The following is a 62,655-nucleotide window of genomic DNA, read 5'->3' on the forward strand; positions in this document are numbered from 1 at the left end:
GCGCGGCCGGTTACAGAGGACCCGTGGTCTTCCCCAAGGCATTTAATTTAATGCCAGGGAATCGCGAGGCCCCTGCAACACAACACTTACCTTATTTCAGCCGGCTGTGACGCGTCACCATGGCAACGCGACGTCAAATGACACTGCGGGGCCATGTGACGTGACATCACATGCATCAAATGACGACACGGGTCACATGACATGACGTCACATGACCCCACAGCATCATTTCACGCGGATGTAAGGTGAGGTTAGGTAAAGTGAGGTTAGGTGAGGTAGGGTGGAGGTGGGCTGAGGGTGGAGGTGGGACAAGGAAAAGGGGCAAGCTAGACAGGGGGGCGCTGCAGGAAAAGTTTGCGCTTCCCTGTACTAAACAATTGGGCACACCTCTTTAGACTGTATTTTAAAGATTTATGCTGCAAAAAAAATGGCATTGGGCTTTAAAAGAGAAAGTGGGATAGCAGGAATTTAAATGTATAAAGTAGTAGTGCTGCAGGAGTGACAAAAAAACAAATATATCACTCTCTATCCCCTCTTATTGTCACACTTTGAGCGCTGCTTAGTGAGCTGGCAGCGCCCTGGCACAGCAGGGATTACCTGCGTCACTGGCACACGCAGCAGGGTGGTTGCATTCAGCGTGTCATTGACCGCAGCACCCAGCAGGGGGAGCTCAGTCACTAGTGCAGACACGTGCAGCTAGAATGCAGCGCCAAGCCGCGTCTCCATGGTGACGCCCACCCTGTCTTTTCTGTGAGAGGGCGTGTCTTATCTGAGTGACGCTACAATGTGGTTCATTAACCCTGTCCTGTCTGGCGCCCTTGCAGGAGGAAGAGGTGAGGGTGTTTCTTCGCGTCACTGATGACGCTCCGGTGACCTGCGCGGGGGGCGTGTCCAGTGAGGAAGCACTAAGATGGCGGCGTGTGTGAGACAAGATCTGACCCAGCTGATGAATTCCAGCGGATCCCACAAGGATCTGGCGGGAAAGTGAGTGTGACAGTCTGTGTGTGTGTGTGAGAGAGAGTGTGGCAGTCTGTGTGTGAGAGAGTGTGACTGAGAGTGTGACTGTGTGAGAGAGTGTGAGTGTGTGAGAGAGAGAGTGACTGTGTGAGAGAGAGTGTGACTGTGTGAGAGAGTGTGAGTGTGTGAGAGAGAGTGTGAGTGTGTGAGAGAGAGTGTGACTGTGTGAGAGAGAGTGTGACTGTGTGAGAGAGTGTGAGTGTGTGAGAGAGAGTGTGACTGTGTGAGAGAGTGTGACTGTGTGAGAGAGACTGTGACTGTGAGAGAGACTGTGACTGTGTGAGAGAGACTGTGACTGTGTGAGAGAGACTGTGACTGTGTGAGAGAGACTGTGACTGTGTGAGAGAGTGTGACTGTCACTGTGTGAGAGAGAGTGTGACTGTGACTATGTGAGAGAGTGTGTGACAGAGAGTGTCACTGTGTGAGAGTGAGTGAGAGAGAGTGTGACTGAGAGTGTGACTGTGAGAGAGAGTGTGGCAGTCTGTGTGTGAGAGAGAGTGTGACTGAGAGTGTGACTGTGTGAGAGAGAGTGTGACTGTGTGAGAGAGAGTGTGACTGTGTGAGAGAGAGTGTGGCAGTCTGTGTGTGAGAGAGAGTGTGACTGTGTGAGAGAGAGTGTGACTGTGACTGTGTGAGAGAGTGTGTGACTGTGAGAGACTGTGAGTGTGACTGTGTGAGAGGGAGAGTGTGACTGTGAGAGTGTGTGTGACTGTGCGTGTGATATATATAAACACACACGTGTGACAGTCTGAGTCTGTGTGTGAGAGAGTGTGACTGTGTGAGAGTGTGCGTGTGTGTGTGTGATATATATAAACACACACGTGTGTGTGTGTGTGTGTGTTTAATTTAAAAAATTGCATAGTGTAAAGCCTGCTGCCTTTCTCTCTTCTGAATATGTGCCACTACATTGTGAGCGGAAGTTGGCCTGTCTTTGAAGTGGGCCTGTCAATTCTGTTTGCTGTTCCGTATTGGAATTTAAATGTACTTTTTTAAATTCTGTACGGTGAATATCCCAAGGACTTTTTTTTATATTGTGGCAGCACTTGTATGTTATGCCAGTTAGCTCTATTTCTTTACATAAAAATCACATTTGTTTCATTTATATATATTTTTTCTCTTTACAGGTACCGTCAGATACTAGAAAAAGCCCTTCAATTGCACGGGCCAGAACAGATTGAAGCTCTAAAAGCTTTTGTTGAAGCAAGTAAGTTTTATAGTTGTTAAAGAACACAACGTTGAAATATAGTAACATCCAATGGACTGATCTGCAGACTGTGTGCATCTACATAAGGATTTCCAAAACCTTTACTTCTAATTATAAGCAGATGTATTTTTGTTTTCTCTTGTAAATGCATTTTTTTTAAAAAAAATTTCAAGCAATTTTATTCCTACTGCTTCAAAATGTGACTATAAATAAAAAAAATCACACAAGCTTGTTGTTTGTGAACGATATTAAAAAATCAAGACATTCGTATCTTTCTATTGTTGCTCGAAGAAGGGATCTGGGTGGTTCCAAAATATTGTGTTTAGTATCTGCCAATAAGTTATTGGTTACCCAGCTGCTTGTTGTAACGAACAGATTCATTCTGGTGGCAGGCATTACGCCCCCCCTGGGCTGTTTTTGGTATCTACATGGTCATCTCTATCTCTAATGAGAGATTTCCTGATTTCCAGTGGTCAATGAGAATGTCAGCTTGGTGATCTCACGTCAGTTACTGACCGACTTCTGCACACACCTTCCTAGTCTGCCTGACGGCATCGCAAAGGAGATCTATCACTTCACCCTGGAGAAGATCCAGCCCAGAGTCATTTCTTTTGAAGAGCAGGTGAGAGGAGACATTTCCTTGGACACAGAAGGGGAGGGGATCTATACCAAATATGAGCACGCTGCACAGTATAGCAATTCAGAGCTTCATCATACACTACATGGTTTTTTGTTGGAGGACAGCTGGAGTCTGCTCTTGAAAATACAGTTTAAATACTGTTTAAACCCGCTAGCTATGGAGAGATATAGCATTTCGTATACTCAATATTCATTGAGTGGAAAGGAAACATTATCCCTATAATTATGAAAGTATTATTTAAGAATTTGGAGTTTTAACTTTTATGTTTGCATGGGCATCCACGTTGGATTTACATACAGCACAGGAAAAGATTAGTATGACTGACTGGCACTGGAATGGAACAACACAGTTTAATTATGTAATTAAAAAGGCAAAATATTTCAATGTTAAAAGATATATTACTAATGTTTTTTTGTTTTTGTTTCCCCCCCTGCAGGTTGCATCGATTAGACAGCACTTGGCAACTATATATGAGAAAGAGGAGGATTGGAGGAATGCAGCTCAAGTGTTGGTGGGGATACCTTTGGAAACAGGACAAAAGTAAGGGAGACACTTCATCTGCAGCTAGGATTGCTAATCTGTGTTTTTTGAACTATTGGTTTAGAATTTTGTTCTGCTGTATAAAACTGTAGCAAACCTTGTGTTGGACACTACTAGTGCAACACATTTTTTATGTTTCAAGACAAGGTGTCATGTGCAAGTAATGTCACGTACTCGAATGTAACATGTCTAATTGTCCTACAGACAATATAATGTGGACTATAAACTAGATACCTATCTGAAAATTGCCCGGCTGTACCTGGAGGATGACGATCCGGTGCAGGCTGAAGCTTACATAAACAGGGCTTCTCTGCTACAGAACGAGTCGACCAATGAACAGCTGCAGGTCCACTACAAGGTGCGCGCAATTATTACATAGTGGCTTCTTATTGAACTCTTCAAGGTTCCACACACATTGTTCACACGTTTTACTGCGAGCATAGGTGATGCAAGCCAGGAGTATAACATATATCACTATTCAAGATGATCAGGATGAAATTACAAAAAAATTATTTTGGTCTAGCAAAGACCTTGATCAACGTTAATGCCGAGCTAGTAATATTATACCTAAAAATATTAGGTTTGTAAGCTGGGATAAGCAACTCTTGATTGTTTAGAAATTCTCCTTTCTACAGGTTGCACATGCTGCCAGTGCTGGTTATTGCTTACTTTTTTGCCAACAAATTGAGAACCTATAGATAAAAGGTCCATACAAGTATACAGAAATATAATATGAAGAAGGCTGCTACAAAACTGTTGTAAGCTATCCTGGTTTAAGATGAAACAAATCAAGCACACCAAGGAAAGAGAAAGTAAGTCATGATACGGTCAATTTAATGATTACAAAATCTCGAGGTTCTTTATGAAGATACTTTCAGGCACCGAAACGTTGGAAAATATATATATATATATATATATATATATATATATATTCTTGCTCGTTAAATTAACACGTATGATTTGACTGACCTTAACGCTTTTCTTGCTGTGCTTGTCTTGTTTTTCTCATTATCAATCTTAAACAGAATTCCATTGTGCATAGAAAAATACTGTTTTTTTTGTTTCCCCCTTTATCTAGGTTTGTTACGCCCGTGTACTTGATTACAGAAGGAAGTTCATTGAAGCTGCTCAGAGATACAATGAGCTCTCATATAAAACCATAGTGCATGAAACTGAGAGGATGGAAGCATTAAAGCACGCGTTGCATTGCACTATCCTGGCTTCTGCAGGTAAAACAGACCTTTTTCTTATTTAGGCACTGTGATTACCCACAACCGATCACATTTTGACATGCAGCTCGCCCTATCTGTTTATTTTCATGCACATTTTCTGCTTTAGCCACTTTTTTAACGTATGTATTTTATGTACCCTTTTGTGTCTTGAATTCAGTTTTTTTCTTTTGAACTCTGCTTTATACCTATGACCTAATGAATTTGATCTGTTACATGTATAATGAAGTACCTAAATGTAACATGCATACCAAATGTTATATATACTTGACTAAAGGCTACTACATTGCATAGCTGTTGACTTTTTTTTTTTTTCCTTGTCTCTAACATTTCCATCTTATAGTGTGTGTATACATTATATTTTTAAGCCATTCGTCGTTGCTTAGTAATCATGATATACCCCTGAGTGATTCACTTCCATTCATCGACACATTTGATTACCTACCAAAAGACCAGGGCTTTCAACAAAGACCATTGTACGTGTTGTAGGGCAGCAGCGTTCCCGGATGCTGGCCACGCTATTCAAGGACGAACGTTGCCAGCAGCTGTCAGCCTATGGAATTCTGGAGAAAATGTACCTGGACAGAATAATCCGGGGAAACCAGCTGCAGGAGTTTGCCGCTATGTTGATGCCCCACCAGAAAGCAACCACAGGAGATGGTATGAGCCACTACATATTCCAAGAGGAAATGCGCTGTCGCTTTGTTACAATATTGCTCTATCTAATATATGGAAATCTTTAAACCAACCACTTTCCAATTACATGGGGGATTTACAAAACAATGTAAAAAAAAATGTTTTTATTGCAGGCATAGGCATTTGAAAAATAGAAATAAGGATCATGTGACCTGCTCTACTTTATAGACTTTGGTTATAAATCGTACTTGATTTTATTAATCATAAAAAGGGATTTTTGTATTGACAGGTTTTTATTTATTTTAAACCGCAGCATTTTCTTGCCTTTATGCCTTGCAATTCTATTCTAAGCTGCGATCGATGGCGCACACACGTACTATACACAGGGCTGTTTGTTTTCCCCTAAATGTCCACTCTCCCTAGAATCCCCTCATGACTTTTTTTTTTTTTTTTACACTTTAAGGTTCAAGTATCTTGGATAGAGCTGTCATAGAGCACAACTTGTTGTCTGCAAGCAAACTGTACAACAACATTACCTTTGAGGAGCTCGGGGCTTTGTTAGAAATACCTGCTGCCAAGGTAACGTTTTAATCTTTTTTGCTTAAATTCAGTGCTTGTTTGTCCCAACCAACAAATAGCAATCGTTTTGTTTCAATTATTACTTTACTCTTCTTTTCCTTTACAATTTTCATCTTTTGTATGGTTCAAAAACCAATTACAGTACTTAATGTGAAGCAGAATCTATGTATGGGCTCTTTATTTTTATTTTTATTCTACCTAGCTTTTACGATCATCCTATAGTCTCCCGAGTTTGGTGCCACTTAAAAACAAATGGTTAACATACATTTATCTGCAATCTTGTTACCTCTTCAGCTTGCCCCTCCCAATGCTTCCTATGCCCAGATGTGGATGCTTACAAATATCTTTCTTTGGATATTAATGAGACAACGTGATTGGTGAAGAAACTGGCGCTAATTTGGTGCTAGTGATCACTTATAATGCAGTGAATATATATAACACACATATAGTGATCTAAATGAAAATTGTGACTAAAAATAGTGCAGTAGTGAAAATATAATATAGGTTGTAACCCCCTGCTCAAACCCTCTGGAAGGGACTGTCTTGGCTGGTCCCAGATGATCAAACGATATTTTCTCAACCCAGGGGGAGCATATAGGAGAAAACACAACAGAAAAGAAACACACTAAGTGCAGACAATATTGTTCAGGTGTGGAATATTGTGATGCTTGGCCTTTATGTGCTGCCTACTCACAGGATGTCAGTAGGATAAGTACAGTGGCGTGATATGTAGAGTCTGGTGGGTCCCTCTGGACATACACAGGAAGCAACTGGGACTGGGATGTCAGTAGCAGGTGTACATGGAAAGATAAAGACAGACAATGTTTAAAATCAATATAAGCGTTTTGTCACTATATAAGTGATAGGAAGGTAAGGGTGGTTGCCACAGCTCACCGCACCGCCGATATCCCGGACAGTTCTTATCCGCAAGCTCCCTGTGCTCCTCTCTACACCATGACAGTGTGGGGATCTCCTGCTGCGGTCTCTCCGGCGCGTCGTGTCACTTCCGGTGGGCACGATCAGCTCAGTCGCGTCACTTCCGGTTCTGCGGTTGATTGACAGTTCGCGGGCACCAATCCTCTCACCTCCTGGGCGGGTCCACTCTACGCGTTTCCGCGAACTGTCAATCAACCGCAGAACCGGAAGTGACGCGACGGAGCTGATCGTGCCCACCGGAAGTGACACGACGCGCCGGAGAGACCGCAGCAGGAGATCCCCACACTGTCATGGTGTAGAGAGGAGCACAGGGAGCTTGCGGATAAGAACTGTCCGGGATATCGGCGGTGCGGTGAGCTGTGGCAACCACCCTTACCTTCCTATCACTTATATAGTGACAAAACGCTTATATTGATTTTAAACATTGTCTGTCTTTATCTTTCCATGTACACCTGCTACTGACATCCCAGTCCCAGTTGCTTCCTGTGTATGTCCAGAGGGACCCACCAGACTCTACATATCACGCCACTGTACTTATCCTACTGACATCCTGTGAGTAGGCAGCACATAGAGGCCAAGCATCACAATATTCCACACCTGAACAATATTGTCTGCACTTAGTGTGTTTCTTTTCTGTTGTGTTTTCTCCTATATGCTCCCCCTGGGTTGAGAAAATATCGTTTGGATATTATTGAACCTGAATACATTTTTGGTGAAAGATGTAAGATATTAATCAGTATAACAAAAAGTATAAGCTATTGCACTCTAATCAATAATTAGTCACGTGAAGTTAAAATAACTAGTAAAAGAAAAGTTAACATTTTCCGAAGGAGACACATGCCTAAATAAAATCATCATTCAACACCTTGAGGAAAAGCAAATGCATAGTTACAAAAAATCAGTGCGGTGTACTAGATTAATATGACTTGGGTATAAACAAGGATGATTCTTCTGTTTACAGCCATGTGGCTTTCAACAGCAACGATGGCGCCCTGCTTCAGGATCCATTTTAAACACCAACGCCTACTTCTGTCAGTGTTTAAATGATTGATTATTGCCAAATTGTTTAAATAATACAGTATGTATACTACGCTCTTTTATGCTGCCTACATTTTGTGGTCTTAATACAAAAGTCCTTGAAACCTGCACTCTTTTGTATTTCGCAGGCAGAAAAAATAGCTTCTCAGATGATCACTGAGGGCCGGATGAATGGGTTCATCGACCAGATTGATGGTATTGTTCATTTTGAAAGTAAGTGATTTATTTTTAAGTTTCAGCCTCCTATTTTGGTAATTCTTTGTAGTTGCTGTTCGATTTTTAGAAAATCATCATTTGATAAGATGAGGAAAAATATATTTTGAGCAAACCGTATTAAAGTGAATTCATAATTTGTAGCTTGGCGATTGGGGAAAAAATGAAATGTGACTCACTCATTTACAATTACCGCTTACTTGCTACAATATATACTCTTGTGATATTTTTCTTTCTCAGCCTGAAATATTCCAGTAATAATATTGTAACTTTTTTTTTATTTTGTCAGGTGTTTGTTGTTTTTTTAATATATATAGTTTTTGTTTGAAATAACACATTTGAAGTAATTATTTACTTTAAAACATTTTTGCCAGGAAATAACACATATTGTACTTGGTAGGTCATGGCCTCTGTTATATAGACCAGTGGTTCCCAAACTGTGCGCTGGTACGCCCTGTATATTTGTGTGTGTGTGTGTGATTATTTATATATATATATATATATATATATATGTGTGTGTGTGTGTGTGTGTGATTATATATATATGTGTGTGTGTGTGTGTATAAATACTATATGTGTGTGCGCGTGCGTGCGCGTATATTTAAAAATTAGGTGGGTTTTTTGTATGCATTTGGGGGGGAGGGCCTGCTTAAAATGTTTGTCCCGGGCCCTGCGATTTTTGTTGGCGGCAGGGGCTACTGGCGTCCCGGGCCATGTAGTCAGGGGGCCCGGTGCCCCTGCGCAGCCGTGCACCTCGATAAATCCCGTCGCCCCGTCACCACGGGCTGACAGGATTTAGCGCGCTCGCGATGCGCCAGGCAGCATGTTGGCACGCTGCCAGGATTTTTTTTGGGCCCGCAGCAAGCTCTATATGAGCTTACAAAGCGAGGCCCGCCTCTTCCTACTTGGAGTACATGGTGAGTACTGCTCCATGCCTTTCTTGCTTTCCCCTTGCCCCCCCCGTTCTGATTTCCCCTGTGTGTATGCGAGTGTCTGAGTGTGTGAGAGAGACAGACAGAGAGAGAGAGACAGATAGAGAGAGACATACCAACTGCGCACGCCAACTGTTAGGTATGTATATACAACTATGTTTTCACTTTGGGCACCGTGGAAAAATCCTGATCACCTTGGGGAGCCTTAAACCGAAAAAGTTTGGGAACCACTGATATAGACCATATACAGTATACAAAAGTAGACCTATTAATTTGGATTAAATAATGATTTTTAAAATCATGCACTGACGTTTATTACAAAACACACTTGTTCAATATGTTCTGCTTGCAATGTTATCTGTGTTCTGCAGCATAGGGCTGCTTAGAGCAGACTAAAAAACAACACACTTATCAATGTTCTCAGACGCATTTCTGATTCTTTATATCCTCTTTTTTTTTCTTTTGCTCAGCAAGGGAAGCTTTACCTACATGGGATAAGCAAATTCAGTCTTTATGTTTCCAAGTCAATAACCTGCTGGAAAAGATCAGCCAGACAGCACCAGAGTGGACAGCACAAGCCATGGAGGCTCAGATGGCACATTAAGGTATAAGATCATGTCTCACATCTGTAGCACTTGATGGAAGTCTCTGCCCACAGCAACAGCGCTAGATGGCTCCCACAGAAGCCCTCAGAAGAAGACTTCTCAGAGCTCTTAGGCTACCCATGCTACTGCTTTACCAGCTTCTCCTGGAAGTCAGAGATTTGAGGGGACATTTTCTGCTCTGTAACTCCATAACTGCATGCCTGTGAAGTCATGGATGTCTAACATGCAAGCTGTAGGTTGTAAGATACAAGATGGAAATAAAATGCGTGCACTGTGGATCTTGTACATTTTATTTGCCACGTTTCTTTCTCCACATGTCCTGGGTCCATTTGTCTATTCAGAAAGAGGTGAAATAGGGCAGACGTCATGAGGACCAGCACAACGCGGGCCCTCCTAGTATCTACCAAACATCAAGCCATTTTTGCTGAAGTCCGAACAAAAGATAATTTGCTTTTTGTCCTGATATCAGGGAAGTTGGTCAGGACCATGTTATTTAATGCAGTGGGACTAGAGCCATAATGCCTGTGGTATTCTGATGCCATGGACATTCTGGCACTAAAGGGGGTAAAGAATAATGGCGCACTGACAGTATAATGCATGGAATTTGTGCCTTATGCTTGGTATCAGTGGTTTTGAGGATGCCTGAAATGGTGGTGTACATGATTATTACTACGCCATATTGATGAATTCATAGCTGTAGTAGATTAAATGACCTTTACCGGCCATTGTAGATTATATAGTCATTTTCCAGTAATATTCAGAATCCTTTTTTTACAGTACGTCTTTATTATTGCTTTGTAATGCATTGCATGCCCATAAGGCACCCCAAATAGGTAAGGAAGTATGAATAGAGATTACACAAAACTCACCAATTACCTTGCAAACTTTAATTTTGATGACTGAAATATTGGCGGGCAAAGGCAGCCCAATAAATGAATATGAGCAATACGGTCTCTAGTTTATTCAGTTTAATTTGCTGGGGTCTCTGATCTGAAGGCCACATTAAGTATGTAGCAACCTATTTATCTCATTAGACTGCATAATAGCTGAAAACCACATGTTTTTGTGTTCTCTCGTGGGTTCCCTTTAAATAGAAGACATCATTACACTTAATGTATTTGTTTAGCAATGACTGTGATAGATCAATATACATTGCTGGATAAAACGAGCACAATAAATCCAACCCCTGAATAGCTTACTTCTTGGTACCTTAAGGCACATGGATATAAAATGATGTATCTAATTAAAGTTACCAGTCCATCTGTCCAGGTCTAGAGAAAAGCACAAGTTAGGTCAGGATCACAGTAGACAACATAAAGGCTTTTTTTAGTAGAGAGCTGCTCTACTTGCACAGTTCCTGCGGGAAATCTAAATGCCTGAAAAAGCAGGGCATAGCAAAAGCTGAACGTGATGACAGAGAAACTATTTATTGTGCTAAGTCGGCAAACATTTAGGTACGGGTTAGTCCTCTGACGTGTTTCATCAAAGATCTTTGATAAAACGCCTACACGGGTGTGAAACGCGTCAGAAACTAACCTGTACCTAAATGTTTGCTGATTTAGCACAATGAATAGTTTCTCGGTCATCACGTTACCTTTTGCTGCGAACCCGCTTTTTCCTGCATTTGGATTTCCTGCCGATCGTAGTAGATTGCTAGGGAGCATGCTATTTAGGAATCACTCCACGGACTTCTTATCGTGAGTTCAATAACTTTATACCTTATTACAAGAACTATGCCAGTTGGAGTGTGTGTGTGTGTGTGTGTGTGATGGGACCTATTGTGCTGATGTTGTGAAGGTGGGACGGACAGGCTCACAATCTTGTTGGTCTCCCGTTACCGCCCCCCCATCTCCCTATTACCTATGTGATGTTGCTAAACCATATCTTTATGGTCATTTCATTCACCTTCATGGGCTTCTGCACGCTTGTTTTCATGGACTATATTCAGATTCCTGCTTCATTTCCACACAGACGTTATTTAATATCAACGGCTACCGCCAAAGGTTTTTTCTGATGCACCAGGCACAGGACTGTTTTTTTTCCACCTACAACATTGCAGGAACTGTACAATGCATTATTGGCGTTACAAAAATGTGGCTTATTATCTCATGGTTACAGAGTTGGCACTGAGCCTCTTACAGTACTTCTGCCAAAAACATTATTCCAACAAGCCTGAAATTCAGTATCTTTAGCCAATGTTTACCCTGAGTAAAGGTATAGGATTGATAGCGCGTAGGTGATTTTACCCAATACAGGTAAAATGGGGTCAAAACTGTACTGGCAGCAATTGGTTGTCCCCTGAAGTCTCTGTACGTGGCTTCCTTGTGCCATGCTCAGACAAAAAGGCAGGACATAGTGTAGTATGAAGAGTACAATGTATTACACAACATTTGTTGCAATCACACTCCCATTTGGTAAGTTTAAAATGTTCATGTAATTCAAAATGGTGCAACAGGAGTCTCCGGCAGCTGACGGTGATGTCACTTGCGGTTTTGCTGCTCACAGATGTCTCCAACCCTCCGTTTCTCACAGGCAGAACAGCTCTCCGCTAGTGGGGCTTAGAACTTGACGTGTTTCACTACAGATTGACACAAGTAATGTTGTGTAATTCATTGTACTCTTCATAGCAGACTATGTCCTGCCTTTTCTTTGCCTGAACGTGTCGCGAGGAAGCCACATTCAGAGATGACACTGGAGGGGACAACAAGTTGCTGACCAGTCCAGTTTTGACCACGTTGGGTAAAATGACTAGAGCTCTACCAATCCTATACCTTTATGATTTATTATACTTAGCACACAGTCTGTGAAGTTTGGAGCTGCAAAATCTATTTTTCACATTTAAGTTGTTTTTTTTTTTTTTTTTTAATATCTTTCCACTGGGATTGCTTCTTTACTTTTCTGCCCTTATCCGGAGTAAAGTAGGGGATATTTGGGGATATATATATACATTTTTTATTATTTAATCTATAGCATTTATGCAAAACCTTTCATTTATTTTTAAAACATTAAAAAAATATTCGCACGAAATACACTTAACCATTCGGCAGCTTACAGCAGCCTTTTAAAATGTATTTATATATCATTTTTGGTGCTACTATACAGTCAGGTCTACCTGGATATCTGTGGTTTACCAAATTGTGGGTGTGGTCTACACTAGATGCTGCTCTGCTTCACCTAGAGTAACAGTGCTGCTGAAATAATTTTACACAATCTTGACAGAAGAAACTGCTATAGCATGTCTTCACGAGTATAATTTACTGGATGCACCAGAAGCAGTAGGGCCTTGTCATCGACGAGGTAGTGTAATGCAAGAAAGAAGGAAATGTGACAGCAATAGAGAATTTAGGCCTATACTTCACTGTCCTCATAATGGGTGCCAAAACTTCCGTTCGGACATGCAATGCATTGTTCAATTATACGGACATAAACAAGTTACATTGTAATTTGAGCTTCTGCAAAATTTTAGAGCTGGTGGGTTTTTTTTTTTTTGTCATGAAAATTCCAATGAACACAGCAGTTACTCTAACAGGGAAGCCGTATAATACTATAAGTGACTCGTATAATATATGCTGAGAAGTGTTATTTTCCATCATGCAAGAGGTAATATGGTTGGCACAGAGGATAACCCCATACAAATTGACGAAGCTCGATTTGCTGGTTGGCAAAAACATCGTGGGAGAATGTTAAATAGCGACCAAGAACCTCTGTCCGAAGATTGATGCCGCTGTGGAAAATAACAGGAATCATGGAGGTAGAATTGGTGGACAATGGGTTTTTGGTCTTAAGCAAAGATCTGACTGTCAATCTTTCTACGTGCAACGTCGCAACAGAAGTACTTTGATCCCCATCATTGAGCGGGAAAAGCGAATCTGGTTCAGTTATTCATTCTGATAATGGCCGGCCTATCGCAATCTAAATGCCATTGGTTACCGTCATTTTACAGTTAATCACCAGAACTATTACGTGGACCCTGATACTGGAGCAAATACCCAAGTGATTGAGCAGTCATGGTTGGATGCTAAAACAAGCATTCTTAAAATGAGGAGTCTGCAATTAACATTTTCAGTCTCATCTTTATGATTTTTGTGGGAAAGTTCCAACAAAAGATGCTGAAGATTTATTTGTAGCATTTTTAAATGGTATATGATGTGTTTATCATAACATCATATGATTCATATAAAGTATGGTAAAGGTTTTAGAAAATATAGTTTATGGTTCAATTAATAAATTCTTTAGCGCACTATTTAATTTGAATATTGTAGTTTGATGTTTAGATGGTTCAATTAATAAATTAATTTTGTTTTAATATTGTATTTTCCTGATAGACCTCATGCTGTAGTGTAAATTTTACGATACACCTAACGCTACAGTAGCATCAAAAAGTGTCTTCAATTGGTGAGACTCCACATTAGTGTGTGAGATCACTGATGGTAACAAAAAACATGAGTGACTCTGTCGCCAAATCAATGCGAGTTGGCTGGTTTATTTCAAAATCAATTAAATCCAACAAAATACACATATCTGCTGCAGTGGCCACTGCATGCCATAGACAATAAAAGGATAACAGCAGACCATATTTTTCTCCAAATTAAGTATCACAATTAGCATCTTTAAAAATGTCATGATTGGTGTACATTGGAAAATTACCAAAGAAATCCCAGTTTAGATTGAATCTTAAATCTTTTACTATACTGTACTTTACCACACTAAGGCAATAGTGGGTACCACTTTAGCATTAAAAAAAAAAGTGCCAAAATCCCTCCACCGTACAGTGTACAGTAGATACAAATACCACTTGTGCACTTGCATGTGTCAGACAAGTCTACAACCTGGTCTTTTCCAAATTATCTCTTAGCAAACAGTGCTTCTACTGCAGCCATTGATTCTGGGTAATGACATGCAAATGAGCAGTGTGTCACTCTTCATTATAACATGGAACCTATAAGCTTATACCTGCCGTGTTACAGCTTCTCAGCATAGCCTGTTTTTTATATGGGGAGAAACTTCTTATGAACCATGAAAAGTAGCTAGAAGTGGTATACCCATTTCAATGCCAGAAACCCCTGCTTTACACTGCGTCACAAAACCCTTCCAGCATGAATCCTGTGTGAAGTGTCACAGAAAGCGTTGGAGATTGAATGCAGTGAGGGCTACATTTGCCGTTTTAGTGAACTGTATTTTAATTATCTGTTAATTTGCACAAGAGTTGAAGCCCCTTGTGTTCCTGCATCTTACGATTAAACTGCTTCACTACCAGAGGGTCCAGCAAAAATGTCCCGTGTGCAGCAACGCAGACCTGGAGGGGTCTAATAGTAATTAATAGGAGTCACGTCTTCAGTGCAAGCCATTCAAAGTGAGAAAACTCAGCAATGACAAGTAACCCTTATGTGTTTTCTACATCTTACATACAGTAGGTTCCACAAAGCCCCCTGACCACTCATTTTGGTCATGAACTGCTCTGGGATCTTCCTTTAGTTTCAGTGGTGGTTTGTCTTTTCCACAAGTTTCCAAGCACAATGCCCGCGAAAAGTAAAAAGCCAATGGTGCGGTTTGCACTAAACTTCTTCCAGCAATCTTCTGCGCTGTTTATGTCGAGAGTGTAAATCTAGAGACGGGGGGAGAAAGAGAGGTCTGTGTTGTACTGTAGTTCTGGTATGTACAGTATGTATACTTTAATATGAAAATATAACTCCTAAGTTATCCTTTGCCACACAGAGAGAGTAGCAGGTACCACTTTAGCCTGCAGGACACACAATTTGTAAATAAAACAAAATAGCAGAGGTGGGCACTTCTTTGGATAATGGATGATAAGTAACCTGCTGGTGAAGACTCTGCGGGACCCCAGGATCGCCAGGATAATTGGTAGAAGAAGCAAAGTTCTACCACGTTCAGGTATGGAAACCCGAGTCAAAGAAGACATTTCTATTCAACTGTCTTCTCGACTCCCGGTTTCCAGTCCTGTGTGCGGAAGACTTTGCTTTTCCACACCGGTTGTAATGCCACAATAGACAAATCATTGTATGAAGACGACTCCCTTACTGCATCCATAAATGTTTTTAGACTTGGTACATTTAAGATTTCGGGAAGGGATTTTTAGCCACCGCCCTTTAGCCGCAGAGGGACAGCTGGCCACAGCCGTTTTAGCTCGGAAGTAGGTGTTTAGCGTTAGGATTGGGGGATTAAGGTTTGGGTGTTTAGGGTAAATGGTTAGGGGATACATTACCGGAGGCCAAATTGTGCTAGACCGTATGATTTTGCTACATACTTTGTATATATGGTCCAAACAATTTTGTGCACAGCTGCATAGCACTTATCATGCTAATCTGTGATAAATACAATTTAAAAAAATTTAAAAAAAATAAAGCATCATTTTATTTTGGTTTTATTTTGTACAGCTCCATAGTGAAGGACCATGTGACTGCGTAATGCTAAAGACCCCAACAGTAGGATAAATGAATGAATGAATAACCAGATACTTGTAGGGGGGACCCCTAAACATAAACTTGATAGAAGACAGGTACTGGGTTGCAGTCCCGGATGGTAAGTTCACTAATAAGTGACGCTGTTAACAATAACACCAGGAAGATTGAGCATAATAACACCCTATAACGTACCAATTGTCTAAATAAAGTCCTGAACAGGAAAACATGTAGCAAGCGATTGACTCACACAGTGCTGCACAGTCCATGCGATCCAAAGGTGAGGGGCCCCAGGTGTGCTTCCGTCCAAGGAGTAGGCTAGTAGAGAAGGAGAAAAACTGCAAGAGCACTACTGTAGGTATCAAAAAAGTAGAAAGGAGGGTGCGTATCCCATAAAAAGATTATTTATTGGTCATGGAAAAACAGGGCAATTGAGAGCCCTACCAATGTTTCACGCTTCACAGAGCGCTTTCTCAAGGTATGAGAGGTACCTTGAGAAAGCGCTCTGTGAAGCGTGAAACGTTGGTAGGGCTCTCAATTGCCCTGTTTTTCCATGACCAATAAATAATCTTTTTATGGGATACGCACCCTCCTTTCTACTTTTTTTTATACCTACAGTAGTGCTCTTCCAGTTTTTCTCCTTCTCCATAGTGAAGGCCATTTTCTTAATATTTTCAGGTGACATCTTTACATTTTTAGCAAAGGTGTAGCATGTCTTTCGGGAATGGTCCTCGATGTCCCTATTCAATATGCTGTGAGTCTGCCTCCCCATGCCAGAGAAGATCTTAGTCTTAGTACTGGGAAGTCATTTTTACAGCATCTTGAACATGGGGCCTACGTTAGAAAAGCCACTGATTACTAGAGGGGCCTGTAAAGCAAAGAGTTGTCTCCCCTTGTGCTTTGAAGGGATGTATGCACCTCTTTCAAAGAAGCCCCAAAAAGCAAGAAGGATGGTGCCAATACCTGATGAGCAAGATGAGCCCCAATGAGTGCGACTGCTGTGTAATAGGGGAAGGTCTGGTCACAGCTCAGTCCCGTCAACGTTAGTCCTGTGATCATCGCCAGACTGAAGCCGCTTAGCCACTGCTTCGTCTGTTCACTGAATCGCAGGGCCGTCGACTTCACCCCCACAACCATATCATCTTTTTTGTCCTAACAAGAAAACAAGAAAAAGAGAGGTGTAACCCAATCCAAAGCCAAAATGCTGCTAAGAGGCTCAATTACATCTATCACTGCTCCAGTTCTGCTGTCAGCCAACACTGGCAGTTTTAAACTATCACAACCACGGACACACCGGACCACCTAGTAGCTGTTGCCGGCACAACCACTGACGCCATTCAGGAGCAAGCAGTTCCATACAAGGACGCTTACACTCACCTGGCCTGGGAGACAACGCCGGTGGCCGTCCATGACGTAGGAGCTAGCTGTGTGCTCTTGTGGCAACATGTACCCCTAACATGTAATGCTCACAAGATCTCATTTGATGTACGTGCAATACTTACCTGTCTCACCATAGCACATTATATTATTTACTATACTATGAGAGTTGTGCGCTGTCTTTTTTCCTGAGGTATTGAACCATCTTTATTGACGAGCCGCAGACTCTCATACCCTGTTCATTTATGTAACTGTATTTGTAACCATGTATTATTTGTCATATTAACTATGCCCAGGACATACTTGAAAACGAAAGGTAACTCTCAATGTATTACTTCCTGGTAAAACATTTTTATAAATAAAAAATATTGTGTACACAAGGTTTTAACAGTATCACATTTGTGTAATACCTTCTATATCACCTCTTGTCATATGAAACACTGGTTTCTTCACTTATTGATACTAAGTTACTTCACTCTGGTTAATTAACCTTCTACTGGAGCTTTATGCATTTTCCCAGCATTTAGTCCAACACATACATTTTTCACTGATTCACAATATGGTGCGCTGCATTTTTCTTTATGTTCTCATTTAATTTAAATGCCTTCGGGAAGAGCGTAGGGCCTCTGTAAGCGCCGCACCCGCCCCTGAAAATCTTACACCCCCCCAGTTTGCGCCCCTGTGCTCTAGATTGTAAACTCTCAAGAGCAGGGGCATTATTACCTCCTTGTATCTGTTTGCCCTTATTTGTATGTAACAATGTAATTATGAAATCTCTGTAACCCCATTGTACCGCGCTGGAGAATATTTTGGCTCTTTACAAATAAACAATAATAACAACCCCGACCTGGTGGTGTAATGTTAAAGTGCAATTGATTAAGTGGGTTAGGAATATTGTCTTCTTTATTGCAAGAGACGTCTACATCGTATTACTGCATTACAGGCGCCTCTGCCAACAAAAGGACCATTTTCTGTACATACTGCAAAACTTCAATGTCCACTTCATCTATGGCTGGTATTCTGCTCTCCTTAATACTATCACAGCCATAACTGATAACGTTATTAAATTCTCTATACTACTATATCTCTGCATTTCATTTAAAGAACCAGTCTCTTAATGTACCCTCTCCAGCTTCAGCAGATAAAGCCTTCTTCCAGCATTTCGTTCCTCTAGAGCAGCGGTGCGCAATCTGTGGGGCGCGACCCCCAGGGGGGGCGCGAGACTGCCGACGGGGGGCGCGGGGTTTACAGAGGCCCCGCGCGCTTCCCGAAGGCACTTAAATTAAGTGCCGGGGGAGCTGCAGGGCCTCTGTAAACCATACTTACCCGTGGCTCCGGCGGCTTCCTCCCGGCGTCGCCATGGCAACGCGGCGTCAAAATGACGCTGCGAGGTCATGTGACGTCACGTTGCTATGGCAACGTGACGTCATTACGCCGGTGCGAGGGTAAGTTGGGGTTGGGGGGGGCGCGGGAGTGAGGGGACAGCCGGCAGGGGGGCGCAGGGAAAAAAGTTTGCGCCCCCCTGATCTAGAGAATAGATTTTCTGTATGCTAGTGTGATACCAGGGTTAACCCCACAGGGACCTGCCAGGTATTGCTATGGAGGCCCCAATGGCACCATAATGGTTATCACAGCACACGCGCTTCCTTACTTGATGAGCGTAGATGGTGTCATATATCAATGTCCACATGACTCCCGAGACATACAAGGGGAGGCAGACTGACCAATCACAGGATCCTTTAATGGCAGACCACCCGAGCAAGGCCCCCCAGTTGAACGTCAATCCTTTACGAGAAGGAAAAATGAGACATTGGTCGAGCCATTGAATGTCAGAAAGCATTTTCAGTAGGACAGTCCTGAAAACTATATACGATTTACTTAACATTAAACTTCGATTTGCAATGCGCTCTAGCCTCGCCCGCACAGAGTAAGAGTACTGGATGCAAAGTGGATCCTATCAGTGAGCGACACATTGGTGACGATCCGGTGTCATCTTTTTATGACCATGAAATAGTCACTGGGAAGGGCATTTATCAAAGTCTCCTTACTGCAAAACTCAGGGGGAAATACTGCATTACATTTATCAAACTGTATACAGATGATGGAACGCTCTAAAATCAATGCTCCTAAATAATAGAAAGCCTGCTGCACCCTAATAAAAATAAGTTTATTAGGGCTGGTGCTACATAGGCAAAAAAAAAAATTATTTAACATATTGTGTTTCCGTAACGGATAGAGAACGTATTACGATTTTTCCAAATTCCGAATGTTGAAAAAATTGATTACATAATTTAGTTTCTTAGCTAAATGTTTAGTACCCGGCTTGTGATGTTTCGGATAGAACAGAATACTGACGTGCACACACAAAGCAAAGTTTACTCGCTCGTCCCACAACGCGACATCAAATATAGCGCTTTTCCTGGTTACTTAGAACTGTATAGATTACCTAACACAAGCTGTGGCCAATAGGTGATCCTCTTCATTAACGGATAGGTAACCACCAGAGACAAGGAAGCAGCTCCGAGGGCAATACTGTAGCAGCAGGTAGATGAAGGCAAAGAAAAGAAGCCAAAATGAAAGAGAAACATGCTGTTTTATCGCGATTGACTTTACCACCAAATATCAAACTATCTATTTTTGTTAGAGAGGAGGAGTGGCTGAGTGAGTAAAGACTCCGATAACAACAACACTGAGTTTGAAGCAGGGGGACCTGGTTCAGTTCCAGATATCACTCCATGTGACTTTGGACAAGTCACTTTATCTCCCTGTGCCTCAGGCACCAATAACATAGATTGTAAGCTCATCTGGGCAGGGACGGTGTCTGTAACTTTCCTATGTGCTGCGTACCGCGCACTATACTGTAATTGTGAAGCGCTTTGAGTCCTATTCGGAGAAACGTGCTTTATTAAATAATGTTGTTTGTCACTTAATATCTCAAATGCTTATATTTCCGGAACAGAGCATCGGATTAAAATAAACCATGCATTGGAAGGGGGAAGAAGATATATCTTAATGTAAGCAAAAACATAAAAGGCAACAAATAAAATACAAAAACACCTGGCAACCGGCACAGACTATTGCTTTTATTTCAATATTTCGGGAGGGCGAGTTGCCCCACTTAAGCATCTGGTGTCTGCATATATTCCTTAAGTATTAAAAATGGAGCGATACGTTTTTTTTCCTGTTTTCGCACTCGTTTATAAACTTTTCTCTTCTCACCAACTTCCCCACTTCCCTCCTACACATTTCTTCATCGCTCCTCCCCTCCACCTATGCTTGTGTCCATACACTGCACCAATATTTACACACCTCTTTCCCAAGAACTTCTACATCCCTAAATAAAAAGCACCCCCACAAATCCTCTATTCACCTCCTCTCTCGCTCTACTACTCCTCCTTACTGCTGGGAATCCCTGCTAATCCTGGACCCAGCTATATACACACCTACTCTCACCCACACCTCCCTGCCACCTCTTTTCCTGCTTATGTTATTAACCGATCTAATTTAATACCAACCTAAAAACTCACATTGCAAAAGAAGCATCCCAGTAGCCTGCACTCATGGCTATTGTCCCACACTCAGTCACTCCTACCACCCATTGTGACCAAGCACTGCCATATACAGCACTTATTCCCTCACCTGCTGTCTCTGTAAATCTCCCATCATACCACTTAGATTGTAAGCTCTCCGGGGGAGGGATCTCCTTGCCTATTATCTGACTTTGCTGCGCTTATTGTGTTATAATTCCCTGTACTGTATTGTCTTTGTGAAGCGCTGAGTACACTGTTGGCGCTATATAAAGGTATATGTATACATGCATCCCCACCTTTTTCATACGGCTACTGTGTAAGCCAGGGGTACGCAAACTTTATGGTGCAAGATTTTTTTTTTGGGGGTGGGGGGGGAGTACACAGATTTGTGGGAGCAAAGCGGCAGCAGCAGAGACGGGTGGTGGGAGATGATGGCGACCCGCCAGCGTGGAGCAGGCCGGCAGAGGAGTTGGACAGCGGCTGAGGACGGTGACAGGGAGGAGCGCGTTACAGCAGTCCGACCTGGAAGTGTTCACTGACTTCTGATGTCTGTCGCTGCTACAGCGTGCCCCTCCTCTGCCGTTGTCTAACTCCTCTGCCGCCCTGCTCCGCTCTGGCGGGTCTCCGCCATCTTCTCCCACCGCCCGCCTCTGCCACCGCCCGCCTCTGCCACCGCCCTGCTCCGCTCCCAAGGCCCTCCACCGAAGCCAGTTATTAAGGGGTTGAGAGCAGGAGGGGTGAGGAGAGGGGAGATGAGATGAGAAGGAAATAAGGGATAAGGAGGAAATGAGGGGATGAGAGATGATAAGGGGGTGGGGTGAGAGAGGAGGAAATGTTTTCTTATATTTACATATATATATATATATATCATATATATGTGATTTGAACTCATCAGGCAGTTTGTCAGGTTTACACAGACATGTTACATGTATGAAAAATAAAAGATTCCTCACCTATAATAATTCAGACACAAAAGCACACAAAGGGCCAAACTCAACTGTCCCCCAAGAAACACCAAGGACTGGAACCGAGAGATGTCACCAGCTGCAATTGGGCGACTTGCAGTTCTTTCTACCTGGACAGCAAGAACGATCATTATAGGGCAGACAGAAATGAAGAATTAAGACTGGTCAGACATCACTGTGTGATTATGAATGGAAATAATTTCAAGGGCAAAGATAGCCTTAAAGGAGCAATTCATGCAGCTATAAAAACATTTTTTACACAGGATTGAAGCAGGGAGTCTCTGGAGCTGAACCCCGTTAAATTCACCTCTGGGAACCTCCTGCTTCCGAAGATACTTACAGAGGTAGGGGGGCCGGTAGGCACTCTGGCTGAGCGAGCTGGGGTTTAAAGCTCCCGCGTTACATGGGCCAACAGGAAGCTGAACCTGATGACGTCACGGCTTCCTGTTGGCCAACAGGTTGCGGGAGCATTGAATCTTTGCCACAACTTGAACCCTGATAGCTGTGCGGAGCAGCTACCGGCATTCCTTATGGAGGTAAGTATCTCCGGGAGCAGGGAGTCCCTGAAGCTGAAATGAATGGGTTTAGCTCCAGAAACCCCTTTCTTCAATTCAATGTAAAAAAAAAAATGGCTTGGATTGCCGCTTTAATAATGAAAGTACTTGGGTTCTGGCTTGTAGCAGGCAGCACACCCTCCAAGACATATCTACCTCTCAGGTTAAATAGACAGCATACATTATCTCTCTTTTTCTGATATATGGATATTAGACACTATCTCAGAACACCAGAAGGTGACAATAGAATGTACATTTGGATCATAGAAAATTTGTCCATTGTTCTTACTGACATACATATCTTAAATATCTGCTGGTCTGGCACATCTGGTTTGTCTGAGAAGTAGTAACTATATACTGTACAGATCACTCAACTCTTACCCCAACCTTCCTATAAAAAAAAATAATAATAATAAAAAGACATTGTGAGCGTCGTGCAGTCTGCGTATATTAAAACAGCAAATCCTGCCTACCATGTCCCATTTTCTTTTTAGAGGATGGGATGCGAGGGTCCCTTTGTGGCTGAACTACGTTAGTTTTAGTTGGGTGGACCCCCAGGTTACGCAGATACTTAGAGGTGAAGTTATAGGTATCACGTCCTGGTTTCTAAAGGGGTTTTAAATAGCAATTCAACAGGAAGCCAATTGGCCCGCAAGACGCAGGAGATTTGAACGGCCATTTTGTTTTTCCTAGAGGGGCACAGGATAAATCCATCGGTAAGTATCTCAAGCTGAAAATAGCACGTTAAGCTCCACACGGCCCCTATAACCCCAGATCCCACCCTATTAAAAAACAAGTAGGGAATTTGCTGCTTTAATTCATTTTATACCCCTCTATTTATTTGATGTAGCCATTTTTATTATATTCTTATTCACTATTAATATGTAAACGGGAGCCAAGCACACCAAACGAATGGAAAATTCACAATGTAGCAAAAAAGGTCATTTAATGACTCGAGTCAGAGTTGCATCCAACGTTTCGGTGCACATACACCTTCATCAGGGAAGATGGGGCATCCCAAGTTGCTTTACCTGATTCTCTCCTCTTTTTACGTTACTATATTCACTATTAATCACATAAAAAAAAGAAAATGAATGGTGAAAAAATCTATAAATCTGCAACTAATTCCTTTGTAACTTTTGTGCAGGTCTAAGTAGAAACATTACAGTCAGTACCTAACAGTATATACGGCATTGTTTTGTCTGGTGTACACATACCTTTCTGTCAAAGTCCCGGTCCCACATATCATTGATCGTACAACCAGCACCGCGCATGAGAACTGCTCCAGTGCCAAAGAGGGCCAGCATATACATGTCTGGGAGACAGCCTGGCTCCGCTGCCAGTCCTATACTCCAGGTGCATGGCAAGTACAACAGCCAGGTCCCTGTAATACAGACACGCACTCTACATACTGTACCTTGTAAACAGCACTCCACAGAATACATATTACAATAGAAAGAATTAGAGTACATATAGGGTGTGAAACAAAAGCACAACACTGGAAAACAAAACCCTGCTCTGAAGACACTGTCATTTTATTACTGCTAGGGGACACAAAAAGGGACAGCCTCCCAGCAGAAGCAGAAGCATATGGTGGTGGTACAGTATAGGTGTGAAGACTAGAGCTGGTATTTTATTTTGTTCACATGAATGCACTTTTAAGAACTAATTTTCCTCCTCAGACTTTCATGTGACCCAGATCAACTGCGCAAGACTTCTGCTAAAACAAAAGATGATGATCACCTTGCTGCTAAAGGGCTTGCATTGCAGATATTGTTGATGTGCCAATGCATCTACTGTATATAGCCAATATCACGCTATAAAGATGTTGCATTGACAGTATATCATTTGCTTCACTAACTGTGGAACTCTCAGAGTTTAGCGTACGGCTGGCATGCTATTGGACAACCCCAATTATCCTCCAATACAGATACAAGTGTGAACTAAAACAATCCTGCTGGGGATTACTTCTTTAAAGTAGATCAGGATAAAAGAGGTAAACAGTGGAAGTGGCTGGCAAAAGAAAAGTGTGACTTTAAATCCCTGTGCTTCTAAAAGCTGTTCTGTTGCTGAACTCGGTTACCTATCGGTTTATCTAGCCTCATGAGTCTTAGGTAGGGCTGCACAGTTTGGGGCATTGCCCCCACCATGGCAGCTGCAGTAAAGCTGAGAAGTCTTCTCGATTCATAAACATTGGCCTTGTGGGGTAAAATGTGGGACAGCGCAGGTTTCCAGCTCCTCTGAGAAAGGTTCAGTGCGGTATTAGTGTGTAAACATCTGGCTCTGCTGTCCAGGAGTGATGTCTTGTGACTATGATCATAGTTCTGCGAGTAACAATACCAGCTTCCCTGGAAGCAATGTGTGCAGGACTCGTGCATAGCTCGAAGGCTGGACTTGCGCATTAGAAGCATTTTCAAAGATGTCAGGTGCATCTTGGTGCTTTGCCCTACAAATACAAAAAAAGAAAAATGTAAATACAAGATAATATCTTTTATTTTCATTCTACTGAGACAGGTTCAAACATATCTCAGTCACATGAAAGCAGGTGAAATGAAGCATCCCTCTACACCAAAGTTTTTCAACTTGGATTCCCTGGGCTTCCCTAAAGGGTTCCCTGTAATTTTCAGGTTATTTTAAAATTGTACCAAATACAGAAGAATTTCCAATGCATCTGATCTCAGACGCACTATTAGAGGGATAGGTTTCCATACAATGTATCTGATCTCAGACGCGCTATTAGAGGGATAGGTTTCCATACAATGTATCTGATCTCAGACGCGCTATTAGAGGGATAGGTTTCCATACAATGTATCTGATCTCGGACACGCTATTAGAGGGATAGGTTTCCATACAATGTATCTGATCTCAGACGCGCTATTAGAGGGATAGGTTTCCATACAATGTATCTGATCTCGGACATGCTATTAGAGGGATAGGTTTCCATACAATGTATCTGATCTCAGACGCGCTATTCGAGAGGGTTCGGGTTCCTCAGAATTTCACATACAGTCAACAACAAAAAAAGGTTTGAAACCACTGCTCTGCCCAGTCTTGTCTCTTTTCCTTTTGACTTTAGTGCTGTCTTAGGCCTCGTCCCCAGCAAACGTGCGCGAGATGGCGTGCGTGGCGCGAACAAAGAGATGGCCTTTTATGGGGCCGACCCCAGTCAGCGCGTGTGGAGGCACGCTCAAAGCGCGATCACATGACCACTTTCCCAAAAGACAAGAAATTTGTCTTAAGGCACGGCGGCCGAGCGCTGGCTATGTCACGGCGGCGGTTCAACCAATGAGGGCAAACCAGCCACATGACGTCATAGCGGCACTCCCAACACGCCCCCCCATGTCGCGAGTGATCTGAAGTCCTCCATGGTTGACCATGTTAAAAATGGTTTTTGAGGCAAAAAGTGACACTGTGTGCTCATTTGCATGTCATTTCCCAGAATCCCTTGCTGCAGTGGAAGTGCTGTATGCTGGGTGATGATGGGGAAAGGCGGGGTTGCAGACCTGCCTAAGACATGCAGATGAGCATACAGTTGTATTTGCATATTTTCTTTCCTGCGGAGGGTTTTTGTCACTTTTTTTACTCACCATAACTTAACTCAGTATTATGGTTTAGCCTATCCCATAGCCTCTTTGCATACCCAGTTAAAATCAACCCCATACTGATGAGACCCATTAAGGTCGAAACAGCTGTCTGTGGGTGGTTTTCTGGGTATGCACCTTAACCCTGGCTGTGCTCAAAGCTGTGACCTTGCAGCAAGCTTAAGCCTATAGGGAACCATGTTAAAAATGGTTTTTGAGGCAAAAAGTGACACTGTGTGCTCATTAGCATGTCATTTCCCAGAATCCCTTGCTGCAGTGGAAGTGCTGTATGCTGGGTGATGATGGGGAAAGGCGGGGTTGCAGGCCTGCCTAAGACATGCAGATGAGCATACAGTTGTATTTGCATATATATATATATATATATATATATATATATATATATATATATATATATAAAAGAGAGAGGAGAGAGCGCACGCCCCATAGTATAAAAGCGTAAATTTATTGAGGGGAAGGGGGGAGGGGGGGAAAAATGCACACACAAGGGTACAAGGTTTAAAAGCATTTCGTGATCATAATCACCACCATCCGGTAACTGCACTTGATTCTTTAGAAGACCCTCGATCTCGAAGATGGAGGAACCACAGTCTAACAAGATGTCCAGGGTAAGTGGATAGTTCGGCAACAAGTTCCAGAGATCCCAAAGAATAACACCTTGCTGGCAGGCCTCTGTGGCGTCTGGCGCTCGAGCCGTTCTGCTCCTGCGCTCCGTGATGACGTAGTGTCTATGTGTCTTACGTGATGACGCTCCCTGATGCGTTTCGTCACACACGGGTGACTTTTTCAAAGGGTAGTGGGGAGGGACTGTACGGCCACATATATATACCCTAATGGTTCCGTAACCCGCCCTCGATCAGCTGAATAAAATACTAGAAGTAATTGGAGCTGATATAGCTTCTGATGACACAATAGAGTTTTACAGGACTGAGAGAAAAAACTGCTATTAGAACTAGTAACCGCAATAAAGAGCATGAGTGAGACTAATAGTACATGTTAAAACCATACACAATAGACTACACACAATAAGCTACATTAAAAACATGATACAAAACTATTATAACAATATAAAGTGTTAAATATATTATGAAAGCTAAAGACTAAACATAAAATTACCTAATATAAGAAGATAATATTATAAATTAATGAATAATTCTGGTTAGTATTCAATTCATCACAAATGAGGATTTGTCTATTAGTGCCATAAGAAAGAACCTTAATAGAATATTAATTACTTAATAAAATATATAATGTGCCAATACTATAAATAAAATATTAATAATAAAAAAATCATCAATAAAGAATGTAAATGTACTAGGAGATCCCTATAACATAATGTGATGAACGTTCTATAATCTGGTACTTCGTGACTTCGCGTTATTGTGTTCAAAACCCACCAAAGTCATTCAGAATTTATCTAAAGGTGAGCTGGACGCATTGAACAAACTTAAGGCTAATCATGATATTGTTATTCGACAGGCCAACAAGGGTGGGGGCATAGTCATCCAGGACTTATCTGTGTATCTCTTGGAGGCACGCAGACTCCTGGGTGACTCGGACTCCTACACCTTGTTAGAGTCTGATCCAGTAGACAGTTATCAATTACTGTTGAAGGAACTTCTCACTACTGCACTGGGGGATGGTATTATTTCCAAATTGGAATTTAAATTTTTGTTTTCCTCACATCCACTCACTCCCATTTTTTATCACTTGCCCAAGGTTCGTAAGTCCCTGCTCAATCCCCCTGGCAGGCCCATAGTTTCTGGGGTGGAGTCGATGACGTCGGGCCTATCCCAGTATGTTGATTATTTTCTCCATCCCTATGTAGCCAAGCTCAGGTCCCATATTAGGGATACGCTCCATGTCATCGATTCCATCTCGCATATCAAGTGGAAATCTACCTATCTATGGGCCACGTATGACGTGGCATCACTCTACACTTGTATTGGTCATGCCAGGGGGATTGAAGCCATCAAATATTGGCTGGACACGGACTTATCGTTCCCAGACAAACACAAGCACTTTATTTTGCAAAGCATTCACTTTATTCTCACCCACAATTATTTTTTATTTGAAGATAATTATCATTTGCAAATCTGTGGAACGGCCATGGGCACGAGGTTCACTCCTAGCTACGCGAATCTCTTCATGGGTTACTGGGAGGAGACTTTTGTGTGGCTTAACACCTTACTTGGAGCGGGTCTCGTGTACTATGGCCGCTTAATAGATGATATCATTATCATTTGGGATGGTGAAGAGACTATTCTATCTGGCCTTCTTAGTTCCTTCAACAATAATCAATTCGGACTTAAATTCACTTTTGAAATTGATGCAGTGTCTACTGTTTTTCTTGATTTAGTCCTTACTGCAGACTCAGACTCTAACATTATCACAACCACGCACTTTAAGTCTGTGTCTGTCAACAGTTATGTTCAGGCATCCAGTAACCACCACAAACAATTGCTTGACAACATCCCTCTGGGCCAGTTTCACAGACTACGTAGAAACTGTACCAGAGATACTGATTTTGTGAGCCAGTCCAAATTACTTGGGAGACAAATTCTTATCCAAAGGCTATGATCCGGATCTAGTCTCCGACTCCCTCAGCAAAGCCAGCTCTCTAGACAGGTCAGTTTTATTGAGTAAATCCAAATCCAAATCCGATAAAGGGGTACGCTTGAGTTATGATGCTCCAATGGAATCCATTAAGAATGGTTCATCTACGGTGAGGTTTATAACCACATACAACCAGTCTTTTAGATCTATTAATAGAATTCTTAATAACCATTGGAGCATCCTCAAGTGTGATCCCCATCTGGGGTCTACCCTGCCAGAAAGAGCTGCTATAGTTTACAGGAAGGCCAGAAACATCAAGAGCATTGTGGCTCCCACTAAACTTAGGTCAGTATTATCATCCAAAGCCCCGGTTCGTATGGGTCCCTTGGGCAATCACCAATGTGGACGCAGTCGGTGTATAACCTGTAGACACCTCCTCATTAAATCCCAATTTTGTTCCCTCAGCAGAGGGACTATACATTCCATTACTAGTTCCATTAATTATCTAAGCACATATATTGTTTATCTCATCCAGTGTGGATGCGGTCAACAATATGTTGGCCGCACCACCAGGTCGCTTGGCACTCGCTTCCTGGAGCACAGGAGAAATGTCATTAAAGGTTTAAATTCTCACAGTGTCTCTCGGCATTTCAAACTGAACCATGATCAGGATCCTAAATCCATGACCATCATGAGACTCAAGAGCATTTCTCCTTGTGCTCTGGGAGGCGATCGCTTCAAGATCCTCTGCAGGCGGGAAACGTTCTGGATCCACCAGTTGGGTACCTTGACCCCTGGTGGATTAAACGAATGCTTGGATGTTAGTATGTGGTTATGGGGCAAGAGTCCCAAAAACAGTGCTCAATCTCGTTCAGAACTTCAGTAGATAATAAAAATCCTTATTTTGTTGTGGAGTCAGCCTATAACCATAACTAGGTATTGGACCCAGTGCTTAGTACATGAATCTATCACATATGACAAATAACATGAATGAGGGTTAACATACCGTTACTTTGTAGGATTGCGCCCTACATGACCCTTGTGTTGCCGCACTGTTACCGGTCATCCAGTCTCAATGAAGGGAGACATACAATACTCACATATGGCTGTTCTCCTGTGCGTGCATCCACGCTCGGTGTGCAATATAACAGTAGGAAGGATCCGAAGATTCCAGCGGTGCACAGCTTGTAGAGATGAGAGACCAGCAAGGTGTAGATTAAAAATGAAATTTTATTGAAAAAACATATGGTGTGGGGACACACTCTGACGCGTTTCGGACCTGCGTGGTCCTTAATCATAGAGGACCACTGTTAGATGTTAGATGTTAGTACACTGGTCTAGTCAATCCTGTGGACACCTCTCCTTGTCCTTCCGACCTCCTCTGCATTCCTCTGTCATCTATTTGTCTGAATCCTACCTTGATCTTACTCTGATCTTGGAATGGTCATCACTCAATTCAATCAACATACATGTTTTTTGGCTTTTATATATTTTTTTATATTTTCAAATGTAATGTTTGATGTTCACATTGGACATCCACTTTTTCACATTAGGGCCCATATCACTATTTGATTTACTAATACTTAATTAAATTACCATCCTAGTACATATAGTTTGGGGTCCAATTGCATCATCAGAAAAGATATTCACTCATCCATTAAACCTATGTTTTATTCACATTAAACCTATGTTTTATTCACATTTGGGTTACTATATTTATGTGATTTATATCATTATCATTATATACACACATTTTTATACAATTTCTTATAAGAATATGTTTCTTTGCTTCCCCTTTTATATTTAGGTTTTTATTTGTTCATCACATTATGTTATAGGGATCTCCTAGTACATTTACATTCTTTATTGATGATTTTTTTATTATTAATATTTTATTTATAGTCTAGGCACATTATATATTTTATTAAGTAATTAATATTCTATTAAGGTTCTTTCTTATGGCACTAATAGTCCAATTCTCATTTGTGATGAATTGAATACTAACCAGAATTATTCATTAATTTATAATATTATCTTCTTATATTAGGTAATTTTATGTTTAGTCTTTAGCTTTCATAATATATTTAACACTTTATATTATTATAATAGTTTTGTATCATGTTTTTAATGTAGCTTATTGTGTGTAGTCTATTGTGTATGGTTTTAACATGTACTATTAGTCTCACTCATGCTCTTTATTGCGGTTACTAGTTCTAATAGCAGTTTTTTCTCTCAGTCCTGTAAAACTCTATTGTGTCATCAGAAGCTATATCAGCTCCAATTACTTCTAGTATTTTATTCAGCTGATCGAGGGCGGGTTACGGAACCATTAGGGTATATATATGTGGCCGTACAGTCCCTCCCCACTACCCTTTGAAAAAGTCACCCGTGTGTGACGAAACGCGTCAGGGAGCGTCATCACGTAAGACGCATAGACACTACGTCATCACGGAGCGCAGGAGCAGACCGACTCGAGCGCCAGACGCCACAGAGGCCTGCCAGCAAGGTGTTATTCTTTGGGATCTCTGGAACTTGTTGCCGAACTATCCACTTACCCTGGACATCTTGTTAGACTGTGGTTCCTCCATCCTCGAGATCGAGGGTCTTCTAAAGAATCAAGTGCAGTTACCGGATGGTGGTGATTATGATCACGAAATGCTTTTAAACCTTGTACCCTGGTGAGTGCATTTTTTTCCCCCCTGCCCCTCTTCCCCTCAATAAATTTACGGTTTTATACTATGGGGCGTGCGCTCTCTTTTTTCTGCAGATTCCTTACGGATGTGGTTAATCCTCTTGAGAGCAGCCGGAGACCCCTTGCACCAGCATCTATTTATATTATTGGACTATTGCCCGGAGGACTGGTTTTTACCCTCTTTATTGCATTTTGTTTAATATTCCTGTTTATCACAGTGTATGTCATTTACAGGTTATTCACAGGTTGTTCTTTTATTCATTTTTTCACTTGTTTGAATTGTTTGCACAGGCACTTAGTTAGTATATTTGTTATATTCATCATATATTTTATATTTAGTACATTTATTATTGACTATATCATATATTTAGTACATTTAGTAATCACTAATACATATTATTTTCATTTATATATTTTCACTTGTATTAATACCCTCACTAGGCGCTGCTTTATTGCTTTTTTGTATATATATATATATATATATATATATATATATATATATATATATATATATATATATACAGGCAGTCCTCGTTTTACAACGCTTCGTTTTAAAACGAATGGCTTATCCAACGCTATGCAATGCATACCTATGTTAATTTTTACAACGCCAAAAGGCTTATCCAACGCTCTTACCACGCTTTGCAACGTTGTTTCTGTGTATGTGTGTCTATATAGACACACATACACAGAAACAACGTTGCAAAGCGTCGTAAGAGCATATATATAATATTACTTTATACTATATAATATTATATTATACTATATAATATTATATTATACTATAAAATATATTATTTATTATGTTATATTATATATATAATACAGTATAGACACTATATAATGTATGTGTGTGCTGCATATCTTATTGCCTGCGTAAAATATTTGGTGTATTTTAGTGTTAAAAATGCCTTCAGGAACGGAACCTTTCATTTAAACAGTGTTCCTATGGGAAAACGTGTTTCGCTTTAAGACGTTTCACTATCCAAGCCATTTTGAGTAACGCATTGTGTCGGATAACCAAGGACTGCCTGTATATATATAATATATATATATATATGCGTTTGTTTCAGCTCTGAGGTACCCCTGGATTATTATATACTTACCTTTGCAAATACCGCTGGTTACTTTGCGATCATTTAAATGCCCGTGTCACACGGGAGATTTAAATATCATTATGTTTCCCTTGCAGGGGATACTACCTACCTTCTCCGGTATGTATCTCGGGAACCAGGAGGTCTCCGGACCTGACATTAAAGTGGTTCGGCCCAGGAGATCCCCTGTTTCACACACGGGGAAAAACCCAGTAAAAACAGGCAAAAAAACAAAACAAGCAGCTCCTACTACAGGTTGCATTGCTTGCTTTGTCTTATTTTTATGTTGCAGGATAGCGGCACCCCCTAGCCATAGGCGGGGGGGCTTCATGACCGGGGGGGGTCCGGCCTTCCCCTCGCTGGCCCGCCCCCACACCTCCCTCCCCAGCACAGGGGAGGAGTTCATGGAAGGCCTACTTAAGGCCAGGCTGGCGGGCAGCACATCCTCTTTGGCTGCCCGCCAGACGATTTGGACGTCCCTCTCCTCCCTGCAGGTTAAATTAAGGTAAGGCCCCGAAAAGGGGGGGTCAATCCTGGGCACTCCCCCCTCCTGTATAGCCGCGATTTTTGAATCGGCGGTGAGGGGGGAGGCGGGATGCAGGGAGGAGAGGGACCCCTTAGTGTAGCGGCCCGTCCCCATCCTCCATCTGCGGCGCGCAACATGGAGCTGGGGGGGTCGGATTTAGGCCTGTGCCGCGGCAGCTGCAGGCGGGGAGTGGTGGTCTCGGGACAGGGGGTCTGACGGGCAGAAGGGGCCTGACGGGGTTTTCCCCGCTTCTTTCCCTGGGGGTGGGGGCTACCTGCTCCCGCAGCGTTGTGCGTGCGGGTGCCTCCTCCATCCGCATAGCCCCGCGGTGGCTGCCATCGGTAAGGGCACCCCGGCGGGGAGGTCCGGCCGAGGCATGCAGCCCGCGCGGAAATTCGCCGTGTGTGCCCCATGCGGCTGCTCGCGGCCCGCTCGGGGGCTGGGGCGCAGTCCCACGTGGTGCGGGCCTTCCGTCTCCCGATGGGGAGTGTAGCGCGGGCAGAGGCCCCTCCTACCCCTCCCCCCTTTCGTTAGTGGTCTCGGGGCAGTGGGGTTGGGGTGGACCGGTCAGCCATGCGGCTGGAGAGGCGGCTGCTCCCGCGCCCCCCCCCCCCACACATGTGGGGTCGTTAAAATGTATGCGTGAGGTGGGCTGTACAGGGGGGGGCCGGCCGGGAAAAATCTATAATAAATAAATAACGTTGTATGGGTATGTGTGTGTGATATGGGTGTGTATATATGTGTGTGGTAGGGGTGTGTATATATGTCAGGTATGTGGGTTTGTATGTAGATAGGTATATACGTATGTATAAATAGGTGTATGCGTAGGTGGATATATATATGTATATGTATGTATATATGTATATATATGTATATGTATATACAGTTTGTTAGGATGCGCAGACAGACATAGGTGTTTGTGCGGTTACGCATGGATATATGTATGTGTATATAGGCATGTATACGTAGGTGGATATATGTATATGCTAGGGCAGCCGCTCTTAGTGGTTGCGGCCCCGGCCCGGTAAGTGCGAGGGTGGAGGGCGGCCAAGGTTGGCGCTTCGGTCTGCTCCCGCAGTTCAAGTTTAGGTGCGGGGGACATACGCTGATGCGCTCGGGGCATGAGCAAGTGGGTGCCTGACTCTGCTCCCGGCGGCAGTTACCCGCCCGCGCGGGGGGGCGGGGCAGATAGGCTGGCAAAAGCTTCCCATATGGGGGAGCGGACTCTGGTTGGCGGGGGAGCCTGCCCCCGCGGCATGTTGCAGGGTGCCTCCCCCCCTCTTATGGTCTCATACTCAGAATATGCTGCATCGGGAGTTATATGGTGTCAATAGAGCTCTTTATCTTGGGACATTATAAGCTATATAAATATACTCCTAGTGAATATTACATAATTACTTGTGAATGGGAATCACAATGTTAAGCATTTATGCATGGTTACTTTTATCTGGATTCCCCAATTAATTCATGTGGGTGGGCGCATGTGGATGCGTGCGTGCGGAGGCGCATGTGTGGGTGGATAGGTGCGTGGGCACGGGTAGATGGACATATGGGTAGGCACATGGGGATGAATGTATGTAGTCACAGTTGGGTGTATACGTGTGTAGGACATACTTGAAAACGAGAGGTAACTCTCAAGGTATTACTTCCTGGTAAGATATTTTATAACTAAATAAATGCACGTAGATGTGTAAGCTGGTGTAGAGGCACACATAGATGGGTACGGGGGGGCACGCGTAGACGTGTGTGTGGGTATGGGCACACGTGTGCATGTATGGGCACGCGTGGACGTGTTCACGTGGACGTGGATGGGCACACGTGGACGTGGGTGGGCACACGTGGACGTGGGTGGGCACACGTGGACGTGGATGGGCACACGTAGATGTGTGCGGGTGTGTATGGGCACATGTGGGTGTTCGGGTGTGTATGGGCACATGTGGATGTGTGCGAGGGCGTATGGGCACACGGAGATGGGGGCATATGGGCGCGCGCGCGTGTATGGGCACGTAGATGCGCGCGTGGGTGTATGGGCGCGCGTGTGTATATGGGCACACGTAGATGTGCGCGTGTGTATATGGGCACACGGAGATGCGCGCGTGTGTATATGGGCACAGGGAGATGCGCACGCGGGTGTATGTGCTCGTGTGTATATGGGCACACGGAGATGCGCGCGCGTGTGTGTATATGGGCACACGGAGATGCGCACGTGGGTGTATATGGGCACACGGAGATGCGCACGTGGGTGTATATGGGCACTCGGAGATGCGCGTGTGTGCGTATAAGGTCACACGGGGATGCGCGCGTGTGTATAAGGTCACACGGAGAGGCGCGCGCGGGTTTAAGGTCACATGGAGGTGTGGGTGTATAGGCGCGCGTGTGTATAGGGCCACACGTAGATGTGCGCGTGTGTATAGGGACACACGTAGATGTGCGCGTGTGTATATGGGCACACGGAGATGCGCGCGTGTGTGTATATGGGCACACGGGGATGCGCACGCGGGTGTATGTGCGCGTGTGTATATGGGCACACGGAGATGCGCGTGTGTATGTGGGCACGCGGGGATGCGCACGCGGGTGTATGTGCGTGTGTGTATATGGGCACTCGGAGATGCGCGTGTGTGCGTGTAAAGTCACACGGGGATACGCGCGTGTGTATAAGGTCACGGAGAGGCGCGGGTGTAAGGTCACATGGAGATGCGCGCGTGTGTATAAGGTCACACGGAGATGCGCGCGTGTGTATAAGGTCACACGGAGATGCGCGCGTGTGTATAAGGTCACACGGAGATGCGCGCGTGTGTATAAGGTCACACGGAGATGCGCGCGTGTGTATAAGGTCACACGGAGAAGCGTGCGTGTATAAGGTCACACTGAGATGCGCGCGTGTGTATATGGGCACACGGAGATGCGCGCGAGTGTACATGGGCACACGGAGATGCGCGCGAGTGTACATGGGCACACGGAGATGCGCGCGAGTGTACATGGGCACACGGAGATGCGCGCGAGTGTACATGGGCACACGGAGATGCGCGCGAGTGTACATGGGCACACGGAGATGCGCGCGAGTGTACATGGGCACACGGAGAGGCGCGCGTGTGTACATGGGCACACGGAGAGGCGCGCGTGTGTATATGGGCACACGGAGACCCGCGCGTGTATAAGGTCACACGGAAATGCACGCGTGTGTATATGGGCACACGGAGATGCGCGCGTGTATAAGGTCACACGGAGATGCGCGCGTGTGTACATGGGCACACGGAGAGGCGCGCGAGTGTACATGGGCACACGGAGAGGCGCGCGTGTGTATATGGGCACACGGAGACCCGCGCGTGTGTATATGGGCACACGGCGATAAGCGCGCACGGAGAGTCGTGCATGGGCACACTGAGAGGCGTGCGTATGGGTACACTTGGGGGGGCGCGTATGGACATACGTAGAGGCGTGTTACCGTGGTTATAATAACGAATAGGGGAGCTGCATGGCGCGGTAGGGGCAAGGGGGACAGGTACGATTATAGTCGTGCCACGTGTTGGTAGCGAACTGGTTTGAATGCAGGGTAGAGGAACGTTTATTGTTTTGAGCTGATCTTGTCTACCTCTGTCCAGCCGGGTGGCATACTCTTTAAAATTTGTTTAGCAGCAATTTGCACTGCATTTCCTCGAATAGTTCTTCAGGAGTTCGGTTAAGGTGACCGTTTTGATATTCAAGCCGTCTAATAGTGGATGGGGTTTTGATGGTAGAGTCTGCTATTGCGTTAATGTTCTGGTTAAGCGGCTTCAGTTGACTGAGGTGTGGTGCTGCCTTGAGAGCAAGGTAAACAGCACAGATGGTGTGAGGTGCTGGTGTCTCACAGGACTGGGTACACACATGAAGACACTTTGAATCAATCAAAGACATTACCCATGATATGGGAAAGGTGACTCCCCCACCCCCATTTGGTGGCTAATTGGTGGAAGCCATACCGATGAGGACTGGCAAACCTACCTTATTCGCCTCATCAGGCAATTATGTTCCTAAGGGGGAACTGGGCAGCCTGCGTTGGTGCACCTACGTTATAGTCCCTTGGCCAGGTATGGTGGTGGGGGTGGCCGGTTTAAGTGTGCGCTTGAATGTTCTTGCTAGCGAAGGCCCGAGCAGAACTGCAAAGGTGTGATCTCCGAGCACGGAGCAGGACGGCGATCGAATGCTGGTTGCATGGCTTATTTCAGCGGTGATCTTTGTTTTCCCCTCTTGGATTTATGGCGGCTCTGGTGGTTGGCATAGTTGCCCTAGCCTAGCGCGCCCTTTAAATAGTCTCAGCAAGCACACTTCACAGAGTAGGGCACACGCAGGTGCGCGCGGGTTTATATGGGTGCGCGCGGGTGTATATGGGCACACGGAAATGTGCGCGGGTGTATATGGGCACACGGAAATGCGCGCGGGTGTATATGGGCACACGGAAATGCGCGCGGGTGCATACGGTTTGCTGTGCGGGGAGAGGGGCTGGCGGAGGCACGCGGTCACAGCGCGTGAGGCCCTGGGTTGCTAATCCTGGGGCAGGCAATAGTCGCGACCCGTGCAAGCAGGGCCGGGTAGGGACGGGCCGGTGCCCCGTCGCGCGAAAATTTTGGAAAATCATACGGGAAGCGGGCTGCATGGCATCAATGGCAGAGCAGTTACGCCTTCTTCAAGTCGAGGCGGAAAACCATGACGAGGCATGGTTGGATCGGTGGCTGCAGGCGTTGTTCTCTGCGAAACCAGCACGTGGCACTAAGGCTGCTCCCCGCGGGAAGGGGAAGCAGAGGGCGCTGCAGCACAACGCGTCAGGCGACAGTCCCCAGGCACCATTGCGCGCTAGACCGGCGGCATGCAGAGAAGCCGCGCTCCACAGGAAGGGAGCGCGGAGGGTGCTGCAGTGCAAGGCGGCAGTCGAAGTTCAGCAACCGCACGCAAGGCGGCAGCCCTCGGTCACGGTACCGTGAGGCAGGGCGTCACAGCGGCCAGGTCAGGCCTCAGCAATGGTGGGGAAGACTTCGACTGCTGGGACGCAGGGTGTGGGCGCGCGTGGATGCAGGCGCACGTGGATGCGTGCGAGTGTATGGGCGCGCGTAGATGCGCGCGTGTATAGCTGCTCCCCGCGGGAAGGGGAAGCAGAGGGCGCTGCAGCACAACGCGTCAGGCGACAGTCTCCAGGCAGCATTGCGCGCTAGACAGGCGGCAGGCAGAGAGGCCGCGCTCCACAGGAAAGGAGCGCGGAGGGTGCTGCAGTGCAAGGCGGCAGGCGAAGTTCAGCAACCGCACGCAGGGCGGCAGCCCTCGGTCATGGTACCGCGAGGCAGGGCGTCACAGCGGCCAGGTCGGGCCTCAGCGATGGTGGGGAGGACTTTGACCGCTGGGACGCAGGACACGGCGGATCGGCGCGCAGGTCGGCCCGCGAAGGAGGGGCGGCGACTTCCAGCCACCGTGACGCAGAACAGGGCGTCACGGCACGCCACACGGCCGCCCGTTGCTAACGCGGGCGGTGTCACTGTCAGGATTTCGCCTGCAGAGTCGGCAGGGCCAAGGAGACCAAGACGGCCAACCGCAACCGCGGTTGGTGCCAATGTGTTTCGGAGAGCAGAGAACCCAGCATGGTTCGACTACGTGGAGACGGCATCGGGTGAAGGGCGAACCAAGTCGCGGCACAGGTCTCTTCCTCACGAGAGGCCACAATGGCCACGGCCAGATGTCACTGGCACCGCGAATCCCACTCCAGTTCCATCAGCCGGACCCCGGTGTCTTTCAATTCTTCAGCCACGGCCGGGGTCAGGGGCACGGTAGCGCACCCACCCGGCAGCATCACGCACTGCACAGATGGTGGAACAGCCCCGGCGGGCGGTTGATGGGGACACGCCGTGGAAGGTACGGCATATGGCGTATCGGGTAATGGTAAGGAGTTGCGTGTAGGGCGGCATCGAGGAGATAGGGCAAGGCGTCAAGGCTTGCAGTGCGTGACACAGAGCGAGCAAGGGAGGAGGCGTGGCCCAGTCCACTGCCAGGGTCTATTCCCCAGGGGTCGCTGAGGGCGGGTAAGAAGCCTGCAGCAGTAAAAAAGGCGAAATCCCAGATAGCGCTGGGCAAAGGCGGCCTGCGGCTCCGGAGGTGGGTATGTCCGGGACCGGGTGAGGGATAGTGCAGCGAAAAAAGCGATTCTCAGGGCATCTTTAAAAACCATGGCAAGTTGAGTAATTACTTCTCCAGGCGCGATTGGCAGCCCCAGGTAAATGGTAAGGACAAGCTGGGCTGGTAGAGGAGCATGGGTCCCGCTGCTAGGCGTGCCAGGCGGGATAGACTTATTTCAGTTTCCGGGAAGGCTTCGAGAGGGTCTGGAGGGTTGGCGGTACGGGCCTAGTTTAAGGGGGGTTAAATAGGCCCGTCGGTGGCGGCTCTTGGGGGGTAGGTGCTTGTTCTTGCCAGACTGGGAGCTGGGCCGTTTGAGCCCGGGGGGAGTACGAGTGGGCAAGGTCAGTTATCCATGACCTCGAGAGCCCGCTCGCGTAGGGGACACGAGGTCAGCGGTTCGAGGGCCGGCTGACCGTCCCCTCCCCCTCCTGACAAAGGAGCACACTCTGGCAGGGAGTGCATTTACCCCATTAGGTTTTCTGTATAAATAAATAGCCGCGGCCATTTTACCTCCAGCTCCCGTTTCCTGTCTTTATTTGTACGTTGCATGTGGGTACAAGGCGGGGGGAGAGGGGAACCGCCTGGAACCTCCCTGGTCAAGCGGCACCCCCTAGCCATAGGCGGGGGGGCTTCATGACCGGGGGGGGTCCGGCCTTCCCCTCGCTGGCCCGCCCCCACACCTCCCTCCCCAGCACAGGGGAGGAGTTCATGGAAGGCCTACTTAAGGCCAGGCTGGCGGGCAGCACATCCTCTTTGGCTGCCCGCCAGACGATTTCCCACCCACCCATCCCCTTAGTTAGTGATTGCAATCGTGTAATGAACGGCAGCAGAAGGTTGAGCAGGGCAGGGTATTCCCAGGAATGTGGACATATGCATTGTATGCCGTGTTAATGGTCCTTTGTTCCGTTACAGCACGAACAGCTGATAATGTGCTGAGTGAAAGGACGAGGTTCCGAGCAGGAGGGGTCATTGACCAGTTTTGCCTTTGTCGCGGCGGCTCTTGGGGGGTGGGTGCTTGTTCTTGCCAGACTGGGAGCTGGGCCGTTTGAGCCCGGGGGGAGTACGAGTGGGCAAGGTCAGTTATCCATGACCTCGAGAGCCCGCTCGCGTAGGGGACACGAGGTCAGCGGTTCGAGGGCCGGCTGACCGTCCCCTCCCCCTCCTGACAAAGGAGCACACTCTGGCAGGGAGTGCATTTACCCCATTAGGTTTTCTGTATAAATAAATAGCCGCGGCCATTTTACCTCCAGCTCCCGTTTCCTGTCTTTATTTGTACGTTGCATGTGGGTACAAGGCGGGGGGAGAGGGGAACCGCCTGGAACCTCCCTGGTCATGAAGCAGGGGGCCTCAGGAGGGGAACCCTATTACTTTCAGCTCCGGGGAAGCCCTGCTTCCAGAGATACTTACCTCCGTTTGGGGTGCCGGTATATCATGTGCAAGTTTCATTGTCTTATAGGATGACGACATGGCTCCCTATTGGCCTGCGTGACACGGGACATTTAAACGCCGCCGTTTCGTTCCCTGGCTGCAGCGAGTGATAACCGCGCCTAACTCCAGAAAAGCCGAATTCTGTTAAGACTAAACAGGCTAATAACGCTACAATTTTGCAGTGAGAGCAGAAAAAAGGGAGAGCATATTCTCTGCATAGCCATTAATCACTAAATAAAGTCACATTAACCATTCCACTACCTAGGGGACCAGCAAACCGTTACAAAATAATAAACTGTTTTATGTCATATGCACTGACGTTGACCCCTTGCAGACAGTTCTCCCCACCTACCACTTAGATTGTAAGCTCTTCGGGACAGGGACTCCTTTTCCTATTGCTTTATGTCTGAAGCGCTTATTCCAACACTGTTAGAATATTATGTCTCGTGTATTGTAAAGCGCTATGTACCTGGCTAGCACAATATAAATAAAGATATACAGTACACACAAATACCAATAGGTTTCTTTTCATTCTTATAGCGCCGACGCTGTACATAGAATTTTACAGGCACAACAAGCAAAGCAGCTAGTCATACTGTACTCTGTAACATTTTCACAGACTGAACAGGACAGTGAGTGGGAACAAGTCACCTTAACCCATCTGGCAACAGAGGAGTTAAAGAGACAATGGGATGTTCAGCAAAGTGGAGTGGGGATCACAGCAGGAGGGACACAGACAATGGGATGGAATGTTCAGTGGAGTGGGGATCACAGCAGGAGGGACAGAGACAATGGGATGGAATGTTCAGTGGAGTGGGGATCACAGCAGGAGGGACAGAGACAGTGAGCAGAGGAAGATCCGCACTGTCCAGCAGTGAGGAAGTCACATACCTCCTTGCAGGTCCGATTTGCCGGAATGCTCATACTCACACACAGCACTTCCCAGTGCCCGCCCCTTCTGCAACTGCAAGAAGACTCCCACTGCCTGTCTGCTGCTCTAACAAGCAGTTCCACACAGAGACATGCACACAGTTACTGCAGTGCACAGAGCACATACACAAATAACTGCACCACACACAGAGACATGCACACAGTTACTGCAGTGCACAGAGCACATACACAAATAACTGCACCACACACAGAGACATGCACACAGTTACTGCAGTGCACAGAGCACATACACAAATAACTGCACCACACACAGAGACATGCACACAGTTACTGCAGTGCACAGAGCACATACACAAATAACTGCACCAGTGCAAACAAGAACAACTCATTGCCAATAACGGGATTTCATGTATTTGGTAAACTGCTTGCAGGTTTTTGCTCCTTTTTTGAAACCAGGAGACTTTTAAACAGATCCCAAATACATTATGCTCATATTATTCTGATTCCACAGGCAGTGGTTTTTGATTACATGTTTTTGAGTGTTTCTGTCTTTACACCCCACAATAATATTGGGGGTCCTTTAATAAATTGTATTAGACTGTCTTTATATTATGTCTTTTCTGTGGTGAGCACTCATACCTTTTTTCACCACTATTTATTATCGGATTGGTCTTCGCAAAGAGACTGTACTTTCTGATTCTGTTCACCTCCCTTTCCTCCCCAATCCTCTCATCCACTTACTGGTTGAACTTTATTTCTATTTAGCACAAATACATTGATAAGGTATTTTTATATTCACTAAGTGTTTTCACCTTGCACATAATAATAATTGCTATATATCACTGTTATTCATTTATTTACTCACATTTGGAATTCACTCATACTCACATGCATGAGCAGGGCTTCTTATTGAAGCCGCACCAAAGTTGCGTTCATGGTTAGCGCGACCGGGCAATTAAAATGCCTTAAGGCAATCATCGCGGCCAGCGCGATGGGGGGCGAAGCGCGAAGAATCAAATAAGGCTACGCTTATGGCGCCGGCGACGCCAGGCTGCGGTTGCTGGAAAAATCAAATTGAGATGACTTCCAGCGATCGCGACCAAAGCGCACACGACGGCGGCAATGTATTTGTTTTGGTGCGACGTCGCCGGCACTATAAGCGCATCCTAAATTTGATTCTGTGGCCGGGTGACGTGAGTGGTACTTCCAATGAGGGCGAACCAGCTCGAGACATCACGGCCACACCCCCCGACACGCCTCCACGTCGCGTCTACCCAGGCCACAAACCGCTGCAGCTAAAATGCGCTCACCCTGGACGCAGGTAATAGGCGTTATAACCCGCGAGCAGTTCCTGCAGAGCGAGAGGCTCGGCGTTCGTAGCCTACAGGCAAAGCCGTTCACTAAGGGCTTTTTTCAGCAACTGCTTGCACTATCCATACACAGGCTAACAACCATATGCATTGTACAACAAAGTTACCATACTACAAACTATCTTAATTTTGCGATTGGAAGAATGGTTGTTCTAGTGCCTGGTTTATTGAACAATCAATTAATTAATTATTGTTTATACATATTATGGATACTTATCACCATTTCTATATGGATCGTAACTATTATACCTGCAGACAGACTAAGTGACTCTAAACAGGGATATTGATCCCCGTGATCACTATATTAACCTGATTGGTTGTATACAAATCTATACAGCGTCTGATTCACCAACCAAACTTGCTAGCTACTGTATTATGAGAGTTTTTCACTTATAGTCTAATGCTGCCATAATTGGCAATGCGTACTTAGCATCTATATCCTTGATGCTCTGTATCTGCATGGCCGTCCCCCCAAACAGGTTTTTCCAGCCTTCTCCAGGGCATTGACCTTTGACCATTTACTAGAGCTGGTATCACCTACAGAGTATAACTATACATTGATTCTACAGACCACCTGTTCTTCCATGGTTATAGCGAATACTCACCTCACTAATCCTCTTCTTCAGTTATTGTCTGTTGATACTAGTCTATTATTAACCTACAGACCACATCCTTAGGGGAACCATCACCCTCGCATCAGAACTGTTAATAGGTTTGGACAGACTATAGTGCACAAAACACATATACTTGTTCAATTGTATTCCAGTAGAGGGTGTCCTTTGCTATATATTGTGGTTTAGTACTTTATGTATACTCACAACACAGAATATTTCACACCGCTCACTTTTAAATAAACATAATAAATAGTTATAATTTTCAAGTGTTAAATAACACAAAATGAGTGCTACCTATGTACAGAAGTTAATAGTATTAACAGTTGAATGATCGCGTGATATAGTCATATAGTCTATATTCACAGAAGTACATTTAGGGTGCACATCACAATAAACATTTTTAATTTTCTAACATAGCTATAGTGAAAAACCAAGGTGAATAAGTGAAAAATAAAAATAATAATAAAATATTATTAAAACACGTTGAGCTGATGTTATTATTCCCAAACAACAGCGCTAATTAATTGCACAGAAATCGCTAGGTGCCGAACTATATTGCGTTAATCGCTAGGTGAGCCTCCTGCCTGATGTAATATATATCAAGTTCAAGACCTGCCTCGCAAAGTATGGTCACACATATAAGCAACTAGAGGAGCGTCAACACACACATAATATGTATAGCACTGTGTGTTACTGCAATTCCAGCAAACCGTGGGAGCAGGGATAGTGTACAAGGTTGAAATGCACAATTAAGATGGGGATTCCCTCACAGCTGAGCTATCATATGAACGCTACTTGCTTGCAAGTAGCAGAGCTCCAACATCGCTCTCAACAAGTACTGGGAGTCCCTATAACTAGTGACAGTCAGTGATAATAGTATCAATACAACAATGGAAACTGTATCAAAGCAATCTGTGATACTGGCTAAATCGCCAAGTTGATTGGGGGATTCCCTCGTTGCTAAACTATCATATGAACGTTACTTGCTTCCAAGCAACACAGCTCTAACTTCGCTGTCAATAATTACTGGGAGTCCCTGTAGCTAGTGTCAGACAATTACGAACACGATGGTAAATCCAAAGTCTGTGTATAATACTTAGCTGGATCGTCACTTTACTCTGCTCCTACACGGTACACAGTGCTGCCGGGGCGCTCCTACTAGCAACCAGTTGTTCGGGATCAGCTGCTCAACGTGACGTGACGTCACCACGCCACACGGCCCACGCCCGTGGGGAATCCCCCAACCAACTTGGCGACTTAGCCAGTATCACAGATTGCTCTGATACAGTTTCCCTTGTTGTATTGATACTATTATCACTGACTGTCACTAGTTATAGGGACTCCCAGTACTTGTTGAGAGCGATGTTGGAGCTCTGCTACTTGCAAGCAAGTAGCGTTCATATGATAGCTCAGCTGTGAGGGAATCCCCATCTTAATTGTGCATTTCAACCTTGTACACTATCCCTGCTCCCACGGTTTGCTGGAATTGCAGTAACACACAGTGCTATACATATTATGTGTGTGTTGACGCTCCTCTAGTTGCTTATATGTGTGACCATACTTTGCGAGGCAGGTCTTGAACTTGATATATATTACATCAGGCAGGAGGCTCACCTAGCGATTAACGCAATATATTTCGGCACCTAGCGATTTCTGTGCAATTAATTAGCGCTGTTGTTTGGGAATAATAACATCAGCTCAACGTGTTTTAATAATATTTTATTATTATTTTTATTTTTCACTTATTCACCTTGGTTTTTTACTATAGCTATGTTAGAAAATTAAAAATGTTTATTGTGATGTGCACCCTAAATGTACTTCTGTGAATGTTCTTGTGACTATATCACGCGATCATTCAACTGTTAATACTTTATGTATACTCATCAGTCCACTTACCTATTGGGGACTTATACTATGTACTGGATCTGGAAGTGAAGGTGCACTTCCAAGCAGTCTCTTTTAACCCCTTATTTATTCCTATATTATTAACTAGAAATACTAGACTCTATTTTTGTTGGGCACCATAGCCCAAGGAGTCTGGACTTTACCTACAGTCCAGATCTCCACTTATATATACTAATTATCCCAACACTTACCATAGTGTTATCATAGGGATTTATTCTGCGTCCCTGTTTTATTTTAATACCCTTTATTTTATATGATTATGTGAATAAATTGTGTTTTTTAGATGTTATAATTTATTCATTAGGGAGATTGAGTGCCCACAACTGGGTTTACTTGTCTTGTTTCAGTATACCTTATAACCCTCTACCCAGAGGTGCACCTCTCCTCATACACATCAATTAGCTGAGCGGGGGTACCCCTCTTTCGGTCAAATCCTGTGGTCCACTGCTAGTGATATCTGTCAAAGGTGCGGCCCTCATAGGTAAAGTCTTTCTATTCATGCATCTACCATAGTTCTTGCAATTTTCTTCAATATCCCGAGCCATTCGGGGCCAATACAATCGGACTTTCACTAATTCCAACGTCTTATCTGTGCCGAGGTGACCATGATCGTCATGGAGAGAATGGAGCACCACTTGCCTATACTTGTAAGTTAGTACCAATTGCTTAGTCACTGTGTGTTGGGACTTCTTTGCTACTCTGAATAATACTCCACTCTTAATCACTAGATCAGGCCATAGCTCTAAAAGGAGTTGACTTTTAGGGTGCATCCTGGTGACCGTCCTGACCAACTCTAGATTCCTCAATGCTGACCATATGTCCTTCAAACCGTGGTCTGCCTGTTGCGCTAGGCCCTGCCGATTTTAACTGAGGTAACCCCTCCAAAGTTACCTCTGCAGGGTGAGAGTGTACTAGGGGTACTGTAGTGGGGGGTATTCTCACTCTGTTCAGATTCGCAGTCATGGCCATTCGTGGCCTCTCAATTTGTTTACACAATGCTTGCACTCTGACGGCAGTAACTTCTTCTCACTGTCTATCTCAGAGTGTCTGTGAATTCAGGACAGTGCGTTAGCATCAATGTTTTGCTTCCCTGGTCTGTATTTCAAGCTGAAATTGTAGGTAGCCCTTGCCGCTAACCACCTGTGACCTGTGGCATCCAATTTTGCTGAGGATAGAATGTAGGTAAGTGGGTTGTAGTCCGTGTGCACTATGAACGTTGCTCCATAAAGATAATTATGTAGCTTGTCCACTACTGCCCACTTTAATGCTAGGTATTCTAGTTTCTGCACCCGGTAGTTCCACTCTGAAAGTGCCAACCCTCGACTCACAAATGCCACCCCTCAGGATGTTCCTGATACAGCACCGCCCCTAATCCTTCCAGACTGGCATACTCATGGAGCATGTAGACGGACGTTCACAGAGGTACACAATTGGAGGCTTTTATAAGGTGAAATTATAATAAGGCTTTATTGTGCCTTTTCCTTTTCATCAGGAAATCATCCAAACACAGGGGGGGGGGGGAACAAAGCTTCTATTCACTTGGGAGTATTTCTAGTGAAATCCTATGCAATTAATTCACATCTCCGTTAGTTAAGCATTTCTCCCAGCCCCAATCACATACAGTAGCATTTAATAATGAAAGTCTTATCTGTTAGCTGCTGTAGAGTAAGCTTCTCTGCTCTCCTGGAACCGCACCCATGCGTGCACAGAAAATCAGCATCCAGGTTTAGATGTCTTATTTGGTGTCTTGCAATCAGCTATGCTGGGCAGAGCTCAAGACCGGTCAGCTCCAGAGATGTGTGTTCTCTTGGTCAGTCTCTCCTGGGAGACTCAAGAATACTGCTCTGTCTCCAAAGTTCAGCTCTCAGTCAAAGCTAAGGAGTCACTTCCTGTCTCACAAGACAGGCTTTTGTAAGCAATCTAATCAGGCAGGTGGTGTTTGTTAATTGACTACCAGCAGTTAACCACCACACTGCTGGATTAGAGGCACATTACTTGAACAGGGATAACTCCCCTGTTACAGAGCACATAAAGTTTTTGTGGGTCAGTGAAAGCCAGCACTGGTGCATTAGTGAGACGGCCTTTACGTCTTGTAAAGCCTCCAATTTTAGGAGTCCATCTGTCTCCAAATGGCTCATACATCCTGAAGTAATCCTGGTGGGTGACCACAGCGGCCATCCTGCGTCCTAATGGGGGCAGGTAGCCTTTGGTTAACTGGGTCAATGGTTGCACTATAGCCGAGAAATTATTGACAAAGCGGTGGTAGTATCCACAGAACCCCAGAAGGGACGACAGTTCTGTCAGGATCCAATGGCCTCTAATTTAGAGGGGTCGGTAACTACTTCTTTTTCAGAAACAATGTGCCCCAGATACATGACAGACATCCGGCAGAACTGCCACTTCACTTATCCCGTGACAATTTTAATCCACTTAACTGGTCTAGTACCAGGTATACCAGTACCTCTAAAAGGTTCATGTTTCCTACAACACGTTCCATCAATCTCTGGAAAGTGACTGGGGCCCCTCACACTCCTTGAGGCATGCGCTCAAATTGATAAAACCCCAATGGGCATATAAAAGAAGTATTTTCTAGGTACCTCCAGATCAGAGATTTCTATAATAAAACGCCAATTAGACCGGCTCGAACAAATTTTGAGCAGCTGTGTTCCAGAGATACGGACACAAGGGGACTCACATCTAGAATGTACAGGGAAGTAATCTGCCAGACGACGACCATTGACAATAGACTGGGTTACATGAAACACTGGGAAGAGGACTTAGCGGAGACATTAGAGGACGACGAATGGGACAGAATTATACAGGCGGCTGCAAAAAGCTCAATCTGCACCACATTAAAGGAGAACGCATATAAAGTCCTTATGCGGTGGTATTACACTCCGATGCACTTAGCGAAATTTGTGAGAGGCTACTCCCCTCTTTGGCCTAGGCAGTGTGGGGAGGTGGCAGATCTCCGACATATGATGTGGTCTTGCACTAAGGTGGCCCCAAATTTGGGAACAGATTAGAGAGTGGATTCAGCGGATTCTCGGTTTGGAGATCCCCCTGGACCCGTGGCTGTTCCTGTTGGGCAGGCGGATCCAGGGTCTGTCAAATGCGGCGCATAAATTGATCGCGCATTTTGCTACTGCTACGAGGTGCGAGATCGCAGCATTATGGAAGCAACAAGAAATCCCTATTATCCCTAAGATCAAAAACAGAATTTGGCATGTCTGCCGGATGGAACAATTAACGAGTTTAGTTAATGACTCTGGCACAAAATTTCTAAAGGTCTGGGAACCATGGTTGGCCCAGGTAGACATCCCAGGAGTGGATGCCGCCACAATTTTGCACTAATATATATAGGTGCGTTCTCCTTTGAGGGCAGATCAGACGACACGACATAGTGACTTACAGATAGCAGAATGCCCCACAGGCTTAGAGCTGGAAAAAGGACACATAAGAAGAGCCCGCCCCAGGAAAACTCCGCAGTCGACGCCGAGCTCGGTGACCAACGGTCAGCAGAAAGAGCAGAAACAAGAAACACCCGCCGCTCATCCCCCATCCCCCCCCCCTTTACTTCCCTCCACCCCAGTCCCCTTGTCAGGTTCGTCCCGTCTTGTCTGTAAAGTGGTCTGTAGATGTGTGTTAGAAGTGTCTATATATGTGATTGTTACAATTGGAACCGATACAACGGGCTGTGTTACATTGGTTGTACTTGCAATTTCCAATAAAAAATTAAAGTTGGAAAAAAAAAAAGAAGTATTTTCTTTATCTTGTTTGCACATTGGGATCTGGTAATATCCGCTGCGGAGGTCCAACACTGAAAACCATTTGCTCCCAGCGAGACAATCCAATGGTACTGTATGGAGTGGTTCTCTTGTTCAGCATATGGTAGTCGATGCACATTCTTATCGCCCCATTTTCTTTCTGGGCCACAACTTTGGGTGATGCGTATAGGATACGGGATTCTGAGATTATGCCGGCCCCCATTACATACATAGTTACATAGTTACATAGTAGATGAGGTTGAAAAAAGACGATCGTCCATCAAGTTCAACCTATGCTAAATTTAGACAACCGATACTTTATTCTAGATTTATACTTACTTATTGATCCAAAGGAAGGCAAACAAAAAAAACCATTAAGGGGAAAAATTAATTCCTTCCTGACTCCAAGAATTGGCAATCGGATTAATCCCTGGATCAACATCCTTCCCATGTATACTTATTTGGTATATCCCTGTATACCTTTCCCATCTAAAAAGATGTCCAACCTTTTTTTGAACAAATCTATTGTATCTGCCATCACAGTCTCCATGGGTAATGAATTCCACATTTTAACTGCCCTTACTGTAAAGAACCCTTTCCTTTGTTGCTGGTGAAATTTCCTTTCCTCCAACCTTAAGGGATGGCCCCGAGTCCTTTGTACTGCCCGTGGGATGAATAGTTCTGTTGAAAGCTCCTTGTATTGTCCTTGAATATATTTGTATATAGTTATCATATCCCCTCTTAGACGCCTCTTTTCTAATGTGAATAAATCTAATTTAGCTAGCCTCTCCTCATAAGTTAGAATGTCCATCCCCTTTATTAATTTGGTGGCTCTTCTCTGCACTCTCTCTAGTTCCATAATGTCTTTTCTTAGGATTGGTGCCCAAAATTGTACTCCATATTCAAGGTGTGGTCTTACTAATTCTTTGTAAAGGGTCATAATTATGTTTACTTCCTTCCATCCATTGCCCGTTTGATGCAAGATAAGATCTTGTTTGCCTTTGCAGCTACTGCATGACATTGGGCACTATTGCTAAGCCTGCTATCTACAAGCACTCCTAAATCCTTCTCCATCAAGGATTCCCTTAATATATCTCCATTTAATTTGTAAGTCACCATTAGTTCCTGTAAATGCCATCTCACATCTTCCCCGTCAGCCGGGGGCAATCTCCATGATCTTTCCATGAACAGGCAAGCATCGTGAAGGTGAATCAGGTGCTCCACATCATGGGCTTTCCCTACATCCCATTCCTGAGTAGAGAATATCTCAGGCCTACAAGCTATCTTTTCCCACAGCCGTTTCTTCTAGTATTCTGGTGCAGGACTATCTCCAAAATTGAACATAGCTGGGGTCAATCTATCCCCATGTGGTTTTCTCATCCATACTGGGCTCATCACATTGGCAATATACAGGTGGGCCACTACTACCATGTCTCTTCATATATACACATCATGGGCGGTCTAATTTCTCACTTCTACTCCTAGCGTTTCCAGTTTTCCCGGCTGCGCAGATAACGCCCTGCTCTTCACTAGTAACCCTTCAGGGTATGTTCCATGGGCTGGACCATCTATCATGACAGTGTTACTTTTCCAGTTATTCACTGTCCACTGTTGTAGGGCAGTTGCACAGTCCTGCCAACTTGACCTCCCCAAAGGGTCCCTCACTCTGAGTCCTGTCTTTTCTTTCGATCCGCTGGCACGCTTTCAAACACAAGGGATGTATGGTCAACGTCCATCTTGAACGATTTATCTAGTTGTCCAAATATTAGCATTCGTGCCAATTATGGCTCCAGTTTATTCCTTGCTGCGGACTTCATGCCATATAAGGGCCACCACCGTCAAGAGTCCTTCTACTCCAGTTATGTTCTTTGGAAACTCAAGCTTCATCACTACATACTTTAGATAAGGGTATCTGGCGTCACTGAGGCCCCACATGACTAGGCCCTCCAATGGTTGCAGCAGCATCATCATGGAACCATCAGCACCTTGACTCGCGCTGATGGTCTGAGTAGGAAAAAAGGTTAGGTAGTCCGTGGTTCACAGCATCTTCAGTAGCCAACGCATGGATATAAAAAACTTTATTGATAGCTAGTAACGAACATCAGCACAGACACTCTGACGCGTTTCGTCCAGGCTTGGACTTTTTCAAAGAGTCTTGACTCGCGCTGATGGTCTGAGTAGTCCCCGGGGTAAATGAAAGGTATGATGACTCTTGCTGGTGCCATTCAAACTGAGCCTTTCTACACCCAGACCCAGTATGCTCCTCACTGGGTCCCAGGGTAGTATCCTGAAGCAGAACAAGAGCAGTTTGCTTCACTACCTGTGGCAAAGTTTCTCGTCAATGCCTTTCTCCCCCACATCTATAACAGAAATCTGGTACTCTGGTTTTCGGCACAGGATTGCTCCAAGGTTTTCTCCCCATCTAGTGGTTTGTTCCCTATGGGATGACCATCATGCTTCTCAAATGTTCGCATTAGCCACTTTTTCCATTCGCATGGCGTTCATCAATTCCGAAAACTCCCCTGCGAGCTCACCTGCTCTGCCAGTGCTGGGCCACTCCTCACTAGGCCTATCGGGGGTCATAGCTCGCATCTGCCCTTCCTCGTCCGGACATGCTCTGGCTGCAATATCTCCAGATCCCTATTGGCTATTTGCCACTACACTGTTAGAGCAGAGGGCGCTTCCTCATGCGGATGTCTAACAATAGCTCTAACTTTAAGGGAGACTATTTCTGCTCTCGGACTCACAGGTATCATCATATCTCCAGATAGTACCCCTCGGATTAGTTGTTAAACTCAGGCGCGATCAACCCAATCAGGGGTGATAACCTTGTTTTTTAATTTCAGTAAAGCCAATTCCAGTCTGCACAAGAACTTGGATAGTTTCTCACCCTTGTGCTTATACATTCCCCTGAATCTAAAATACAATTCTTCCCCACCTTGAGTGGCACCAAACATATTTTATAACACCTGCATGTATTCACTACAGGTGCTAACTTCACTTCTTTCTTTAACAGCTTTAACTATGGCTAATGCGGGTCCCTTTAGGCCTTCTGCAATCCATACTTTCTTGTCTTGATCTGAGCACCTCCATTCCTTTACGATTTGTGTGGCTTGCTCTATCCAACTTTCAAAACCATCCTCACTATTGGGAGTCGGATTTACACCAGAGAAGACTCATAATCTCCTATAGTCATTATCCCCTCCCTGGAGTGCATGGATTTCTCCACTAACTAGCAGATAATTATAATTTTGACCCTGCTAAAGTACCCGATAGTATTACGGGGAAGGATTAGGAGGTGTGGGTTGTCACTGCCTCCTGAGTGCACAAGTCGATTAAAATAGCTGCACTCATAGTGAGGTAGAACAATTTTCAGCAGGGGGCGCTATAGAGCGAATGTTCCTGCAACTTCTGTAGCCGTGCCTCTGTCTTACAGTACAACTAGAGAACTGATAGTGTGTATTACACTAATTAAACCAAAACAATTACAAAGTTTAATCTCAGCAGCGCCTCCAATGTAACCCCTCCTTTTTAGCTCTCAGAGATGCGGTGCTGAGTCCCCATAGCTAACTTAATTGGCCACTCATGGTTTGATGACGGGTCGACAACACAACACTGCAGGAGTTGGGGCCACTCCGGAAAAGGTAAGATCAACCACATACAAAAATTGTCTCCCGAAAATTATTGCTGCTCTAGGCTATAGCGTAGTTAGCCTTGTGGGAAATCCACCGCAGGCCAAGGGATCCCCCTCCAGGGGTGGGTCCTAAGCATGGTACACAAAAATTGGATGGTGGTGGGGACCCAGAGAAGGAGCGGCTCAGTTGGTAAAGACACTGACTCTGTAAACAACGACACTGAGTTTGAAGCAGGGTTACCTGGTTCAAATCCCAGAGTAAGCTCTTTGTGACCTTGAGCAAGTCCCATTATCACTCTGTGCCTCAGGTAACACAGATTGTAAGATCATCTGGGCAGGGATTGGGTCTGTAAAATTTCCTATGTGCTGCATACCGTGCACTGTACTGTAATTGTGAAGCGCTTTGAGGCCCATTGGGAGAAAAGCACTATTTTCCTGGAACCAGGGTCACGAATGATGTATGAATAGTTCCAGTAAGCTTAACTCATGCCTTCCCTCTTCCAAAGCACAAACAAGTCATTTTATCTTTCTTAGTTTTATTGAGGGAAAATCACAGGAAGAAAGGTACTTGCAGATGTAATGTAGGTAGAGAGTGCTTCTCTGTCTGAAATGCAGTGTATCAAGGATGAGGCAGTGTAAAACAGAAAGGCCTCGCTGGGGTAAATAGCAGGCAGTTACTCACTCAGAGTCCAGGGTGAAAAGGAAGTGAGGAGTAAGGGTCACACTAGAAGGGAAGTGAGACTATACTAACTGTCAGCAAGGACAGGGGGGTAGGAATAGCCCACTCTCAGCTAGGAGAATAGGAGATGTAGGCAACCAACACTGACTAGGGCTGTGTAAACATGTAACAATAATGTAGCATTTTCACATGCAGCTAGCTGCTGGGTCAGGGAAAATAACAGGCAGCTAAACTAGGGAGAAATGAATCCCATAAGCTGTAAAGGGAGACAGAGAATATGGAATCTAGTTGCAGGACAACTATATGAAAAAGTTATTAAAGTGAAACTTCTTTAGTGGCACCTATTCTCATGGGGCAAAACTGGAGCGAAGGAGACGAAAATGAAACGGAAGTGACGTAACTCCCCCTTCCCCCTCCCCCCCACGCCTGCTGTGACATGCGGTGGCGGCGGCGATAGCCGCCGGCGCCGCTCCTAACAGCTGAAGAAACACAGGGGAAACCTCCGCTTCAGCACAGGCGACAGGAACAGACCGCTGCGTGAATATAGCAGCCAGTCACAGGAAACAAGGAGCTGAAGTCAACAAGGAGAGTACTCAGCTTCAGCACAGGAGACAGGAACAGACCGCTGCATGACAATAGCAGCCGGTCTTAGGAAACCTGGAGCTGCAGACAACAAGGAGAGTACTCAGCTTCAGCACAGGAGACAGGAACAGACCACCCTGAAGAAGTAGTTAATTCTACGAAACTAGTTGGATGTAACATTCTATTGCCTTATATCTGCTTACATTGGCCTTTGTCTATGTGTTGGCCTGTCCTGTTTTTATTTCATCCTGTGTGCTGTTTTGGACACTTGTGAGAGACTTTGTAAGACTGTTCAAACTTCCCTATTGAATCCACCACTGCTGTGAAGACAGCAGCAAGCTGCGTTTTAACCTCTGTGCAGAGGATACACCTGCCGAGGTACAGGAGCAGCTTCATATCGGCTAGGAAGCAGGAGCGATTTCACCGAGCCCCAGTACCAGCTGCTGAACCTGGCTGCATGAAGGGAAATCCCCTTGGGAGTGAAAAGACTGACGTCCTGCCCCAGAATCAACTGAGCTGCAGCAGCAGAGGGAAGCAAGCACCTGAATCTACAGCTAACAGCCGAGTGGTAAACAGTGTGATACACACTACATGCCTTTTACCAACCTTTTTTTATGTACGCAGATATATTACCCCCTTTTTAATTCTATAATATATTGTTGAATTTGCTTCACTATTTGGCGTTGTGCACTGTTTTCTTTTGTTTCCATTCTCTTAGTGTGTGTGGGGTGCTGAGCCACCCCTGCGTTTACAGCTGCAGACGCCATTATCCCCAACACGGTTATGTGGCACTTATTATTTAATGTTTAATTATCTCACTGTGGGAGTTGTGGTTTAATTTTTTATACATTTTTTATCACTAAATTGATGGTATAGTCACTGTACTGTATATATTTATACATTTAAACTTTATAGGTAGTTAGGTAGTAGCGCACAGTTTTGTTTTTTGTGTTCACTGCATGACAATAGCAGCCGGCCTTAGGAAACCTGGAGCTGCAGACAACAAGGAGAGTACTCAGCTTCAGCACAGGAGACAGGAACAGACCGCTGCAGGACAATAGCAGCCGGTCTCAGGAAACCAGGAGAACAAGCCAGGGGCTTGTGGCAGAACAGTTAGTGACATCCAGAAAGGACTATGCTCGACAGGGAGCATTGTGGGAAAGCAGTACTTAAAGGTCAGTGAACCAATGGCAGAAGGGGCGTGTGGCAGTATTGCTTTGGTGAGTGAATCCAGGCTGCAGTAAATATCAGGTGAAGTGTTCCAGGACTGCACAGGTCTGCAAGTTAAGGCAAACAGTAAACTGAGGAGCGGATTCCTTACAGTACCCCCCCCCCCCTTCACGCGAGACCTCCGGGTGAACAAGACCACTCATAGAGTTGGGGGACCAGGAATTGTTCCTGAACCATCTAGGATTGGGGGTAGAGTCGTGGTCCAGAGACTCGTGGTCACTCCTTTGTGTACCCCCACCCCCCGGTGAGAACTGCGGCCAGACAGGCCCATCCAAGGGTCTCGGGGACACTGAGTTGTTCCTAAAGTTTTTTAGGCGGAAAGGGGATCCGTAAACTAGCAGTTCCTTGGTGAGTACTGTTCTAGGATATGAGAGTGGTGAAAGAGACATCATTGGTACGTGGCTCGCCCCGCAAAATGGCTTGGGAATCCAAGGCTTTGAAGAACCAGAGGGTTCCGGAGCAGAAACGGCAGAAGAACCCCCACTGGAAGCCCAGTCCTTAGTAAAGGGACCAGAATTTAGGATAAGCGGCCTTGATAGTTGATCGAATATACCAGGGCGACCTTCGGGACAGACAAAGTCTTGGCTGGCCACTGCATGTTGGAATTTGCGAGGGACTTTTCCTCCAGAAGTTTCCCAGGTAATAGTTAGTGAGGGTATAGGGTGGGTGGAAGCATTTCCCGGTATTGGTATGGAAGGTGACAAGGCAAGCAGTAAACCAGGCATAGAGACCGAAATCTTGGGATACGTACAGAGTATTTCCAACTCAGAGGAAATAACAGGGGCAACAGAAGGTTCCGAGGGAGAAAACCATGGTTTAGCAGGGGCAGAGAAGCAATCATCAGTGGGACTCTCAAATACTGGGAAACCCTCAGTGGGAGATAGTATTGTCTGGGAATCAGGAATAGGCTTTGGGATATTCATATATGGAGCTTGAGAAAAAGGCAGAGCCAGGGTAGTGGCGGGAGGGAAGCTAACATCAGAAGCTGAAGTCTGTACTTCAGTGACAGGGACCTGAGAGACAACAAGCAGCAAGTAGGAACTATGAAAACTCTTAATGACAGACACCTTAGGAGCACACCGAAACTGCAAGGGCCCTAACCACAGGGGTACTTAACCTGACAAAAACATGAATAGGCGTGTTTTCTAGTGCAAAAATTCTGATAACAGGACTCCTAGCCAGTAGTGAAGGTGTCTGGGTTTGACTAGTGAAAAAATCAGATGTATTGATAAGTGACTTAGAATCAATTACTGAGGTTCTAGATTTGCTGGACATGTGTGAAAAAATACCCTTTAAGACAGGAGCTTTAATTTCTTCCCAGAGTAACCAAACGGTTGCTGGGGCATATTTAGACACAGTACTGAGGGACTGAGTTTTAGCAAGGGCAGGAAAACTAAATAGCTCAGATTTAAACCCCAGGACTAGTAATATAGGCAGGATGGTCTCAGACAGTACTAAGGGAGTAACCACAGATATGCTGATCCCTGGAGGATTAGCATGGGCAGAGAAATCAGGGGAACCCACAGCCAGGATGACCATTGTAGGAAGAGATTCAGAATCTGAAGGAGGGTTATTACCTCTCAGAGTTTCAGGACCGGTAAGACACAATTCAGCGAGAGGGGAAACTGTGTGCAGGCTTCTTACTAGTATATATGAAAAAGCGTCACTTTTGAGAGAAAGCCATGTGTCAGCAAACATTCCTGGGAACACAACATGAACCCCAGGAGAGGCATAATAACCACTGTATGCCTTTAACCCTAAGCTTAGAGAAGAGGAGAACACAGACAGTACACGGGGGGTAATCATAACTGTACTGGTCTCTGAAGTGGGTATTTGGTAAGGAATGTCTGGGAAACCAGAAATGACTGCAGATTCCACAATGTGGGGACTATGCGCTGAAGCAGGGATCACCGCTCTCTGGGTGACAGGCTGGTTCAGTGAAATACCCGGGAGGAGGAACTCTGCGACCAAGCCTAGGGAAAAACCTGATCCCTGAATACATTTTACAGGAACCAGAACTTTAGCCGAAGTCTCCGGAGGCAAGACTGCGGAAAATTGAGCTGAAGCAGGGGATTTCTAGCAAAGAATTTCTAAGGGATCCGTAAGGTTAGGGGGATCCTTCAATGCAACATCTGCTGTCTGTCTTGGGGACTTACTCTCTGAGGCTAGAACGAAGGCATTAACTTGGAGGCAGCAAGAATTTACAGGGGTTAATGCAGACAGTACCTGAGAGTAGAACATAGGGAGTCTTCTGTCTGTATTAGGGGAGACAAGGGATCTCTGCTCTGGAGCTAGGGACGTGACCATGGCTGGCAGAGAACAGGGAATTACCAAAGGAGACTCAGAGAGCTGACCCACAGGGGTTAATACAGAAATGACCCTGGGAACAGAACTTAGGGATTCAAGCTTAAAATGTGGAAGTAGAAGGGATTCTTTCTCTGACAGGGAAAGCGCACAGGACTGCCTAGCAGGGGTTAAAGCTGGAAAACCCTCAAGGGCTGGAGTGAGGGATTCAGAGTTAGAAATAGAGGGACTAAGGGACTTATTCTCTGATACTAGAACCTTAGTGTTGGTTAGAGAAACTTACGTATACTCCAGGGGAGCCTCACAGGCCTGATCGGCAGGGGTTAACGTAGACATATCATTGGTGTCAGGGAACCCGGGCATACAATCAGGGCTAGGGACCGTGGCAGTTACTACGTTGGGGGACGGTGATAGTGGATCAGTTTGGTCATTTCCTGGAGAGGGAGATACGTCCCCAGGCTTAACGACAGGACTGGCAGCAGAGGGAGACTGCCAAGCGGCAGCGTAGGCGGCCAGGAGGGGGTCCTGTCTTATCATGCGAGTGTCCAATGCCATGGAAAGTACAAGCAGCGTCTCCTGAGCGTGATCCAACATGAAGAAAGGGTCCGGTTGTACTACGTGAATGTCCAATGATAAGGACAGGGCATTGAGTGTAATACAGGCGTTGGCCAGTTCCACAGGATTCACCTTATCCCAGGTTAAAAGGGAATCAGGGGAGAGAACACAAGTGGCCAGATACTGTTTTAAGTCTCTGAGGCAGAAAGCCTTACTAAAGAGATCATTACGGCATTTCTCTTGCAAAGGGGTTAAACCTTCAAACATAAACGGATCTTCCATCAGGGGTAGTATATCGCACAGAAATTCATTTTCAAACTGCGACTGGTCTAAAGGCCGGGACAGGATTTCAGAAAGAAACTTACCAACCCTCACCACAGGGCGGTCCGAGTTTGTGGGGCCGAGCATACTGTCACGGTTGTGCTCTCCACAAACCTTGGTCGGACCGCGGGGCTGAGGTGAGGTTGTAAAAGCACCGACCTTAGACCGCGCAGGCTTATCCGGATTGCACAGTTCGTAGTCGTACGGAGCAGGATAGGAGAAGACAGCATCGTCGCTGGACAAGCCAGGGCCAGGACAGGAGACAGTAGGGTAAACGTTGTTCAAGCAGGAGTTTGGCAAACAGGTAGTCAGGAGAGCCCCGCTTCAGCTTAGGAGCGCGGAGTGGCCTCTGCGCGTGCGGCGACCATGGCCCATGGTACTGGTCTCAGGAGGTGGTAGACAGACCAGAGTAGCACACCGCCTAGCTGCACTGGAAAACCAGTGCTTCAGCGCAAGAGTCCTGAGCGGGCTGGGGAATCCTCCATTTCAGCGCAGGAACCAGGACACGGCCTCTGCAATAGGGAAAGAGCAGCAGGCCCCAGGAACCAGGAAGCTGAAGAAACACAGGGGAAACCTCAGCTTCAGCACAGGCGACAGGAACAGACCGCTGCGTGAATATAGCAGCCGGTCACAGGAAACAAGGAGCTGAAGTCAACAAGGAGAGTACTCAGCTTCAGCACAGGAGACAGGAACAGACCGCTGCATGACAATAGCAGCCGGCCTCAGGAAACCTAGAGCTGCAGACAACAAGGAGAGTACTCAGCTTCAGCACAGGAGACAGGAACAGACCGCTGCAGGACAATAGCAGCCGGTCTAAGGAAACCAGGAGAACAAGCCAGGGGCTTGTGGCAGAACAGTTAGTGACATCCAGAAAGGACTATGCTCGGCAGGGAGCATTGTGGGAAAGCAGTACTTAAAGGTCAGTGAACCAATGGCAGAAGGGGCGTGTGGCAGTATTGCTTTGGTGAGTGAATCCAGGCTGCAGTAAATATCAGGTGAAGTGTTCCAGGTCTGCACAGGTCTTCAAGGTAAGGCAAACAGTAAACCGAGGAGCGGATTCCTTACACACACATACACACACTGACTGACACATACACTGACTGACACGTGTGCCGAGCACGAGCTTTATAAGTAAATTTCTGTGACAAAAGTTAAAGAAGTTTCACTAACTATGCGCGTGCACAGCACACACAGCTTTTTTTTATTATTAGTATTATGTTTACAAATATCTATGTACAGGTTAGATGGTGATCCATAGATCCATCATAAACACTAAATAGCCTGCAGCACTGTGTGCTAAAAAGATAAGCAATCCATTTGAATATAGAACTATACATGTAAACCCTCTTTCTCTAGGCACCAGGATACCTGTTGCTGAGGTAGGCCCCTGAGCTGTTTATAACTAAATTATATACCACATGTGGCTTGAGGTCAAACAACGGGAAGCAACTACTGTACAGTGCGGGTGTGATATAGCAGATGATAGATGGGAACCTCGTGATCCTTAACAAAGAATCAACACAGTCATATAACAGCACATCAACATAAACACTGTGTGGGTGTATGTCCGTGTCAGTGAGAATGCAGCCACCCAATCCTGGGCGTCTAGGCCTCTGTTAAGGTGCTAGCACACAGTTGTAGAACTTTTATGCAACCAAATGTAGCAGGCCTGTACTTCGCAAAATACTTTGGTACCACTAACTGTAACCGTTGTGGATCCCCTCCGACGGTACTCGCTACTCTGGGTGGCTTCCCAGCGATGATCTGCTTTCCCTCCAGTTAATGTCCATTCTTCTTAAGTGGGACACAGACTGGCTCTGGGTCACACTCGATCGAGCCTGAAATAATCCAGGTTCATGCTGATCTAACTTACTGTACGTGCCCTGCCAACGCCTCTTAAAAGCACCTCTCTGCTCAGTTTCACCTCTTCCACAGCCTTAGTTATTGGCTGATTCTATGTCTATCATACGTCACATGTCCATGGCACACTGTTGAGGAACTTGACAGTGGGAGTGTGTTGCTTGCATCACACAGGGGGTTACATATAGAGTGGGGGTTACATATAGAGTGGTATTTACAAGTAGCAGACACACTCTGTATATTCAAATAAATTGCTTATCTTTTTAGCACATAGCTGTGTTTCTTTTCAGTGCTGCATGTTTTCTTCTGTTTTTCTCTAGTGGATCCTACACATATCAACACAAAATTGCATCGGCGTGCAACAAAGTATCCAAAGTGTAGAGTGAATTCAGCACCACTTCTATTGCATGTGTACAGATTTACTTCTATTGCATGTGTACAGATTTAGCCAACGTTACTTCACCCGTTATGACGCGGTAAGGCACTAAATTTCACGAGTTGACTTGTAAATCGTGTGATTTTACAAACGCGTGATTCAATTGCAAATCACACAATGGCACGTAAAAACTGGTGCCAGCGGCACCTTGTCATGAAATAACGGATGCAATAATGTTGGCTACACCTGTATATACAAATAAATCCAAAACTACACTTATTTTATTAGTAGTAGGATCTTTTCAATATAATAAATTGCATGCTACAATGACTCTTTAGGAAGCCAGGAAGCCTCTCTGTCCTGCACGGACATAGCAAGTAAAGTGTACCTATTTTTACGTGCTAAATATTGAAGGGTCTGTAACTGATGTAGTGGACCAAATTCTAAAATGATACTGCAACTTGCAGTTAAGAACCAAAATAAACACAATGGGACTGGCTGTTTTGGGTCTACCGTCTATTGTTTATTACAGTGGTGCTTAAGTTCACTCCTCAAGGACAACTACCAAACCAAATTTACACATACATAACCTAATAGATTTTCTTTAATTAGGTATGAATTAACCTGAAAATCTGGCACTTTTGAATGGTTGAAGCATACCTTTAAAAAAATACTGGAACTGTGCTTCATTACAGGAGAGAATTATCTTTGTATACCCTTCCTGGCCAGAAAATACAGCAACGCATTGTAAGGGAGGTATTAAAAACGATGATAAAATAAAAATCATTGTAGAAGCTTTTGCTATATTTATAACAATAGGAAATATGTCCCATTTGGATAGAACTGCTTTTCCACATTAAAAAAGGCCTTAAAGGTCGAAATTTAAAAAAAGGGTAGTGTTACTTTTTGCTGTGACACTTTGACCTATAATTGTAAAAATCGGCTTTGACTTACATTGTAATGTTTACTGCTTTAGCTGTAAGCCCAACTTTCATCCTGGCTACCCACTGAAACATTCACAGCGCCAGTGCTTTATAAGATTAACACATAACAGTAAAAAATAAAAAATGTAGGGGCCTATACAATAAAGTGTGATAGCTCTGATTCTGCTCTACCGCACGGAAATTCCCATTGACTACAACTTCAAATGATCTACTTTATTTCAGGATGTCTCGATTTCTTTCGTCAAATGGGCTGATATTGTGCATTTTTATTCAACAGATATAACATACAGTATATACAACAAAACTACCATTCATAGTCACTTTCATCCTTTATATGAGGTATTTTGCTCTTGATGCAAGATATATTAGATCAAGGGTTTTCAAACTTTAACCACAAACTTGTTGATCACTTCAATGTTAAAGGAGCAATCCAAGACGGCGAAACATTTTTTGGAAACACCCTATCAAAATTGTTTGTAATTATCCTGCTTGCCTCAATTCTTATCCACACTTTCTCTCCCCCCCAGCATCCCTCCCCCTCCCCACCTTTCTTTGTCACTGTCCCCTGGCTTCAAACACTTTTAACACCCTACCTTATCTACAGTACATATCTGTTGTTTTTTTTTTTTTCTTCCCCTCTCTACACTGTTTTAGCCATTGAATCCTTTGTATATCAGTATTGCTTGACCTGAAGAAGAGAGGAGAACTCTCGAAAGCTTGTCCTATGACATAAATTGTTAGTCAAATAAAAAAGGTATCACCTAATACTGAAGAACTCATATATTCTGCACTATCGCAACTGGACTAACACGGCTATTTTCTGATATATATATATATATATATATATATATATATATATATATATATATATATATATATATATATATATATACATATATATACACACAAAAGAGGAGAGCGAAGCCCCATAGTGCAGATCAATATAAAACAGGCTTTAATAGATTGATTAAAATTGGCCACTCAGAAAGGTAGCTAGAACATAAGCCATAAGAATAAAAGACAGGGAGCCACGAGCAGCGTCGGCGACTCCACGTCCAGGCGATGACGCACTTCCGTTTCCAGTTAGGGTGCAATCGGGTGTACCTTCCAAAGCCAATCCACCAGGATAATGGGTTGCCATACAAGGTTCTGCTATTGTAAGGAATCAGCTCCAAG

At 44.8% G+C, this 62,655-nt stretch overlaps 2 protein-coding genes across 2 annotated transcripts; one reads left to right on the forward strand and one right to left on the reverse strand.

Moving 5' to 3' along the window:
- Positions 1-765: 765 nt before the first annotated feature.
- COPS4 (COP9 signalosome subunit 4) lies at positions 766-9,845 on the forward strand. Its single transcript, XM_075605529.1, has 10 exons — positions 766-984; positions 2,142-2,221; positions 2,692-2,843; positions 3,298-3,401; positions 3,606-3,759; positions 4,480-4,630; positions 5,120-5,290; positions 5,730-5,845; positions 7,948-8,032; positions 9,435-9,845. The coding sequence occupies exons 1-10, from the start codon at positions 911-913 to the stop codon at positions 9,566-9,568; spliced, it is 1,221 nt and encodes a 406-aa protein (XP_075461644.1). The 5' UTR covers positions 766-910; the 3' UTR covers positions 9,569-9,845.
- Positions 9,846-14,016: 4,171 nt separating this feature from the next.
- COQ2 (coenzyme Q2, polyprenyltransferase) lies at positions 14,017-45,772 on the reverse strand. The gene is made up of 9 exons (XM_075604246.1): positions 45,644-45,772; positions 41,339-41,444; positions 24,498-24,860; positions 23,632-23,798; positions 21,849-21,970; positions 19,812-19,897; positions 19,017-19,150; positions 16,952-17,140; positions 14,017-15,174 (listed from the first exon to the last, which is right to left on the reverse strand). The coding sequence occupies exons 1-9, from the start codon at positions 45,770-45,772 to the stop codon at positions 15,016-15,018; spliced, it is 1,455 nt and encodes a 484-aa protein (XP_075460361.1). The 3' UTR covers positions 14,017-15,015.
- Between the last annotated feature and the right edge of the window lie 16,883 nt (positions 45,773-62,655).

This window comes from Ascaphus truei, chromosome 1 (genome assembly GCF_040206685.1).
Source record: "Ascaphus truei isolate aAscTru1 chromosome 1, aAscTru1.hap1, whole genome shotgun sequence".
In the NCBI taxonomy this organism is placed as follows: domain Eukaryota; kingdom Metazoa; phylum Chordata; class Amphibia; order Anura; family Ascaphidae; genus Ascaphus; species Ascaphus truei.

Coding starts and splice junctions, on each gene's coding strand:
- COPS4 (XM_075605529.1), top strand. CDS start 911: ATGGCGGCGTGTGTGAGACAAGATCTGACCCAGCTGATGAATTCCAGC. Junction 985..2,141: donor CACAAGGATCTGGCGGGAAA/GTGAGTGTGACA, acceptor TTCTCTTTACAG/GTACCGTCAGATACTAGAAA. Junction 3,402..3,605: donor CCTTTGGAAACAGGACAAAA/GTAAGGGAGACA, acceptor ATTGTCCTACAG/ACAATATAATGTGGACTATA.
- COQ2 (XM_075604246.1), bottom strand. CDS start 45,772: ATGGCTCGGGATATTGAAGAAAATTGCAAGAACTATGGTAGATGCATG. Junction 21,971..23,631: donor ACCGGGACTTTGACAGAAAG/GTATGTGTACAC, acceptor CTTGCTGTCCAG/GTAGAAAGAACTGCAAGTCG. Junction 19,151..19,811: donor TTGGCCACAGCTTGTGTTAG/GTAATCTATACA, acceptor CTTCTCGTAAAG/GATTGACGTTCAACTGGGGG.